Genomic DNA, 72,089 nt, shown 5'->3' with positions numbered 1-72,089 from the left:
GCCCACAGTGCCTTATATTCCAGCTCCAATGGCAAATGACACGCCTTACCAAATACCAACGCATATAGGGACATACCTATTGGTGTTTTAAACGTAGTTCGGTATGCCCACAATGCATCATCAAGCTTTGTTACCCAATCTTTCTCTGAAGACCTTACTACCTTCTCAAGTATCAGCTTAATTTCTCGATTGGACACTTCAGCCTGACCATTTGTTTGTGGATGGTATACGGTGGCCACTTTGTGGAGAGTGTTGTATTTGCGCAGCAGCTCCTTGATATTATGGTTAAAAAAGTGAGACCCCTCATCACTTATGATGGCATGGGGAGTGCCAAAACGAGTGAAAATATGTTTCTTCAGGAACTGGGAGACTACCACCGCATCACTTGCGACACATGCTATTGCCTCTACCCACTTGGAGACATAATCGACGACCAATAAAATATAATATTTACCATTCGAAGGAGGGAATGGTCCCATGAAATAAATCCCTCATATGTCAAACAATTCAAGCTCCAAGATGGTGTTCTTTGGCATTGCATATTTCCATGAAATGTTACCCGTGCGTTGGCATCGATCACACTTCATTGCGTAGTCAGCTGCATCCTTGAACAATGTGGGCCAAAAGAATCCACTGTGTAAAACTTTGGTTGCGGTGCGCTGCCCTCTAAAGTGCCCACCATATGGTGAGTCTTGACATTGCGATAATATGCGTTGTTGAGCAGCATTTGGTATGCATAATCGAAAAATCTAGTCTGCCTAACTTTTATACAGATTCAGCTCATCCCAATAATAATGTTGGTGGTAGGTGTAATCTTCAGGAAATTTCTTGCAAACCAAATAATTGACGATATCTGCATACTATGTCTGCATACCAGGGCAATTCTTTAATGTGGAACAGCTGCTCATTTGGGAACACCGCACTCACCTCAGACTCGTTGCGGTCAACCTCAGGATTTTCCAGTCTAGACAAATGATCCGCAACTTGATTCTCTGTCCCCTTCCGATCGATTATTTTTATATCAAATTCTTGAAGGAGAAGAACCCACCTGATCAGCCTCGACTTTGCATCCTTCTTTTTCATTAAGTACTTTATTACCGAATGATAAGTATGGATGAGTACCTTTGTTCCCACCAGATATGCTCGAAATTTCTCCAACGCAAAAACTGCTAGGAGCTCTTTCTCTGTGTTGGTATAATTTGTCTGAGCAGGATTTAATATTTTACTCGCGTATGCGATGGGATGCAAAATTGTTTTTCTCTTTTGTGCCAGTGCTGCTCCCATCGCATACCAGCTTACGTCGCACATGATTTCAAAAGAAAGTGTCCAATCTGGAGCAATCAATACGGGTGCGGTAATCAGCGCATCTTTCAAAACTCTGAATGCGTTGAGGCAGTTGTTGTCAAACTCAAATTTTCTATCAGCCTCTAATAACGCACTCAGTGGTCATGCTATTTTAGAAAAGTTTTTTACAAATCGTCTATAGAATTGCTTGTTGGAGGTGGAAGTTTTTCAATTGCTTCGATTTTTGCTTTATCCACTTCCAACCCATCCCAGGAAACCTTGTGTCCCAACACTATGCCCTCCTTCACCATGAATTGACATTTTTCCAAGTTAAGCACCAGATTCGTCTCTTCGCATCTCTTCAGTATCTTCTCCTAGTTGGCTAAACAGACTTCATAAGTGTTCCCATAAACAGAGAAGTCGTCCATAAAGATTTCAGCAGAGTCCTCAAGATAATCTGAAAAAATGGCCATCATGCATTTTTGGAACGTGCTTGGCAAATTGCAGAGGCCAAATTGCATACGGCGAAAAGCGAAGGTCCCATATGGGCAGGTGAATGTTGTATTGTCTTGATCTTCTAGAGCTATCGTAATCTAGTTGTACCCGGCATAACCATCCAAGAAGTAGTAAAAATCATTTCCATCTAGATGGTCTAGTATTTGGTCGATGAATGGCAGAGGGAAATGATCTTTCTTTTTGGCCACATTCAGCTTGCAATAATCCATTCAAATGCGCCATTCAGTAATGGTTCTTTGCGGTATTAATTCTTTGTTTTCATTCGGGACTACCGTCATGCCGCCCTTCTTCAGTACACACTACACAGGGCTGACCCACGTGTTATCTGCTATAGGATAGATGATGCCCGCATCTAGCCATTTAATGATCTCATTCTTGACGACTTCTTTTATTGCAGGGTTGAGTCTACGTTGACGTTCAATCGTTGCTTTGTGGTCCTCTTTAAGACGAATGCGGTGCATACAATACGTAGGGCTAATTCCTTTAATGTCAGCGAGCATCCAGCCAATTGCTCGCACATGTTTCCTGAGAATGCTCATCAACGCATTCTCTTGGTCTTCGTTGAGCGTAAAGGAAATAATCACAGGCAGCTTCTTATTCTGCCCCAAAAATGCGTACTTTAAATGGGTTGGTAGGGTCTTTAATTCAAGTGTTGGTGGTTCTACTAGGGAAGGTTGCGTTGTTTTTCTTTTTTCTTTTTCTATTGGCTCTTCTTCTTGTTTTGCGATCATTTCTTCTTCCTTGCTTGTTTTTGTTGTGATCGCATTATAGGCAGCAGCGGATGTGCTGGCATCCTCTTCTTTATTTTCTTCATCAAACTTTTCTTCTTTAATCACATTCTGGTCATCATCTGAGTCATGCAGGTCTTCTTCATCCAGAAACTTCATGGCACGAATTATGTTAAACTTGAGCTTCTGTCCGTTGATGCTTAAAGTATTTCCCCTTTATGCACATCAATTTGAGCACGACTCGTTCATAGAAAAGGTCGCCCCAGAATGATGGGCACATCTTTGTCGGCCTCATAGTCCAATATGATGAAGTCAACTAGTAGGATAAACTTATCAATCGTTATCAGCACATCCTTCACCTTTCCCTCTGGATGCACCAGAGATCTATCGGCCAGTTGGAGAGTCACTGTTGTGGGCACAAGTTGCCCCGCGTTCAGCTATCTAAAGATTGACAGAGGCATCAAATTTATCCTGGCTTCCAGGTCACACAGGGCTTGCCCGATGTACAATCCTCCTATGGAGCAAAGAATAGTAAAGCTCCCAAGATCGCTCATCTTCGGTGGAATGATTGATTTTGAACTTTGAGTTAACGCCACCGTGGCAAACTTACCAGCTGCCCTCTTCTTAGTTAATATATCCTTCAGAAACTTTGCATAGGCAGGCATTTCCTCAATTGCTTCACTGAAAGGAATATTAACATGTAATTGCTTTAACATAGATAAGAAGCATTGGTACTGTACCTCTTCGTTCTTTTTCTTCCTTAGTCTCTGCGGGAAAGGGGGTAACTGCACTTTCATGGTTCTCGTCTCAGTTGGCTTTGAGGTCGACGCAACCTCTAGTTCTACTGCTTCTTTTTCTCTTTCTTCTTCTTGCGTCACTGCAACTTCAGATTCTGCCGCAATGGGAGCTATCGGACTAAGCTCTTTCTTTCCTCCATCCACAGTCTTCCCACTTCGCAATGTCACAACCTGACATTGCTCTTTACTTAATCCCCTCGGGTTGCGTGGAAGTTTAGTTGAACTTGGTAGAGCCCCTTGCAGTCTACTCTTTAGCTCACTCGCAATCTGGCCCATCTGTAATTCTAAATTCTGGATGAACGTAGACTGACTTTGAAGCACCGTTTCGTTTTTCTCTATGTATTGCTTCAATAGGCTTTCCAAGGAAAAGGATTGCGGTGGTTGGGAGCTACTTGCTTGATTGCTCGTCTGACCGTTGGTGCATGGGAAGAATCCTGGTGGTCCTTCATTCTGCACCACAGGTTGGAAATTTTGTTGTTGATTCTTCCAAGTAAAATTGGGGTGGTTTCTCCACCCAAGGTTGTAGGTATTCAAAAAGGGATTATTCTTTACAAAGTAGACAGATTGTGGATTTTACGAGCAATCTTCCATTGCATGCCCATCACCGCAAGTCACACACCTTGCAGTGTTTTGACTGATTGCGTTGATTTGCCCGTTTTGTGATGTTGGGCTGCTGATCGCAATTCCTTGTATTAGGTTCATTATTGCGGTCATCTAATTTTGTAGTGAAGCAATAGCACAATTATTTGCGTCATTGTCTTTGAGTCTCAATCTCTAGTCACTCTCTCCAATCTTTATGGTTCTTAGAGATGCGATCCAAGATATTTTTTTGCTTGTCATACATTTTATCAAGCAGGCCACCACCAGCTGCCGCATTGGCAGCGGTCTGCGAAGCGGGATTCAAACCATGATAAAAAATTTCCATCTGGAAGCAATCTGGCAACCCATTGTGTGGACAATCCCTGACCAACCTTTAAACCTCGCCCAGATATCGTTGAGCTGTTCTTCCATGTCTTGTTCAAAATTTGTAATCAGTTTCCGTCGTCTATCATTCTCAGTAGGTGGAAAGTATTTCTTCATAAACTTCTCCACGACCTATTCCCAAGAAGTGATCTATCCCGATTCGAGAGAATACGCCCATTTCCTAGCCTGATCACAGAGAGAAAATAGGAACAACGTTAGTCAAACTTCTTCCTCAGAGATGTTCGTGAATACAAAAGTATTGCAGATTTCAATAAAGCTTCGGAGAAGGACGTGCAGGTCCTCGCCACGCCTTCCTCTGAATTGTCCTACAGTTTGGATCATCTGCAGCATCACCGGCTTCATTTTGAATCGACTTTCGTCGAGGGCAGGCCTCATGATTCTGGGAGAGAAATCGTAGAGGTTTGGCGATGCATAGTCCCTAATGGGTCTATTGCGATTGTTTGCCAACAAGATTGGATTCGCCATGACATTGTTATCATTTGGTGCTCCGTTTCCAGGCTCCTCTGCCATCTCTTCTTTATTTGATTGTGGTTGCTGTTGGTGGTCTCTCAATCTCCTTCTAAACATTTGATGCGTTATTTTATGAAGTGGAAATATGGATGATATGCATTAATGGAATTGCGTTGTGCACTCAAGTTTTCCAGTGGAATTCAAGTGTAAATTCCTCTGAGTTTCCTGGTAAGTCCAGGGTCGAACACAGAGACTTGTGAAAATAGATTGCGTTGGTAATTTTTGTTGAAAGCTTTGCGGTAACAGGAAAATAAATAAAGTGTTTGGTTTGTCGATTGCGTTGATTAATAATAAATAACATATGCTGTAGAGTTTGAAAAGAGTTGGCAAACGGGAAATGTGATGAATATGTGGTGAATGGGTTGAGAAAGATTTAGGCTAACACTCCCTAGAATGCATTCATGCTTGCGATCATGCAACATGCATACAATAGTAAACCACCTCTCGGTGCGAATACCGCGGCTTTTAAGGCTAGAACGCATGCGATAATTATGCGATAAGTCTACAGGGCTTACAAATAAACCTCTATCTCTATTTATGCGATGACAACGTGACATTCACACAAATATGCGACCACATAATATCATTCCCATTCCTAGGATGCATGCGATACAAGTTGACAAACAGAGCTTATCTCTAAGTCCCTATCTCTTGTTTATGCAAGCCTAATCTTACTCTTTCGAGTCCAGATTCTAACCTAGCTCTCTCGAGACATTAGGTTCTTTCTTTAGACTCTCTCTCGAGTAACTCTAAAGGGTATTTTGCACAGCAAAAAACAAGACAATCGCAGGCAATGAACTTCCTAGGTCATGTTAGCTTAGTTCTTCTCAACCCATTCAACTAGTTTAGCCACTCATGCGTATTAAGAGAGTGAGCAGATGTAGAAATAGAACTTCCATTGAATAGATATGAAGATGAAGTACAAAATAACAATGCAAGTATAGTAAAGAGTCTGGTAGCAATTTCTTGCTGCCAGGCATTTACACTATTTCTACTCGTGCTCTAAAGATATTCTCGCTCTCGCGAGAGTTGATAACTTGTAGAAATAAAATTTATTTATAATGCTTTATTTCGATATTGAGGCCAAAAGAGAGGAAAGTTGCGTCAATTGTATGGAAATTAGCTAAAAAATATAATAATTATAAATTGTCGACAATACACCCACTAACACCATTGCGATGGTAGAAAAGAATACTTCAAGTCTGTTTTGCAGGAAATTAAGTCACCATATGTGCTCATGGCTTAAGAGAAAAAGATTAATGCATCTACGTCACATTACGCCCATCATTCAGGAATGAATAGGCGATCAACGCAATGACGGCGCATGTGACAATCGATCAAGAGCTTTGCGATCAACGTAACTTCAACCGCATGCGGTAATAAAAAACAACACCTCGTGTGGACACACGATCGAAAGATGCAAATCAGCAATGCAATCGTGGAGGATTTTGACACGTGTACAACTAACCGTTGTGCATTTTCGACGGATTGATTGCATAACAGAAGGAATATTTATTCCACCATTCTCGGAATTTCCATAACAATAAAGTGGGGACCACACGGCAGAGAGTCAGAGCATTCATCTATAAATACCTTCAGAGAATTCACTAAAAAATATACTTGATACGGGATAATTTATACGAGGCTATTGAGAGAGATGCTGATCTAAATGCTGATTGAAAAAGATCTGGGGAGAAAAGAGATAAGGCCGAAAGGTGAGTCTCAGGGCGAATCATTCCAAATCCCCACCGTGAAGCTCTGTACCTAGATCAACTCTACCGGTTGAGCAAGTCTGAGAGGCAAGCTCATCCTTCCATTCACTCCATCTATGCCAGCTAGCAATCTTTCCATCCAGATTGGTGTCAAGACATTGACACTCTTCTGTATCTGTTTCTAACTCTTATTCATCAATTGTACTTCATCTTCTTAGTCTAAATCATTCATAACCATGTATCAGACGCTTGATTTTATAATTAATTGTCATGATCATTCTCATTTCCACATTTCTGTCTATTTCCGTTCCTCCATTAATCGCTTTCTCCACGATGTTTTCTTAATCTCTTGGTAATTAATATAAATTAAACAAGTAATTTAATATGCACTAAAGAAATAAGGATGTTTAGCTAAAGCATGCTAGATGGCATCTTCACCTATGAGAGCAGAAGTGAAGATGCCATTCTGATCTGTCAAGAGAAGGTTAGAAGAATGCGTTAACTAAAGCAAGAAGTAATTTCAGAGATGGAAACAACCTTGCGTTCACTACGTTTGTCCTGATTTCACCACAGGATGTGGGAAACGCGACCAATCATCGAGAGGTGTACACCAAGGGAAAGCAGAACCGCTCTTATATCTTTAATGCAATTAAGAAACTTGTGATATTTGTATTAATTACCATTTCTCTTTCTGTTTCGCACATAAGCCTTGCCACTACATAACACGACTTGTGTATAATCTTCACAATCAGTCTCAACCTCGGTATCTTGTATCATGTAACCTGTATCTTGTATCATCATAGCTTAGGTTTATTTTATCGCACTTTACTTTTATCGCAATTTACTTTATTATCGCATTTTTATTGCTTATCTTTATTTTACTGCACAATTTACTTTATAGCATGTACAAACCACACTTTTATTAAATTGAAAAACCCCCGGTTGCATATATTACAAACATAACACAATCAACCTAAAACAATCGCTAGTTAGACCTCGGATCACACTGAGAAACTTACGGTGGAATTATACTTGGTTCAAATGCAAGTACAAAATAACAATGCAAGTATAGTAAAGAGCCTGGTAGAAATTTCTTGCTGCCAGGTGTTTACACTGTTTCTACTCGTGCTTTAAAGATATTCTCGCTCTCGTGAGAGTCGGCTTGCTCTCTTCTCTTACGCCTCAAGGTTCTCTCTCGAGTTGCCCTGGGTGATCTTCGGCGCCATCACTCTTCTGTTGCTCCGCCTTAAAAATGGAAGAAAACTATGAACAGAACATGCAGTGAACCGGTTATATATATCGTGTACCCCTTTTTTGAAGAATGCACTTGGTATTTATAGGGCATCCATGATGAAAGGTGGCTTCTCTCTTCCGGTTGTACAGATGGAACAGCTTTAATTCCTGATTGACGTACCGAATATCTATCACCGATAAAGCTGAATATACTTCGTGATCGTTATTGGTTTTCATCTTAGTTTGGATTTGACTATCATAATCTTTCTGTCCCATCACTCTTAATTGGCCTTTCTCCCAAGTGCGCCCATCATGTTGTGCTGACCAAGTTGCGGTGATCCTTCTCAGGTGAATGTTTGCAAGCACGATCAATGCAAAGCTTTGCAGTGAAGTTGCGCTCGACCAATGAATTCCTATGATCGCAATCTTTGCATTGCGTTAACGGATATTCTGCACAAAAATACAAAATTCAATAGTTCTAATGCGCTGACCGCATGCGACAGCAATATTATAGAATTTATGCTTAATGGACGCAATTTAACATATTTCATCAACGCAATCCAACATTGTTTAAGAACTTAGCACTATGATAACGTGCATTTCTGCCCGTTATCGATGTTCTCTCAATCTCGTGGTCGTAATTCGTCAGAGATTGAGAGTCTGCAAAGAAATTAAAATTTTTTTTCTAAAATCTAGGGACCACAAGTTTAACCTTCAAAAAGACTTTACTATATTCCAGGACATCGAATGATTTGTTTCAAAAAAAACTTTTTCACTGGGGTGTTCAATGATTTTTTTTATCCTTGCGTGTTTTAGACATTATTTTTTTTCTCTGACCTTGCACTGATCCAAGTGCCTCACCTTCATTTTGGCTTTCCCCCACGTGTGTCATGCAGACATCTAACTACGAGCAAGATGCTTTTTCTCAGACTAAACTCATGTTCATATGGCAGCGAAGTTGCGGTCATTTATTTATGCGTTGATCACGATTCTTACCTTCGTTTTGGCTTGCTCCCACGTGTGTCATGCAGACATTCAACTATGAGTAGGATCCGATCGCAAAATTTTTTTTTTCGACAAGCAAGGCTAAAAATAGCAAGGTCGAAAATGAATACCACACCCGAAAATTTAAAATACGACAATGTTCTCATTGCCAAAAGATTGAAAGAAATCATGCGATGTTTTTAGGAAGTTTCGTAAAGAGTCAATTTGAAAAAAAGCTAGCAGACCACTAAATTCTAGAAATATTTCATGGGGTGACTGTCCTAAAATTAAGTTGACTCTAGTGTGTACGAAAAGATAAAGGCATGCGTTTCATCGTTGAAATCATAATTGGCAAAGGGAAAGCATGCGGTGACTTACTAAATTGATCAATGTTAAATGATTGCGGTAACCAAAGAGGATGCGGTGATAAAATTTCAAAATTAAAATTGATGCGATGAAATTTGGAATAAAGTCAAGGAAAGATACAACCCCCAAATTTGCGCTGTCACCCGTATTATTTGTTGACGCATCGTGCTTTATGGCGATCTACTTTCTTTGGATTGCGGTGATGAAATAAAGTAGTTGTGTCTTCGTGTAGTGCCTCCGTAATCGTTTACCTTGACCCTTTGCAAAGAAAAACATTGAGAGGGTCAAATGATAGCAAAAAAACAAAGTTAACAAAAATTTTCTCTCTCTCTTTTTTTTAATAAATTAGATAGCAAAATGATAATACTAAATGGGAATAGAGTTAAGTTTATGAATTCAGTATTTCAACGGATACTTCACAAAACTTGCGCCCTGTGTCCCTGGTGAATTTAAATCGTCTGATAGCGCAGGGACTGCCCACTTCTTTCTCATTCAGAGTTTCTCAGGTACACGGAGGCGACTTTGTGATGCCAGTCTTCTCTGCGATATACTTTCAATCGTTGCCCATTAACCTTGAATATGTTGGTTCCGTCTTCATTGAATAACTCGACTGCGCCATTCAGGAATACCTCTCTGACTATGAAGGGTCCGAACCAACGTGATTTTAATTACCCAAGGAAGAGTCGTAGCCGTGATCTAAATAGTAAGACCTTTTGCCGGACTGGGAGATTCTTTCCGCATAATTGTTTGTTGTGCCAGCGCTTTGCACGCTCCTTGTAGATCTTTGCATTCTCATATGCGTTAATTCTCCATTCTTCTAGCTCGACCAATTGAAATTTTCTCGTTTCTCCTGCGGTCTTTAAGTCAAAGTTTAGCTTTTTCACCACCCACAGGGTTTTGTGCTCTAGCTCCAGTGGTAAATGACACACTTTATCAAATACCAATGCATATGGAGACATGCCTATCGGTGTCTTATAGGCGGTCCTGTATGCCCACAGTGCATCGTCCAGCTTTGTTGCCCAATACTTTCGCGAAGGCCTTATCACCTTCTCTAGTATTAGCTTGATCTCCCGGTTGGACACTTCAGCCTGACCATTCATCTGTGGATGGTATTGGGTAGCCACTTTATGGAGGATATTATATTTGTGCAACAATTCTTTGATAGTGTGATTGACAAAATGGTTGCCTTCATCACTTATTATGGCACGTGGGGTGCCAAAACGAGTGAAAATATTCTTCTTTAGGAATTTGGAGACTACCGCCGCATCATTTGCGGCGCATGCTACTGCTTCTACCCACTTGGACACGTAGTCGACGGTTAACAGAATATACTTGTGACCATTCGAAGGTGTGAATGGTCCCATGAAATCAATGCCCCAGACGTCGAACAACTCCAGTTCTAAAATGATATTCATGGGCATCGCATGTTTCCATGAAATGTTACCTGTATGTTGGCACCGGTCACATTTCATCACGTAATCTCTTGCATCCTTAAATAGTGTTGGCCAATAGTACCAACTTTGTAATACTTTTGCTGCGGTGCGCTGGCCTCCAAAGTGTCCGCCATATGGTGAATCATGACATTGCGATATTATGCGTTGATGAGCATCGTCCGGTACACATAGTCGTAGAATCTAGTCTGACCCCCTCTTATACAGATTTGGCTCATCCCAATAATAATATTTGCATTCATGCCTGAACCGCCTCTTTCGGGAAATTGGTCGCAAACCAGATAATTTACGACGTCTCTGTACCATGGAAATTCTTCAATATGAAATAACTACTCGTCTGGGAACACTACATTCACCTCTGACTAATTGCGGTCAACCTCTGAATTTTTCAATCTGGATAAATGATCCGCAACTTGGTTCTCCGTCCCCTTGCGATTAATTATTTCTATATCAAATTCCTGGAGGAGGAGAACCCATCTAATCAACCTCGGCTTCATGTCCTTCTTTGTCATCAAATATTTTATCGTCGAGTGGTCAGTGTGGATGAGTACTTTTGTTCCCAGCAAATATGATCTGAATTTTTCCAACGCAAATATTACCGTAAGCAGCTCTTTTTCTGTGGTGGTGTAGTTAGTTTGAGCAGGATTCAAAGTCTTACTCACATACATGATGGGATGTAATATTGTTTTTATCTTTTGTGCCAACACTGCTCTCATCACATACCCGCTTGCATCACACATTAATTCAAAGGGAAGTGTCCAATCTGGTGCGATCAACATGAGCGTGGTCGTTAATGCGTTATTCAAAATCATGAATGTGTTGCAGAAATTGTCATCAAAGTCAAATTTTCTATCGGCCTCCATCAACGAACTCAGCGGTCGTGCTATCTTTGAAAAGTCTTTGACAAAACGTCTGTAAAATCCGGCATGTCCCAAGAAACTCTTGACAGCCTTTACACTTGTTGGAGGTGGGAGCTTTTCAATTGCTTCAACTTTTGCCTTGTCCACCTCCAACCCGTCCCTAGATACCTTATGCCCCAGCACAATGCACTCTTTTACCATAAAGTGGAATTTCTCCCAATTAAGTATGAGGTTCGTCTCCTTACATCTTTTTAATATCTTCTCCAAGTTGGCAAGATAGACTTCGTATGTGTGCCCATATATAGAGAAGTCGTCCATGAATATTTCTATATAGTCTTCGAGATATTCTGAAAAGATAGCCATCATGCACCTTTGGAAGGTGCTTGGCGCATTGCAGAGGCCGAATGGCATGCGGCAAAAAGCGAAAGTTCCATACGGGCAGGTGAATGTAGTCTTTTCTTGATCTTCAGGAGCAATCATAATTTGATTATAATCGGCATACCCATCCAAGAAGTAGTAGAAGTCATTTCCAACTAGACGATCCAACATTTGGTCAATGAAAGATAAAGGGAAATGATCTTTCTTCGTTGCCGCATTTAACTTGCGGTAGTCCATGCAAATCCACCATCCGGTGACGGTTCTTTTCAGTATCAGCTCGTTATTTGCGTTAGAGAATACCGTCATCCCATCTTTCTTCGACACGCACTACACGAGACTGACTCACGTGCTGTCTGCTATCAGATAGATGATGCCCACATCTAACCACTTGATTATCTCCTTCTTTATGACCTCTTTCATCGTAGGGTTGAGTCTGTACTGATGTTTGATCGATCCTTTGTAGTTCTCTTCGAGACGAATTCTATGCATATAGTATGCGGGGCTAATTCCTCGAATGTCTGCGAGCGTCCAGCCAATAGCTCTCACATATTTTCAATGCTCAGTAGCGCATTCTCTTGGTCTTCATTAAGTGTAGAGGAAATGATTACCGATAGCTTTTCATTCTGCCCCAGAAACAAATACTTTAGGTGGTTAGGTAGGATCATCAGCTCTATTATTGATGGTTGTTTTAAGGACAGTTTTGTTGTTTTTCTTTCTTCATTCATCGTCGGCTCATCTTCTTGGGTTGCGATCATCTCATCTTCCTTATTTGTTCTTTTTATGATCGGCTTGCATGCAACAATGGATGCGATCGCATCCTCATGTTCATTTTCATCTTCAGGCTTCTCTTCTTCATTCAAATTATGCTCATCATCAGATTCATTAAGGTCTTCTTCATCAGGATATTTCACGACACGGATAATGTCAAACTTGATCTTCTGTCCAATCACGCTCAAGGTGATCTCCCCTTTGTGCACATAAATCTGGGCACGACCGGTTGATAAAAATGGCTGTAACAGAATAATGGGCACATCTTTGTCTGCCTCGTAGTCAAAGATGATAAAGTCTGGTGGCAATATAAATTTGTCGATTGTAACCAGCATGTCCTTCACATTCCCCTCCGGATGCACCAGAGATTTATGCACTAATTGCAGAGTCACGGTCGTGGGCACAAGTTGCCCCACATAAAGCTGTTTGAAAATTGACAGAGGCATCAAGTTGATGCTGGCTCCAAGATCGTATAACGCTTGCCCGATGTACAATCCTCCAATGGAGTAAGGTATAGTAAAACTCCCAGGATTGCGCATCTTCGATGGGATTATAGATTTTGAGCTCTGCGTCAAAGCCACCATGGCAAACTTACCAATGCCTCTCTTCTTTGTCACCATATCCTTTAGAAACTTTGCATATGCGGGCATCTTCTTAATTGCTTCAGGGAACAAAATATTAATATGCAATTGTTTTAACATAGTTATGAAGCGTTGGTACTATACCTCATCATTCTTCTTCTTTCTGAGTCTCTATGGGAAAGATGGAAACTGTACTCTTACGGTCCCCTATTCTTTTGGCTCTGAGGTGGACGCAATCTCTGGCTCTATCGCTTCTTTTTCTTCTTCTTCTCCTCGAGTCACCATAATTTCTGGTTTCAGCGCAACTGAAGCAGTCCTGCTCGGCTCCTTCTTCTCCCCTACCACAGTCTTGCCACTCTGTAATGTCACGACTTGACGTTGCTCTTTACCCGTACCCCCTGGGTTGTGTGGGAGTTTTGTTGAACTCGGCACGGCCCCTTGCGGTATTTTCTTAAGTTCGCATGCAATCTGGCTCATCTGTAGTTCCAGGTTGCGGATAGACGTCGCCTGGTTTTGAAATACAGTTTCGTTCTTCTCAATATATTGCTTCAACAAACTTTCCAAAGAGGAAGATTGTGGTGCCTACGAACTGCTAGCTTGATTACTCGTCTGACCATTATTTTGCGGGAAAAATCTGCGTGGCCCTTCTTTTTGCGCCACTGATTGGAAATTTTGCTACTAATTTTTCCACGCAAAGTTGGGGTGGTTTCTCCACCCAGGGTTGTATGTGTTAGAAAACGGGTTATTCTTCACAAAATAAATTGACTGTGGGTTTTGTGGGCATTCCTCCATTTCGTGTCCTTCACTATAAGTAGCACACCTTGCGGTAGTCTGGATGGTTGCATTCACTTGCCCACTATGAGTTATTAGGCTGTTGATTGCGATTCCCCGTATCAAGTTCATCATCGCAGTCATCTGACTCTGAAGTGAAGCGATAACACCATTGTTTGCATCACTATCCTTTATTCTCAATCTTTGATCGCTCTCTCTCCAATCCTCGTGATTTTTAGAGATACTATCAAGGATGTTCTTGGCCTCATCATACGTTTTATCTAGCGGACCTCCAGCGGCAACCGCATTGGCAGCGGTCTGCAAAGCAGGGATTAATCCATGATAAAAAATCTCTATTTGCAAGTATTCTAGTAATCCGTTATGTGAGCAGTCTCTTACCAGCGTCTTAAACCTTGCCCAAGCATCGGTGAGCGATTCATCCATGTCCTGTTCAAAATTGGTTATTAATTTCCTTCTCTTGGAATTCTCAGTTGGTGGGAAATATTTCTTCATAAACTTCTCTACCACTTGTTCCTAAGAATTAATCTCCCCTGGTTCGAGAGAGTACGCCCACTTTCGTGCCTGATCACACAAAGAAAATGGAAACAAAGTTATTCGAACTTCTTCGGTGGAGATATTCGAGAACACAAAAGTATTGCAGATTTCTATGAAGCTCCGGAGGTGGGCGTGCGGGTCCTCACCACGCCTTCCTTCAAACATCCAGTAGTCTGGATCATCTGCAGCATCACCGGTATCATTTCGAATCAAGATCCATCAAGAGCAGGCCTTATGATTCCTGGGGAGAAATCGTAGAGGTTGGGCGACGCGAAGTCCTGAATGGGCCTATTGCGATCGTTTGCCAGTAGGATTGGATTCGCCATAACATTGTTTTCATTTGGTGCTCTGTTTCCAGGTTGTTTCGCCATATTATCTTTCTCTTGTGGTTGTTATTGGCGGCTATCTCTCAGTCTTCGTTAGAACGTCCTTTCAATTTCTGGGTCGTTATTCGCCAGAGATTGAAAGCTGCAAAGAAATCATAAAAATTATCGTTAGCACACTGAATTACCGAAGTACTCGGCAACGGAGCCAAAAACTTAATGCGTTGTTTTATGCGGTGAATTTATGAAAGGAATTGTGGTTATGGGAAATGCGTTGTGCAACAAGTTTTCTCAACAGAATCCAAATATAAATCCTATTGAATTTCCTGGTAAGTCTAGGGTCGAACTCAGGGACTAAGGAAAACGATATGCAGTGGTAATTCTTAAGATAACTTTGCGGTAACAAATAAATTAATGATTGGTTGGTTTGTTGTTTGCGGTATAAAATGTATGCGCCGGAGTTAAGAAAAGAGTCAATAACACGGAAGATGCGATGAATATGCGGAAAATAGGTTGAGAAGGGGTTCAGCTAACACATCCTAGGATTGCGTTCATGTTATGTGATCATGCAACAAACATACAATAGCAAATCATCTCTCAATGCAATTGCTACGGCTTCTCGTTCTAGAACGCATGCGATATATGCGATAAAGTCTATAGAACCTACACATAAGCCTCTATTCTTGTTTATAAGATGATGAATGACATCAACACATACAAGACGACCACATAATACCATAACCTATCTCTAGGATGCATGTGATTCACGTTGGCAAACAGAACTTATCTTTAAATCCCTATCTCTTGCTTATGCAGATCTAATCTTACTTTCTCGAGTCTAGATTCTAACCTAGCTCTCTTTAGTCTTAGGTTCTTTCTTTAGACTCTCTCTTGAGTAGCTCTAAAGTGGTGTTGGGCGCAACATATGACAAGATAATTGCATGCAATGAAGATCCTAGGTCATGTTAACTTAGTTCTTCTCAACCCATTCGATAGATTTAGCTACTCATGTGTGCTTTTAAGAGAGTGAACAGATGTAGATAAGTAAGTTCCATTTTATAGATATAGAATTGAAATACAAAATAATAATGTGAAATGATAATAAAGAGCCTGGTAGCAATCTCTTGCTTCGCAAGGTTTTTACACTGTTCTTCTCTACTCTGCACAAAAGATAATCTCGCTCTCGCGAGAGTCGACCCTCTCTCTGCTTTTCCACGCCTCTGGGTACTCTCTTGAGCTGACCAGAGCAATCTTCCGGGGCCTCTTCCCTTCTCTCGCTCTACCTTCTAAGTAAAAGAAAAACTATGAATAAGGCTACTTCTATCTAATGGAAAATAATCTAACTGTCGAACTTCTTCACTGAAGGTGGCCTCTGGTATTTATAGAGCTTCGGGGTGAAAGGCTTCTTCTCTCTTATGATTGCACTGATGGGATGACATTAATTCTCTGTCTGATGCACTGAATATTTGTCACTGAAAAGTTGAGTGTACTTCCTACAGTAGTTTGTTAACGGCTTATCAACTTAATTTGGAATCGACCGTAATCATCTTTCTGTCCCATCGTGATTTATTGTGATTTTCACCCAGATGCGCCCACCAAGTTGTGCTGGCTCTATGCGACAACCTACTTGAGCAGATATTTGTGAGTACAAATGATTGCATAGCCTTGTGGTGCAAATGACTGCATAGCATTGCGGTGCAAATGACCGCTAGCGTTGCGGTAATACAATCTTGTTGCGCTCGGCCGTTAATTTCTTTGGATCACATTTTTCACCTTACGTCAACGCATATTCTGCACAAAAATACATAAGTTAACTGTATTTTAATGCGATGGATGCATGTGACTGCAATATTGTGAACTTAATGCTTTTGAATGCAATCTGGTATATTTTTATCAACGCAAACCTACATTGTTTAATAACTTAGCACTGTAATAACATGCATTTCTGCCCGTTATCAGTCTGTCCGTAAAGTCAATCAGCATCTATCAATGATAGAAATGGATACAAGTCTATTACCGATAGATGTTGATAGCTGTCTATCACTGTCTATCAGTTATAGAAACTGATAAAAGTTTATCACTGATAAAGAGTAATAGAAACCTATCACTGTCTATTAGTAATAGAAACTAATAGAAGTATTTATACTGATAGAAACTGATATATGTCTATCGTTGATAGAGATTAATAGAAATCTATCAGTATCTATTAGTGTTTTTCTTTTTTGTTATTTGTGTAAATAGTTTACATTTTTCCTATCTATGAAAACTTCTCAATTATTAATCCATGTTTAGCAATTTGGTTATTGGAATTCAAATTAAGGACCTATTTGGATTGGCTTGAGAAAAAGTGTTCTAAAAAAACTCATTATTTAAACATTTTTTTTTTTTTTTTATAAAAACTGATTAAAATACACTTAGTAAGCTACTTTGACATGTTGTCAAACACTCTAATTTCTTCTAAATTGACTTATTTTTTAAATTAAGCACTTTAAAATATATTCCAAACATACCATAAGTCAATAATAATGTCACGCTTGAACTTTACTAGTTTATGTTCTTTTTCTTGGGGAGGAAACAATATTACAAGGACTTGAATATAGAACTTCCCTAGACAAACTACTCAAATTCTATCTTAAACCATCAATTGATCCAAAAACTTAAGCTATCGATGAAATTAAATTTAATTATATCATCTAAAATAGGGTATTGGCAGCTATTATATAAAGACACATCCCTTTTTCTTACTGAAAAAAACTTTTGAAAGATTCAATGAGTGGAGAAGGGCGATATGAAAAGTTCAATAAATAATGTTCCAAATGAACAACAAGAACCAACCATTCCTAAAACTCAAGGACCTCCTCTTAGGCATGAAATCTCATTTGCATCGGTTGACAATAATGGCATGGCCCAGTTGCCTTTCTCACCTGTACAAAGCTAATAAATTCTACTACTTCATAATGTAGGCTGTGAATGTTGTGTTACTGTCGGTCAGAGTGTTTCTCTATATCTTATTGTATCGTTCTACTACATCTAGAGAAGGAAACTTTATTTTTCTATGTTTTATTCATACTTTATTTTGTGTTTATCTCTGATGTTCTTTCATTTGCTATAACATCGTGGATAGCAAGTTTCCATACACGGTTATTTTGTGTTTATCTTTGATGTTTTAGGTTGTTACTACATGTATGCATACATTTTAAATCGACACTTTTACAGGATTTGGTAAAAACCAAGTAAATGCTATGAAATAAATAACTTTATTAAAAGTAAACAACGAATAATAGCCATTCGGGGCTTGCACTCTAAACAATGAATAATAGAGAAAAATTTTAGAGTTAGTTCGATTTTGGGAGCCCTTGTAGTCGAATTGTTGTGCAAAGTTCGCCATAGTCAACATCGTTTCTCAACCAATCATTGTAATTCCGATATGTCTTTTAGATGCTAGGTAAATTCTCTTGGAATTGTTTGTATGTCTTAATTTTTGAAGGATTTCTAGTTAAATTTACTTCATTGTTGTGAACCCTTTGGATGGATTTGTGTTAATTTTAATAGAGTTTCAATGAATTGATCTAACAAATTAATTTATTGAAGTTCTTGTTTATAATATCTTCATAGCCTATGCGATATTGATTGATTTAGTTGCACGTATTAGGATCACATGTTTAGGGTCTAGATTTTTTCTGGTCAAACTCATGTATGCCCTAGTTTAATCTTTCCCAATTAATCATGCTACAAGATACGACTTTTCCGGCTTGTAGCATGTCTCAACAATTAAACCCTGTTGTATTACAATCAGTTTCAACTTGTATGTCACTAAGAAGGAAGAGTTAATAATTGAATTTGTGCTAGTTTGAGTCTTATCAAAATTGGCTAATTGGGTTATTAGATTTTCTAATAGGTTGAGGGGTTCACAAAATTAGTAAAATTAGCTAGTGCCTAAGGATAGAGAATAAAAAGTATACAAACAAGTCCTAAGATTTTTCCTTTAGTTTGATCCAATCCCTTTTCTGCTAATTTTTGTTCTCTATTCGATTGTCAATTTATTTTACATAAAACCAATAAAACCCCCATTCTCATGTGGAATCTTTATATAATCCTAGTTGATGATTAGTCTCTCTGTGGATTCGACCCCGATCTTATAACTCTACTGCATTTGTGGTACAACCTTGGATTGGTGAATATAATCTTTCTTTGCTCGGGTTGAAGGCATGTACGACGATGCCTTCCAAATGCTCAAACACTCGGCGTCATTGCTAAGGAGACTTGGCAATTAGCCCAGGAGATTTTTTGGATTCCATTTATATATATAGTCTTTTTTTTTTTAAAAAGAGTGTGGGTATTTCTTGCCTTTGCTTTATGACTTGCTCCTCTAGGAGTACAGACTTCGTTTTATTACAGATATTAACGGAAAGGAGAGGAGAATCCGAAAGAGGCGTAGGGGAGAATTACCAGAAGAAGGAAATCAACAAGTTGCTGACGATACAACAAGAGTAATGAGAGAAGAAGTTCGTGAGAAAAATCTGAAGAAGCTGGCACAGCCTGACATGGATAGCAGCCCAGTGCATCGTATTTCCACCTACCACCGTGCCGTTCAAACTTAAGTCGGGGTTGATTAATCTATTTCCTATCTTCAGAGAGAATGCAGGAGATAACCCCCTCACAAACACATCAAGGACTTCTATTAGCTCTAAAAAACAACTATTATTCCTAGCTTAATTCTGGCTCGTTATCAGATTTTACATGTTTATTTCCCTATTTTGTAGGTACTAAGCAATTATGAGGTAGAATTGGCGATTTGGGGCCGAACGAGGTTAATTTAAAGCAATTAGAAGTTGATTTAAGCATCCGAGCTTCAAAGGAGTTGAGATTGCCAAATTCCCATCGAGTATAGTCAGCTATCGAGTACCATCGAGTCAAATTGTACCAAGTAAACAAATATTAACCACCAAGAAAACAAGCAGTGAGTATCGAGTAAGCAAGCTTCGAGTAATGATTTTTTGGCAGAACACTCAGTGTCGTAACGCTTTTCACAACCCTTAGTCCAACGCTCATTCGACGTTGGACGGCAGTAGCATTAAGTGTAGGGCAGCATTGCAATGCTACCCCAAGCGTCGTGAAGCTCCAAAATTGAATCATCGCCAGTGTTGCAACGCATCTCAACGCTGTAAGGCAGAACACTCAGCGTTGTAACGCCCATTCCAAGCGTTGCAATACTGCGATGATTGACGAAAAATTGTTGAACGCGTGGTGCAAGCAAGTGTTGGACGCATCATTGCAACGCTTGCCCAACGCTCTCCAATTCGTATCGCAGTGTTGCAATGCTATTTCCCAGTGTTGTGACGCTGCATGCAACTTATAAATATTGTGTTGGTGTTCAACATTTAACATGAAGAAGAGTTCAAGCAGCCTTCTAACGCATTCCTGTTGCTAAATACTTCCGAATATAGTTAATTTTGAGAGTTTACTTCAGTTTATGGAGCCATTGAAGCCAAGTTGCCGACCGATCATCGTCATAGTCAGCCTCGACTCTTTCTTTTGATCATTGTAATTCCAATATGCCTTTTAGAGGCTAGGTAATTTTCTTGGGATAGTTTATATGTCTTAATTTTTTAAGTTTACTATTTAATTTATTCGATTGTTGTGAACCCTTTGTGGATTTGATTTATTAATAATAGAATTTCGATGAACTTTTCTGACAAACTAATTTATTGAAATTCTTGTATTCAAAATCATTCTAGCCCGTGCATAATTGATTGATTAAGTTGCATATATTAGGATCGCATGTTTAGGGTCTAGACTTTTTCTGGCCAAATTCATGTATGCCCTAGTATAATCTTTCCCAAATAAATCATGCTATAAGATGTGCCTGTGCGGCGTGTATTGTGTCTCGACAATTGAACACTTAATTAATACTTTTCAGTTTTAACTTATATGTAGTTGAGAAGGAAAAGTTTTAAACTAAATTAGAGTTGATTTAGATTTTTATTAAAATTGGCTAAGTGGGCTATAAAAATTTCTAATAGGTTGAGGGGTTCGCATAATTGAAGAAATTAACTAGTATCTAATGATGGAAGATAAACAGCATACAAATTAATCACCAGATTTTCCATCAATCTGATTCAATCCCCTTTTCTGTGCTAGCTCTTATTTATTTTTCCTTGTTTGTTTTTTAAATTATTTTCATAAACAGAATCAAGAATCATCAAAACCCCTTTTATTTGGAATTCATAAATTTGTCTAAGTTAATTCAACAATCTCCCTGTGGATTCGACCCCAATCTTACCACTTTGCTACGTTTGTAGTATAAGTCTTGGATCGGTGAAAATAAATTATTTTTCATCGAGTCGAGAGTGATTATGACACACTAGTAGTGGAGCCCAAACAACTTCCATATGGTTTGTGTAAGTATGCGACCTCATGGAGTCATAGAAGAACAACTGAACCTTAGGGAATTTCCTTTTTCGTTACAAGACGAAGCTAAGAATTCGTTGTACTACTTAGTTCCAGGGTCGATAACTACTTGGAATGAGCTTAAAAAGAAATTTCTTGAAAAAATATTTATGGCTTCTAGAGCCCACTCGATAAGAAAAGACATTTGTGGAATAAAACAATTTGTCGGTTAGACTTTGTCTGAATATTAGGATGATACAAACGCTTATGTGCTAGCTTTCTCCATCACTAGATTTCTGACCAATTATTGATTCATTATTTCTATAGTGGTTTGCTTGCTAGTGACAGGAGCTCCATTGACTCAATAATTGGAGGCACTCTTGCTGACAAGACACCCACGGAAGTCCTGGAATTAATTTCATGCATGGCTGAAAACAACCAAAATTTTGAAACCAGGGCTACTGAGTCTGATTTAATTGTTAATCTAGAGGCCAAGGGATTAAAAACTTAAATTTCTAACTGTTGAAATGCGTTGAATTAGCCCTAAGGGCATTTTTGTAATTTATACTATATTTGCTAATTTCGAGTTTCATCTCATTATATTTATATCTGAGGTTGGGTTCTATTGTAAGTATGACATTAAAATAATAAGACATTTTCTATCGTAGTTTTTCTTCCCTGAATTAGGGTTTTCCACGTAAACTCCTTGTGTCATTTTCTTTCTCTTCTATTTCAATATGGTATCAGAGCCAAGTGATGAAACCCTAGCCCCGATAGAAGAAACTCAGTCATCAAACTTGATAGGTAAAGGTACACTGACCAATGAGGCTATGATTCAAGCAGTAGTCGACCGCTATCTCTGAACCATCATCCTAGGTGGTGCAGCCGAACAGATCTAGCCGACGAGCCGAATAGCTGGTGGTGGGCTTGCTCCAGCCAATGTGCCGATTAGCTTTCAGACTCAGCCATTCCAACCGATCGATGAAGGCCCCTCGGCTTCGCACGCAAGCGTTTCTTTTCTGGCACATGCAGTTTGTCCTTCGCAGCCGATCGGTCCCTCGACTTCGCACAAGACCGGATTTGCTCCAGGCAGTCGTGGGTTTGTCAGTTCGAGTCAGATCGATGCGATTTCTTCAACCTCGAAGCCGATCGTCGAGCCTTCTGTCCGTTACCCTCCGTCGCAGCCGTCTGAGAGCAACACCGGTCATGGGTTACCACATTCTGCCGTTGGTGGACTTTCGGCAGTAGCTCCTTCACAGTACCATGGTGGACAACTTCTTCATCATATGTATCTGGTTCAACCTCAGTTTCGAATGGGTGATTTCGTTGAAGAAAATCCCATGACTTTTGGATAGGAAAATTCCATATCTGAATCTCATGGGCAACTCCAACAACAATTGGTTAGTCTCTAGCAATAGATGGTCGCCCTTGGAGCCAGATTGTATGGCCATGATTCTTCCCCAATGTATTCAGAAAATCCGGTATCAATGTTTCCTACTCTCCCTACTACTAATTTTTTATCTGGAACTATAGGAAATTCTGCAGGAATGGTCACGGAAGAGAAGCTAAATGGGCAAAATTACTTCTCTTGGTCCCAAACAATTAAAATGGTTCTTGATGGATGCCATAAGTTTAGATATTTGATTGAAGAGATACCATGACCGAATCCTGGAGATCCTCAAGAGCGTGTCTGGAAGGCAGAGGATTCCTTACTTCGCTCAATGTTAATCAGTAGCATGGAACCACAAATTGGGAAACCTTTACTCTATTCACCCACTGCCCGAGATATTTGGGATGCAGTCCGAAGGTTATATTCGAGGCGTCAGAACGCATCCCGCCTGTATACTCTATGTAAACAAGTTCACGAATGCAAACAAGGGAGCATGGATGTAACGTCATACTTCAAGAAGATGTCATTGTTATGGCAAGAAATGGATCTATGTCGGGAGATCATCTAGAACTGCCCGCAAGATGGATTCAATACTCCAAGATAGAAGAGGATGAGCGTGTGTATGACCAAATTTGATACAGTTCGGAGTCGAATACTAGGGCATAAACCAATACCATCTCTTATGGAGATCTGTTCAGAGGTTAGATTGGAAGAAGACAAATCGAGTGCAATGAATGGCCGGGTGTTACCACTATAGAGTCAGCTGCCTTCGGGGTGAAGTTTGCTGGAGCTGATGGTGACAAGCAGAATAGTAAAACACCCTCAGTATGTGAGCATTGTAAAAAACAGTGACACACAAAAGATCAATGCTAGAAATTGCATGGTCGCCCTCCGAATGGTAAACGTCGCCCTTCGAATGACAAGTCAAAATCTGGGCGTGCTCTAATGGGTGAATCAGTTGAGGGGGCCGCACAACCTCAGACACAGCCTCCAGTGACCAACCCTGGTGATTCAGGTACCATAGGGATCAAAACAGTAGCTTAATTAGGTAACCCTTAATCTTTTAATTTCCTTGTTGAAGGGAATGAGTTATTGATTCTAGATTCAGGAGCGACCGATCACTTGATGGGCTCGTCCGACCGATTTCTCTCATACTATCCAAGCGGTAGAAATGAGAGGATTCGAATTGCGGATGGGTCCTTTGCTCCTGTTGCTGGAAAAGGCAGACTATCACAATTTAAGGGATTAACTCTGCAAAATATCTTACATGTGCCCAAAATTTCTTACAACTTATTATCAATAAGCAGAATAAAAAAATATTTGAACTGTAGAGTTGTCTTCTCAACAAATACTGCTTTGTTTCAGGACTTGAGCTTGGGGAAGACGATTGGCACTGCTCGATATGATAGAGGCCTATATTTCCTTTCTGAAGATGCTTCCTCCAGAAGCTTGTTTAGGACTAGTCTTTTATCTTCGTTTACTATGTCTAAAATAAATTATCTATTGTGGTATTTTCGTCTAGGACTTCCTAGTTTTCAATATATACGATATTTATTTCTTCATTTTATTCCATAATGTGAATGTTCCTTCATTATCTTGTGATGTTTGTATACGTGCTAAACAACCTCGCGTGTCGTTTGTTTCTCAGCCCTATAAACCTAGCCAGCCTTTTCACCTGGTCCACAGTGATGTTTGGGGTCCCTCAAGCATCTCTACCCTATCTAGTAAATGGTGGTTTGTATTTTTCATCGATGACCATACCCGACTTACATGGGTATATCTCCTTACTGATAAGTCTAAAGTCCTATCTACCATCAAACAGTTCTATACCACTATATTAACATAGTTCAACACAAAGATTGCCATTCTTTGGAGTGACAATGGCCGTGAGTTTGTCAAACACACCTTCCAGGAATTCCTAGCGTCAAAGGGGATCATCCATCAAAACTCGTGTGCATATACTCCACAACAAAATGGGGTGGTTGAACGGAAAAATTGCCATCTCATTGAAGTTGCTCGTTCCTTGATAATTCCAGCGTCTCTCCCTTCGTACCTGTGGAGAGATGTAGTTCTTACCGTAACTCATCTCATTAATATAATGCCTTCACGAGTTCTAAAGTTTCAAACTCCTCTTGAGTGCTTGAAAGAGTCCTATCAGTCTACCCGTCTTATTCCTGAGGTTCCTCTTCGTGTGTTTGGGTGTACAGCCTTTATTCATACTCATGGTCCACACCGAACTAAGTTTGCTCCACGAGCTCAAAAATATGTGTTTTTCGGGTATCCTCTTCACCAGCGAGGCTATAAATGCTTTCACCCATCTTCCAGAAAATATTTTGTCACTATGGATGTTACGTTCCTTGAAGATAAACCGTTCTTTCCCGTTAGTCATCTTCATGGGGAGACCACGAATGAAGAGACTAACAGTTCCACGTACTCTGTACCTATTAGCTTCAATCTTGAGCCTAGTCCTAATATTTCTGGACCCAGTCTACCTAGTCTTGAACCTAGTCTACCTAGTCTTGAGCCTAACTCTGCTCCTGCTGTTCCCATGTCGGTCCTTTCTACCAGACAAGTGCCATGGATAACATACTATAGGAAGAATCTCAGAAAGAAAATTCAGAAAACCCCTGGTGTTCCATTGGAAAGTGTCCAAGCGTCGGAACCAGCTCAGGTTCAAGATCTCGTTGTTTCAGAGGAGATTCTTGAAAAGAAGTCTGGGAACATAGAAAATGATTAGACAAGCTCAGAGAAGGTTGAAACTTCAGGAGATAATGAGGTGCTAAAAGTTCCTCAAGAAGATGCAGAATTGTCTCAGAAGTCTGATACTGAAGAGGGACAGGCGAAACTGACAACTATGATACCATTCTGGATATACCAATTGCTCTGAGAAAGGGAACCAGGTCATGTACAAAGTACCCTTTGCATATTTTTTTTACCTATAGTAACTTATCTCCTTATTTTAAGGCTTTCACTACTCAGCTGGATGCTCTAGCAATACCTACCAATATACATTCGACCATGGAAGTTCCTGAGTGGAAAGTAGCAGTAATGGAGGAAATGAGAGTTCTCGAGGCAAATAAGACTTAGGAGTTAGTAGCTCTCCCTAGAGGTCACAAAACAGTTGGTTGCAAATGGATGTTCACTGAAGTATAATTCTGAAGGAACACTTAAGAGATATAAGGCCCAATTAGTTGCGAAAGGGTTCACTCAGACGTATGGGATTGATTATTCAGAAACTTTTTCCCCAGTGGCTAAGTTAAACACGATTCGTGTTCTTCTATCTGTCGCCATAAATAAAGATTTGCCCCTACATCAACTAGATGTAAAAAATGCTTTCCTAAATGGTGAGTTAGAAGAACAAGTTTACATGAGTCCACCTCCAGGTTTCGAAGCTAAGTTTGGGAATCATGTTTGCAAACTCAGGAAGTCTTTATATGGGTTAAAGCAATCCCCTAGGGTTGGTTTGACAGGTTCACCATGTTTGTTAAGTCCCAAGGGTTTGTTCAGGGGCATTCTGATCATACCTTGTTTACCAAAAAATCATCCTTAGGAAAGATTGCTGTATTGGTAGTGTATGTTGATGACATCATCCTATCAGGAGATGACACGGCAGAAATTGCTAAGCTAAAATGAAGGATGGCAGGTGAATTTGAAATAAAGGATCTTGGTAGTTTGAGGTATTTTCTCGGGATGGAAGTGGCAAGATCAAAAGCAGGAATATCTGTATCTCAGCGGAAGTATACTCTGGACTTGTTGAAGAAAACAGGAATGACTTGATGCAAACCCATTGACACTCTTATTGAGGTCAATAGCAAACTGAAAAGCATTTTGGAAGGAGTTCCTGTGAATAAGGAGCAGTATCAACGCTTGGTAGGAAAACTGATTACTTATCTCATACTAGGCCCGACATCTTCTATGCTATGAGTGTTGTAAGTCAGTTCATGCAGAGTCCATATGAGGAGCACATGGAAGCTATAACTCGAATTTTGAGATACCTGAATTCCACCCCTGGGAAGGGCTTGGTGTTCAGAAAACATGACACACAGAGCATCAAGACATATACTAACTCAGATTAGGCCGAATCTGTGACTGATAGAAAGTCAACCTCAGGGTACTGTACCTTTGTGTGTGGAAATTTGGTAACATGGCAGAGTAAAAAACAGGGTGTAGTGGCCAGAAGTAGTGCTGAGGCAGAGTATAGAGCTGAGTCTAGGAATGTGTGAAGAAATCTGGTTGCAGAAAGTTTTATCTGATCTTCACGAGAGTAGTCCGGGGCCCATGAAGTTGTATTGTGATAATAAGGCTGCCATCAATATTGTGAATAATACCGTGCAACATGATAGAACCAAACATGTGGAAATTGACAGGCACTTTATTAAAGAAAAGTTAGACAATGGAGCTATCTGTATTCCCTATGTACCTTAAATTCAACAGGCTGCAGATGTTCTTACGAAAGGGTTATCGAGACATACGTTTGAAGCTTGTATTAGCAAGTTGGGTCTTGCCGATATCTACGACCCAACTTGAAGGGGAGTGTTGAAATACGTTGAATTAGCCCTAAGGACATTTTTGTAATTTATACTATATTTGCTTAGGGTTTCATCTCATTCTATTTATAACTGAGATTGGGATCTATTGTAAGTATGACATTAAAATAATAAGTCCTTTTCTATCGTGGTTTTTCTTCCCTGAATTAGGGTTTTCCACGTAAACTCCTTGTGTCGTTTTCTTTCTCTTCTATTTCAATACTAACTTAACTACTCTTGTAACACATATGGCCCAAGGAGGAGTTGCCAAGTAAAAGCTTGTGGGGCTTGTGGAGTAGTAGGACACACCTCTGAAGCATGTCCTCAAGCCAAAGTCAATGCAGTTGGGGTTACCAGAGGATGCCCTAGTATACAATCCAGGCTACCATGATCACCCTACCTTCAAATGAGGAGGTCAAGGACAAGGACAAAGGCATGTCAGTTCCAATCATTCCAATCAACCATCGTCATCTTCCTCAGGTAGGTCTTTAGAAGACATCATCAAATCTTTGGCTAACAACTCCTTAAAATTTCAACAGGAAATCCAGAAGCTGCAAAACAACTCTCTATAATTATCACAGAAGACCAAGGCATATCAGCAAGAACCCAGAGCAAGTATGAAAAATCTTGCTACTCAGGTCACACAATTAGCTGCTGTAATGAGTTGAATAGAGAACAAGGGTTTAGAAAAGTTACCTACCCAGACAGACCATGCTAATGTGAGTGCCATCACACTCAGAAGTTATCACACCTTCTTCAGAGCCTTGTCTCCTAGAACCAAAAGGTGACGAGAAGATAGTTGATACCACCCTTGTGATACCAACTGCCCAATTTCATACCATTCTACAAATAGTTAATAAATAAGAACTTAATTAATTTTTATGAATAGTTACAAGATTTATACTATTATAAAATATTAGCTTTAACATATCCTAATGACTTTCAAGATAACCCAATCTGAGTCCTGCATTATGAGAGAGTAGCAGTTCCAAACCTTTGGTGGCTTTTCCCATAACGTTCCACTTTACGCTACCTAGAGGAAAAAAGTAAAACATTGGAAAAAAGTAAAACACTTTCTCTGCTCTCTTCTCTACAAGGTACTAAGGGCAGTTTCTCTTCCAGTGCCCTTCTTCGTTGTAGTGGAAACATTTTCCTTTATCTGCAACATTAGCCTTGCCTTTTCTACCAGCGGATTTTTTCTTCCCATTCCTTTTGTTCTTCTTAACTGGAATATTCTTAGTCTGTGAAGAAGAAAAAATATCAGGCTTTTTGGAGGACGTTCCTCTCTTCTCAAATGTAGTAACATTTACTTCTGGTTCCATACATTTTGCTCTCATCATAATCTAGTAAGCCTGTAGCTCATTTATAAGAGTAGTCAAGTTATATTCTATTTTATTCATGAGTGCGTTCATACAGAACTACAGAAAACTCTTCGGAAGAGATTCTAGAATAAAATCAACTTGAATCTTCTCACCAATGACAACCCCATTTACTTCTGTCACAATGAAATGGACTATCATGTCTAGGACATGTCCTTTAACATAGGCCTCTTCTTTCGTATGATAGTTGTAAACATATTTGATAGCATCATGCCTCAGGGAGAAGGACGATTGTCCAAACATCCCAGAAGACATTCTGTAGTCTCTTTGGCAGTACCCATATGTTGGATTTTATGTCCCAAAACTCGTAGTTTGTAATATCATATTCTTGTTCAATGAAGCTGTTATTGAAAATCTTTAGTAAATTTAAATTCTATATTCATGAATCCAATAAACTAAGGTTCCGAGGATATTAAGTTTAAGTTTGAACTTTATGTAGTGACATAAATGTGGATCAAGTTCAAATATATAGCCAAAATGGTCTATAGTATATGAATAAGGTTGGGCACCTTATTCTGGGCACACTATGGATACGGCCCATTTTTGTAGTTAGTACAAACGATGTGATCCTAAATCGTTCATGTGGAGACATGAAAATGGGGGCATCCTATGTAAAGAGTTTACATAAGACTGAACCATGAAATAGTCACTTTTTACATTCTAAATGTCGTTTAATGTATAAAACTGATTATTTCGTTAATTGATGACCTAGGTAACTTAATCTTAATCTTGAGCTAACTATGAACTCTTGTTCACTCGGAATTATCCTTAGATCTACATAGTTGAGGGCAACTCATTATCACTGGCCCAATAAGCCTCCCATTTCAGGGGTAAGATCAGGTGGATAGCTGGGAACATAGGGTGCAAGACGGAATTCACTCCTACCCGTTATAGGGATAGTAGATAGGTTGTTCACTTTAGTACTGAATCCAAGTCTTGAACAAGGGGCCCCACCCTCTTAATTTCCCGAGAGGGGTTCGGTTTATAGGTTGGACCTTAAACCAATTGTTCATTAGAGGATCAATGGAACTTAAGGAATAAGATGTAGTCTCGGGGGTAAAACGGTTTTTATGACCCAGCCGAGATTACGAACAACCTATGAAGGATTAGCTTACTAATCATGGTTATATCATATGGACACAAATATATCTATAGTGAGGGGAGTGTAACTACGAAACTATAGTGGAATGACTCGTGAGTTAATGAATGTTGATTAGCTTCATCTAAAGAGTTTAGCCAGCTAATATCGGATCGTTGGAGCCCATGATCTATAGGTCCATTAGGTTCCCCTAGTAGCTCATATGGAATAAACTTAGAATGGTATAATAGAATAATTCGAATTGTTCGAATTAGGTGAAGAGAGAGAAATCGACAAGTATATGTGATATAGTGGTCAATTTTTTTTTTTTTTAAGATTAGAGATACAGCTTTGAAGAAAGAAGAAAAGAACAGATATTTCTCGTTCAACGAGTTTCAAAGCGAGAAATTCGAAAGAACTCATCTACTCCACGAGGGCTTGCTTCAGAATGATCAGTCTACCCCTTATTTTGACTCTTTATCTGAACGTCGACCGTGTCTGCTTCAACTTCACCCGTCACTCGTGTCGTGTAGTGTAGCAAGACTAACAAGTGGAGACTTTAAGGAGATTTTGTCGAGTAGTCGCAGAAGTAAGGTCTCACGCAGAATATTTAAATGTGATTTAAATATCAAGAATATGAATACGTTCATATTCGGAAGCTCGAAAATAATGGAAATGGTCAAAGATGTAAAAAGTGAAAGAGTTGACTTTTGACTTTGAAAAGTCAAACTTTGACCAACCTTATATTCAAAGTGATTTGAATTTCGAGAAAATGAATGTGGATTCAAGCTCGGGAGGTCAAAATTAGTCAACACGGAAAAAATCATAAAAAGTCAAAATGTTGACTTTGACCAAATGACTATTTTGCCCTTTGACTAAAGTTAGTGGGAAGATCCAAACTTTTGTTGAATAATTCCGCTAACAAAATAGTGGGCTAGGTGTTGGCTTATAGTGGAGACATTAAGCCCACTTAAATAGTGGATTCTAGGTGTTGGATTTTTATGAAGTTATTTCATGCAATTTTGCATGGTCTTTTTCTATAAATATGGGCTTGTCATTTTGGATTAAAAACTTTTGGACATTTTGCAAAATTAGGTTTTAAAAATTGGGCTGAAAAAAATCCAAACCCAACCCAAATTTCACTCTACTATTTCCATCTCTTTCTCTCTCTCGGGTTCTTCATGCATCGAGTCCCACTACCTGGTTTTGAGTCTAGAGAATAGTAGGTTAGCTCTAGTGGTTATCCGGTTCGTATTCGAGCAAAGATAGATGAATTTCGGGAGTTTCAAAGGTAATGTTTCTAAAAAACCCCAATTAACTAATTTAGGGTTGTATGTTTAATTTATGCAATTAGAGTAAAAATTGATCCTCAATTCCACTGTGCATGCTTACTTTTCCATCATGTGGTACCAGAGCATGTCTTAATTTTACTCAATTGCATGTGGTGGGTATCAATTTATTAGATAAAAGTGAGATTGGAAACTAAAATGGTTTTTAGGTTTTGGCAATTAAATTAAGTTTTTTTTTGTAGTATTAATTTGTAATTGCTCACATGTTTATGAGCATTAATGTGTGAAAAAGGGTTTGTAAATTTTCTAGAGTTATTAGAGTTGAAATTAGGATGTAATTGCTCGGTTTCGGGAAAGAGGACACCTTCAAAATGAAGGAAAAAAGCTCACAGACCCGAGAAGGTTGTCCCCAGACCCGAGAGAAGGGTCTAGACCCGCCGACCCGGTTCGCACCCGCCCGCTCCACTTCACGCGACCCACGCCTCTACGCGCCTGCCCACTCTACTCGTGAAACGGGATCCGTTTTTCGCGACCCGCACCTCTGCGTGCCCGCACGCTTCCGTTGACCACCCCTACATTAGTTGATCAGTCGGACTAGACGGTCTGGACCGGTCGAGTTGAGCTGGTTTGATCGATTCAACCTGTTTTTTTTTTGGAGTTTTTGGGCCGGTTCAAAAGTTTTTTGGCCGGTTTAAGTTGATTCAAAGGTGTTTGAAGCTGGTTCAGAGTGGTTTTTTGTATTACACCAAATTCTTATTGTAATAATTTAGTTGTTAACTTAATTTAAGAGCTAAAACCAATCCATTTTAGGGTGTTTAATTAATTATGCATGTTGATGTATGTTTTAATTAAATTTTGAATCTTGTTGTGCATATGCCATATAGATTTAAAATCCCACCATAGGTTAACATGTACATACATTTGATATATGTTATAATTGTTATAATGTATATAGTATGCATGTTAAGTTTCTTTAATATAAAGTGTTATATTAAAGCATGATCATCAAGTATGAATGTATGTATAGATGTATGATTATAGGGTTATAATGGTTATAATTTTATTTTTGTTATAAAATTACCTAGACTTTAAAATCTATAACAAAGGTAAAAGTTGCATGCTCACCTAAGATTAAATTGGTGCAATTGCAATTGGCTTTTCTAAAGAGTTAGAATAGGTCAATTACTTGTTAAATAAAGAGTTATTTACTTACCCGGGAAGATCTTGTCTAAGGTTGGGGGTTCTTAAGATGACAGTTTACGGAACACCTCCTACCTGGAGATCAAACTGGCGTCTAAGTCAAATAATCCTAGTTTTAATGAGCATGCGTGAGAGATGTGAGGTAATAAAATTTGTTTATCACCTAAACATCATAGGTTAAAATCTAGTATAAGAGTTATACATGGATCTATCACCTAGACTTAGGATATGTTTAATTTAGCTGAAATATATCTCTAAGTATTTTTTATACCCTAAATCGTTATAGAACACTTCAGCTAGAGAGAAGTAGCGTACTTGTAGCTCTAGCGTTCATAAGAGTTCACACCGTGAGGTCCATACTGGGCTTTGGGTCGTGCTTAAGAGTGGACTCCCTTCGGAGAGTGTTTGCATGGATCAATATTAAGGTGAATAGGGGAAGTAGTTCATAGTAAGTGGGTGAGGGGTATGTAACAACATATCCCACGGTCTCTTCCATTAGGTCGCACCGTGAGATTCCTATAATGCGCCTGCATGTTTGCCCTGGAGCGACCTTTCCCTTCAGAGGGTTGTATAATAGGATTCGAAACATCACAAACTCCAAATCTAGATAGGCTCTCTTAGATCAGTTTTCATATTGACTTTCAACTTTCGGGAGCATGTTGATTCTGGTTTCTAAAATCCAAAAATGGAAGGTTACACTTACAAGAATTACTAAGATGTTAGTACATTCTCAACCAAAGTAGCGATAACTAAAGTGCTATAGGAATAAAGAGTTATTTTGAGGTTAGCATCTAGTCAAGATTGTCTTGGTTCAAAAGAGGAATAATCGACTGCCCTTCGGTGGAGGTTACTCTAAACTTTTGAAATATCGTTGCAAAATATAATGATAAAGGGTACATTATTATTATTATTATTATTTTTGCTAAACTTGATTGGATTTAAAAGATTAATGTTTTTTTACTGAAAAGGATATGTTCATCTTTTCAACATGAATAGCTTGATAATAGCTTCTGAGAAACCAAACGGCGATAATTATTCGGCATGGAAATCAAATCTAAACACAATACTAGTAGTTGACGATTTAAGATTTGTCTTAACTGAGCAATGCCTTCAAACCCCAGCCTCAAATGCTAACCAAACTGTTCGGAAAGCATACGATCGATGTGTCAAAGCCAATGAAAAAGCATGTGTTTACATTCTTGTCAGTATGTTTGATGTTTTGGCAAAGAAACATGAATCTTTAGCTACGACTAAAGAGATAATAGATTCATTAAGAGAAATGTTTGGGCAACCATCATGGTCCTTTAGAAACGAGGCAATTAAGCACATTTACATGAAACAGATGAAGGAGGGGACCTCTGTTAGAGAACATGTCCTGGATATGATGATGTACTTCAATATCGCTGAAGTAAATGGCGGACCCATTGATGAGGCTAACCAGTTTATTTTTATCTTACAATCTCTTCCGAAGAGTTTTATAGCTTTTGAGACAAATGCATCTTACTTTAGGTAAGGGGAAGGAATTGTATGAATCCAGGTCTTGAACAAGGGGCCCCACCCTCTCATTGGCTCGAGAGGGGGTTTGGTTTTTAGGTTGGACCTTAAACCAATTGCTCATTAGAGGATCAGTGGAACTTAAGAAATAAGATGTAGTCTCGGGGGGTAAAACAGTTTTTATGACCTAGCCGAGATTACGAACAACCTGTGAAGGATTAGCTTACTAATCATGGTTATATCATATGGACACAAATATATCTTTAGTGAGGGGAGTGCAACTACGGGACTATAGTAGAATGACCCGTGAGTTAACGAATGTTGATTAACTCCATCTAAAGAGTTTAGCCAGATAATCTCGGATCATTGGAGCCCATGATCTATAGGTCCATTAGGTTCCCTTACTGGCTCATATGGAATAAACTTATAATAGTATGATAGAATAATTCGAATTATTCGAATTAGGTGAAGAGAGAGAAATCGACAAATATATGTGATATAGTGGTAGATTTTTTTTTTTTTAGATTAGAGATACAGCTTTAATATTTAAATGTGATTTAAATATCAAGAATATGAATACGTTCATATTCGGAAGCTCAGAAATAATGGAAATGGTCAAAGATGTAAAAAGTGAAAGAGTTGACTTATAGTGAAATGGTCAAAGATGTAAAAAGTGAAATGGTCAAAGATGTAAAAAGTGAAAGATGGAAATGGTCAAACTTTATTGGATAATTCCACTAACAAAATAGTGGGCTTGATTTTGGCTTATAATGGAGATATTAAGCCCACTTAGATAGTGGATTCTAGGTTTTGGGATTTTATGAAGTTATTTCATGCAATTTTGCATGATCCTTTTCTATAAATATGGGCTTGTCATTTTGGATTAAAAACTTTTGGACATTTTTCAAAATTAGTTTTCAAAAATTGGGCTGAAAAAATCCAAACCCAACCCAAATTTCACTCTACTATTTCCATCTCTTTCTCTCTCTCGGGTTCTTCATCCATCGGGTCCCACTACCCGGTTCTGAGTCCAGAGGATAGTAGTTCAGCTTTAGTGGTTGTTCGATTCGTATTTGAGCGGAGATAGGTGAGTTTCGGGAGCTTCAAAGGTAAAGTTTCTAAAAAATCATAATTAACTAATTTAGGGTTGTATGTTTAATTTATGCAATTAGAGTAAAAATTGATCCTCAATTCAGCTGCACATGCCTACTTTTCCATCACTATACTCTCATGCTTCTTCGCCAAGACATCAGATATGCTGGCAAGAATATAGGCACAAACTTTCTCATTAGCCCTGATCCATTTGTCATATGCATCCCGGACATTTCGGTTTGCATTGGCGCCAGGAATGGGAGTGTAGCACCCCACACATTTGTTTTTAGTAATAAGGTAATTTCAGTAACTTTATTATTTGAAATTTCAGTAATTGTTATTAGTTGGAGGACATTTTTGGAATTTTGGACTTCAAGTATAAGTGCGAGAGTTTAACTATTGGCATGAAAATTATTCAATTTTGAAATTCAATTTGAAAATTAATGGCAGAAATTAATTTTCTTTTGAAAAGGAAAGAAATTAAATAGTATAAAGTGAAATAAGGAAATGAATTAAATATAATTATACTATTTCCTTTTTAGTTATTATAATAATAATAATAATTATTATTATTATTATTATTCTTTTTTAAAAACCAAACAGTTCTCTTTCTTCCTCTCGCAAAAAGAAGGCCCCCACCCTCGTCTTTAACCAGTTTCCGCCGCCTCCCTCACTGTCCAAACTCCCATCGTGCATCGCGCTGCCGATTCTCCCTTCGGCCACCACAAACTGCGACTTGCGACTCCCCCATACCCTCTTCACCGATCTCGCCCTGCTAGAGAGCCGTCCGTCGGAGTCGCACCGATCTTGCCCAGCAGGAGGAGCCGTCCGTCTGAGTCGCCACCGCCTACTTCAAGCCCGAATCGGAGGAGCCATCATTCGTAGTCGCCCGCCACTCCTCCGTCCAGCCCTACAAACCCCCGCGCCGTTGGTCCGCTACCATAAATCTGTCCAACGGGCTGTTCGAGTTCCTGTCACGGGGCCACCATTCAACTCCAGTTTCTGCAGTCGACTCTTGGTTTTGAACAGATCTGGGATTTAGGTAAGGTCAATATTATGAGAAGGATTTCTTGAAGAATTTTGACACCCATTGATTATTGGATTAAATAATCATTTAATTCATGTTTTGAAGGTTCTAAGTCGTCGTTTGTTGGAATTAGAATCTGGTAGGAGGAGATTTTGGAGTCGAGATTTTTGGGAGTGGTTGTTGATCAAGTTCTTGGAGTAAGCTTTTGGGTATTTTGAATTTGAATCTGAGGTTTCACAATTATTGTTGGACTGAAATTTAATGGTTGTATGTGTATGTTAGGGTCGTTACTTCAAACCACTGTCATCGTTTGGTTGTTTGATTTTATCTGTGGGGCCAGGCTTTAGATGTATGCTTTAGATGTATGCTAGCATGATGAAGGTATGTTATGGCAGAATGTTAGCATGATAAATTGATAGTATGATCTGAATCAAAGTATATTCTGGTACAAGATCTGAATTATTTAAATATGCACATAGACATTTGAATGCTAGTATGAGATGGTATGTGCTTCCATATGATTGTATTTGATCTGATGATATTGAGGTATACATGTATATGTGGTAGAGCCATGATGTTGAGGTTTATATGTATGTTATCGATTCGTACGGTGATGATTTTGATGTTGAGACTGTGCGAATGTCCTTACTGATTAGTTAGATGCCCATTAGATTTTGTGTTTCCTTCGAGATTCACTAGTTTGTGTTTCCTTCGGGATTCACCAGTTTGTGTCTCCTTCGGGATTCATCAGAGGTAGTGGGCATACTTAACTACAGTAGGATAGAACTCAGTCTCCTCATTTCATGTGTATATGTGCCAGAGGTGGGTATCTAGAGGACATAGATGCCCAGCCTGACCCAATAGTGGGGTTACTTACTGAGTATTTTATATTCATTCTTTCTCATGTTGTTGTTTCAGGTAAGGGTAGAGATGCACCAGTGATGGACAAGCGGAATTCGTGATTGAGCCACTGGGACTAGTTTTTATGCTTCCGCATCATGAGATTTAGAGTTCTTTTCAATTTTTCTCTTAATGTTTAGTTTGACGTTCGAAACTTATTATTAAGAATTGTTTTTCATATCGATTTATTAACCTTTATGATTTATGGGTACCCTATTATTGTTTTTAATATTTGCATTTAATAAAGGACTTTTGAACTTCCCTTATCTATGTAGTATTTATTTCATCATAAAGGAGTGTCGTTTTAAGTTCCATGCATGCATGTATTTTAGTAACGGCCTAACTTAAGTCCTAGGGGGTCGGGTCATTACAGGGAGAACACTCCTCTGTTAAAACGAACCGTAGATCATCTATTACCAATATAGTATTAAGGTTTGATTTCCACATTGCATAATTATCTCCAATAAGTTTATCAGATGCCAATAATTGTACTAATGAACTCGTCATTCTGAAAAATATAAATAAATTTTATCAGTGAATTGCGTTTTAAACCAAATTAAGTTTTAGCAAAATAATTTAACAAAGATTATTTTTGCAATGATACTACAACGAGATATTCTTGACTAAATACTATTCCCAGAATAACCCATATTCTGATAGTCATTTAGCTATCATTTTTGGTTAGGAATTACTAACATTTTAGTAATTTTGTAAGTGTAACCCTTTATTTTCAGACCTTAAAAGTCGGCCCCAACGATGCTCCCAAATTGGAAAGTCAAAGTTGAAAACGACATTAGAAATCCTATCTATTTTTTGAGTTTGAGTTGTTCTAAATCCTATGTTCAAACCTTCCGAGGGGATAGCCGTCGTTAAACGACTAGCGGGATTGATTTAAAGATGACAAGCAGGCACAACATAGGAATCTCACGGTCCAAACCAACTAAAGAGACTGTAGGATACGTTGACACATATCCTTCACCCACTTACTATGAACTACACTTCCTCCATTCATTTTGATCTTGACATCATGAAAAACACTTTCCGAATGGAGGTCACTCACATGGTGACACGAAGTGTTGCACGGATCTCACGGTGGGACTTTTCTGGTGATGTGAGAATTGAAATCAATATATCGTATATTTGATTTTCCATTAAACAACTTCCCCACATTCACCTTAATCTTGATTCACGCAAACACTTTCCGAATGGAGGTCACTCCTAGGGTGACACGACATGCCACATGAACCTCACGGTGTGAACATCTTACGACGTGAAAATTAAAATCAAAACATCACATTTGATTTTATGGTGAACAACTTCCCCTATTCACCATAATCTCGATTCATGTAAACACTTTCTGAATGGAGGTCACTCCCAAGGTGACGCGAAGTGAAACATGAATTTCGATCGTGAACTCTTAAGGACGTGAGAGCTAAAAATAATCATATCATATATGTTTATTAATCTCTATTTGAAGCATTCTAACATAAGAAAAGAGGAGATCCAATCCATTGTTTACAACCCAAAAGGAAAAAAAAAATAATGAAGAAATAACCTAATGATGCTACAAAGATAAAGAAATAAGAAAAAATTGAGGTCTCTCCTCGGCCTCCATCAATTTATGTATGAACAAGCTGTAAAAATTTGAAGAACTTATTTATAGAATATTAGGGAGCGTAGCCACACTAACTTTTTCTTATCGTAGCATAAGGCTATAGCATAGCAACCCTTTCTGCTACGCTCTTTCAATTCGTTAGGCGCACGCATCTTCCGTCAAAGTCCATAGCATTGCAACGCTACAGGACAACGTTGCAACGCTCCACGATATGCACACTATTGCCTTTTAGTGTAATGCTAGCATTGCGATGCTCTGGCTCATGGATGCTTTTGCCCTTCAGTGTAAACACTCGGTAGAGGGTTGCAATGCTCTTGCCACGGGCATTTTAGTCCTTTCATATCCATCAAGCTCCAAAGGCCCAATTTCACTTCCATTAACTCCAAAACAACCCCAAATGGCCTACAAACCACCAAAATATATGAAATGCTCGAATTCCTACCAGAATGGATATTTAATCATTTAAACATAACAAGCAATGAAAATTAAGGGCATAAATTAGCTTTGTTTTAGAGGTATCATAAAGCCAACAAATCATTCCACTAAAAGTGAAAACATCAGGACATAAATTGTCTACCATCTCATCCAAAAGTTTGTCAGCATACTCCCTATTATTGTGAGAACAAAATCCTCTGATCGAAATGTCATAAACAAATCAAGCCATATTTGTAACCAAGTTTTTCTGAAGTTTACGAAAAATATCTATGGAGAGATCCATCAATCCGCTCTTACCAATACCATAAATCAGAGACGAATAACTAGACGGGATGGTTTTAGTTGACAAAATTTCATGTCCTCAATTAGATTTAGACCATTATTATTTTCCCCTCTTTTGCAGAACCCATCAACCGAAATACTATAATAATATGCATCTGCTAGAATTCCATAACCTCTTATTTCGAGAAAAACCTTCAAAGCTTCCTCTAGCTTACCCTCTTGACAAAATTCATAAAGAATTATGTAATTTTGTGATAGCTAAATTCCTTTGAGACCCTTTCTAGAAAGATGATGTCAATTGATGTAAAAAGATTTCTAGAAGAGCAATAGGTGGAGAACAAAAGACTACCATTCTCAAGAAATCTTGCTGACTTTCATCCTAGGTCTTTATGATGAGGTTGTTGTGTTTGATCATGTTGAAAATCTTGTTGACTTCCATTCATTTGATGTCTATCCATAAATGTGTCTTATTGATGTGAATGATGTTACTCTACTCTGTTGCTTATTTGAAGTTTTGAAAATTAAAAAATCTATATAATTCTTTGGGTGGAGCTTGATGGATATTTGCCAGTGGAGAATGCTCATGAAGATGGATTAAAAATTTTGGACATTCTAGATTAATTCAAATGTGTTCTTTCTAGCTATTTCCTTTTTCATGTTGTTCATGTTACACATTCTTGTCCAGGCTGGAGGATGCTGCACATTGGTTGGTTCAAGTCCCAAAATTCTTACTCGTGTAAAAAATGTAACAAAACTTTGTTGTTTTCTTTTACCAAGTTGTTAGTATGAAAAATTATACCACTTTCTTTTTCCATTGTTTTGTATACCTATCTACCACCTACTGTGAGTTTCTAATTCCCATTTCAATATTTTTCTAAGGAGACGCTCTATTAGGTAGATTTATCGTTCCAATTCTTTCAGTTCACCATTTAAAGTTCGTTTAACTAATTGGAAATGATGTTAATGGTAGAGATTGAATATCATTAAAGAGATTTTAGGCGGGTCTTGCCGACGCTTGTGTAGTTTGGTGTTGGTAAAGACTCTCCCAACGACCTTATTCCAACTATCCTGATGCTCAATTTGGTGTTGGAAAAGGCTTTTCTAGCTATGGAGCTTATCTTGGATCGAGCTCATTTGTTCCAAGTTGGTCTCTTACATTTCTTTAGTCATGTTTCACCTTTTCTATGTTCTATTCCTTTTCTTGCTTTCTAAGGTACTTAATTTAGTTAGTATGTGATAACATGAAGGCCCCAAGTCACGAAATTTTATAAAAATAGGAAAGAAAATTTTTCCGGGAGTTTCCACTATTCAACAAAAACAATGTGATAGGACTCCAATTACGTTGCAATATCAAAAAAGAAAGAATGAAAGAGGAAAGGGGGAAGTCGGTGGTTGAATCGGTTAAGAATTATTGTCAAGGCTGTTGAGAGAAGTTGAGGCTTAAAAAAAAGGAAGAAACTGGAAGGGAGGGCAGTGAAGTCTGAATGTCAGAAGTGACGAAGGAGAGCTCTTGAGAGTGGGAGTTTGTAAGTCTCTGTCGCAGAGAAGTCATTGCAGTGTGCAGTTCATCGTCTACTTCTACTAGACGATCGTGTAGCAAAGCTCAGCGATCGTGTAGCATTTGGTAGGTGATTGTATAGCAATTGGTAGACGATCGTATAGAAACTAGTAAGTGATCGTGTAATAGTTTGTAAGCAATCGTGTAGGAGTTTGTGTGTGATCGTGGAGTATTTTTTGTAAGCGATCGTTTAGTAATACTGAGTGATCGTGTAGAACTTGTAAACGATCGTTTAGCGTTCGGTAAGCGATCGAGTAACAACTATAAGCGACCGTTTAATCTCGTTTGACTCTTATCGTTTAATAAAGAAGTCGTTCATCGTTTAATTGCTTTTTCGGACGATTGTACCAACTGGTTACGATAATAAAGATTTTCAACAATCCGTTTCCTAACAAAATATCAAGGTAAAAATAGTTGTTCTAATTTTCATTGAAGTTGATGAGGTTGAACTTTTCTTCAAACTAGAAATAATAAATTTTCAAAAAGGCAAGTATAGCCTTCCAAATTGTAGAAACTAAATGACTTTGTATGAGCATGTTTGTACTTTTTAAGCTTGTTAATTGCAGTGGTTTGTTCTGTTGTCAAAATTCTTAAGCTCCGAATGGAACTAATCTATTTGTCTAATAGATTACTATTTAATCTGCTAATATGATGCACGTTTGAAGCAATCTTGTGGATAGAGTGTCGTGTGTGAGATGTAATTTTTGTTGTCACGAATAGTAGATGTTATTTGCCAAATGGTTAACTCTTCACACGTCTTATTTTGATCGACAGCATTTTCTCGATTAGTTGCTTGATGTTCGCTTGTTTTTTAAGAATTAAAAAGTTAGTTAGATGGTTTAGATTTGTTTAATTGTTTTACTAGAAAAGACATGTTATTTTGTTGAATTGTAAGTTTCTATTAAGGTTTTCAAGATTCTAAAGCCTTCATTTATCTTAAATTATTGTAAAATTTAAGATTTGGGAGGAGGGGGGAGGGGAAGTTATAAGAGTGATTTACTTATTCTTTTGTGTTGCTAAATCATTAATCTGTTTACAAGAAAAAATCATGTTATGTAACCTTCCTCGCATTGGTTTAATTTGCAATCTATGTTTTTAGTTGAAGTTGATTTTTACTAGAACAATTTACAATCTATGTTTCTCTTAACTGAAGAAACTGCATGAATTTTGATTGACAGATTAGGAAATTTTTAATTTTGTTGTTGTGCTTTCAATATGGCATTCAATTGACAAATTTGAATGGAAGGTTATGTGAACTCTATTGAAACAAAATGTGATTGATTACTTCTGCTAACTTGTGTTGTAGAGTTTGGATTCTTGGTTTGAACATTCTTTCAGTTTTTCAAGTTTTAGAACATGACATAACAGAAGAAACAGTTACGAGCACGAAAATACACAAGTATTTTACTAAATTAATTAAATTATTTTGGTATAATACATTTAAAATAGCATTTTAAACCACCAATATACTTCTTTTCTTTACACTCTTTGTTAAGTCTACTATGGCTTCTATAGTGCAAGTAGAATGTAACTACTAACTTATGGGTCAAGAACTATGGAGTAAATGTTTTAATATGTAGTATGTAATATTTTTCCTATTGTTAATGAAATTGAATCCTTATGTAACTACTAACTTTGGGTCAAGAACTATGGAGTAATTATTAACTCAGTCGCATATTTCTTTTTGTAAATTGTTCTACGATATTTTGTGAAGGGTTGACCTTGATTTTCTTGTACTTAATAGTTCCTTATCTGACTCTTTGAGAATTGAAGTAGTTGAAAATTTTTTCTACGAACAATAGCTGGGACTATACTTTCATTACTTTAGAGATTATGACTTAATTTGTTTATCCAAGTGCCTCACAACTCTATTGATCTTATTCTTTATATTGCTACTCTAGCTTGATTTAAGTCAAAGTTGAGTGTGCCCATATGTTATTATCTTTACTAAGGTATGTTAGTTTCGAAATTCTAGTTTAGTGGTTTGAGATTATAGCATAATTATGTGTAGCTCTCAAAAAGAACTATTAATCCTAGCTTAATTCTGGCTCGTTATTGGATTTTATGTGTTTATTTTTCTATTTTATAGGTACCGAGCAATCAAGAGGTAGAATTGGTGATTTAATAAGGAACGGGGTTAATTTGAAACAATTTGAAGGTGATTTGAGCATATGGGCTTCAAAGGAGTCAAAAAAACCAAAATGCCCCTACTTTAGTGTCGCAACGCTCATGATTTGGTTTTTCCTTATGCTTGACCAACGTTGTAAGACAGAATGTCACGTTACAACGCTACCGATCAGCGTTGCAATGCTACGAGCTTTGACGGACAGAGAGCCTCGCGCACGCGCAAGTGAGCGTCAAGGGGCAGCGTTGTACTTCTTCGCCTGACGCTCCTGATCAATTGCTTCAGCATTGCAACACTAGTTCTAGCATTGCGACGCTGCCTCGATTTTCTATAAATATCTCCTTCAGTGTTAGGTCAAATTATGCTAACTTTTGGGGGCTGAATTGATGGAGGTCGAGGTTAAGCTTCAATCTTCTTCCTTTCTCTTCAAATTTTAGTATCTTTAGGTTAGTTTTTCTTTTTTCTTTTTGGGTTGTAATCGACGGATTGAATGTGTATCTCAAATTTATCTATGAATTAAGAGGTAACTCCTATCTAATTTTTTTAGCAAGAGCCCTATGTTTAATTTCTTGAAGGATTTCTAATTAATTTAATTGAATTGTTGTGAAGTCTTTGGGATGATTTGATTGAATCTTAATGCAATTTTTATAAATTGATCTATTGAAATTATTGTTTGCAAAATCGTCATAGCCTATGCATATATTGATTGATTTAGTTGTGCATATTAGGATAGCATGTGTAAAGTCTAGAATTTTTCTTACTAAATGCATGTATACCCTAATATAATCTTTTCCAAATAAATCATGCTATAAGATATTGCTTTTCTGGCTTGTAGCATGTCTCAACAATGGAATCATTTGGTAATGCAATTCAATTTTAACTTGTATGCCACTAAGAAGGAAGAGTTATAAATTGAATTAGGGCTAATTTGGTTTAATATCGAATTTGGCTAATTGGGCTATTAGATATTCTAATAGGTTGAGGGGTTGATAGATTTAGTATAATTAGTTGATGCCTAATAAAAGAAATTGGTAGGAAACTCTCTTTTTCTCTAGAAATTAGATAGATTTCTATTATAGATTATATTTACCCCTTTTGTTTTAATTTCACGCATTTATCTCTTCCACATCAAAATCCCCATTTAGTTAGAAAATTAACTTAACGAAACCGATCGCGCTTCTCTGTGGATCGACTCGGACTTACCACTATTACTACGTCTTTGTAGTGATAGGAATAATTCGGTATTTACAAATTTTTCTTTTGATCAAGTTTGTGGCTTATTAACGACGTAAGTTTTGGACCTATCATTATGCTTCACAATATTAATGGTAGTTTGGTTTATTAGTGTCGCTAGCTATAATTTTTGCAGTGACTTTGTTTGTGACTTTAATTTTTTTAAATGATTTTGGGAATAAATATGGTATGTTATAAGCCTAACTATAAAGTTCATTACTTAAATTAAATGGTTTGGATCAAAGCATGTGAATGAATTTGAACCTCATGTTTGTACTATTTGGCATTTCTAATTGTGCTGCTTTCTTCTTCTATATCTTTCCAAAGTCGAGAATATAAAGAATATGTACTATTATTTAGTTGTAGCGGTCAGTTGTCTTTTTGGTCAAGAATAACAATTTTGTATATTAACATCCATCATTCCCACTATGTTTTACATTTGAGTCTAACTATTGATTTTGACTTAGTTTTCATAATTAGAATGCTTAAAAAGTTTATAAATTGATTTGCTCTAACTCATTACAATAAATCATGTGTGAATTGCAGTGAAACAGTGGTAACTTTTATTTGGAGATGGCATTATCACCCTTTTTATTTTCAAGTTACTAAGGTCATGTTTCGTTATTATTACATGAAGCTTATTTCATTTTGTAATTTGTTTTTCCTTTCAGTGGAGTTACCATTTTATGGGATTTTTTTTCTTGAGTTTTTTATTATAAGAAGGTTGTTTGATTTGTGCATTTCATTGGAATAGTTGCACAAAAACTTATGATCATTCTTTGGTTTTCAATTATCTCAAGGATTGAATCCATCCATACTGTTTTTTTATGAACATAAATTACGTTCTATTTGGATAATATATATATATATATATATATATATCTTCTAAAATTTAAATTGGCAAATGGTTCTAATTACAGTATCTCTTTGTATACTCACCATACACGCTCATTGTTACAGTCTGCTTGTTTCTCTCGAGGCATTTCTTCTTATTATAGCTTAATAAACTTTCTCATCCAATTCTATTTCTCTAAAAACGGGCTCTCTAATTATGAAGCTTCTGAGAAATAGACTTATGTATATTATTTAATCATCTATTACTTGGTTTGATCGTATGAATTTTTTGGTAGACTTGTTCATAAAGAAGGTTATTTCAATAGATGATGGTAAGATACTATAATGTCCACTAAAAAATTACATTCCAGTAACTAGTCAATGTGAATGTAAAGTACACATTTGTTATCAATAGGTTGTATAACAAACAATTTTTCTTGCCATTTCAAAGTATCATTTACCCACTTTTTAGAAACTCGTTAAGTGGCTTTGATGGTATGTTCGAAATGTCACCTAGTCACATTTTAAAACCTAGTTAAAATGATACTTCGATACTTTCTAGAAATATTTGAGAGTAAAGATGACAGTTAGACACTTATCTGATTGTTTTGAGAGTCAAAATGCTCTTTAAAGTACATACTCTTTCTTTTCTTTTCTTTATTATGATTTGTGCTGTGTTATTTTCTTCTTAAATTACTTGTACATAGAGCTCGTAAGAAAAATCTTAGTTGCCAGTTAATTTTTTTATGCTATTATTATTTGTATTTAATAACTATTTTGGATGATCAATGCATGAGTAGTTAACTTACAAACTATAGCATATTGGGATGATATAGAAATATTATGTTGAGCTGATTTGTACTTGATTTTGGGTTTATTTTCTTTTCATTATTTTCTTTCAATACTGTAGTGGATCTATCTCTTTGTGAGACTGAGATGTTTATCTTTGTATTTTTTGCTTTTAATGATTTGTACAAGATGATTTTATGGTTATTGTCTTCTTTTTTAATCAAATAGGAGAGCAAGGCTTAATGATTTTCTATTCTTTGTTGTTTACGTTGTTTTTCATAGTCAATGTGTTTGAGCCAAATATCAAGTACTAATAGAAGCATTTGTCTTCACATCCTTGAATAGCAATGGGGCCTTGCACTTACGATTTTGAAGGTTGTGTTTTGACCTATATGTGATTAATGTTTGATTCGAAATGATTATTTGCAAATCTAAGCCAACTTTTTGGAAATATATATGTACTCATTTTGTTTGGAATATGAATGTACAAACTGCTTTGTTTGAAAGTACTATGTGTTAGAACACACTATTGATTATATTAGCTTTTCATGTTAATATGATGTTTTATTTGTATCTGCTAGAAATTTGAAGTTTTTGTTTATTTTTATTCTGTAAATGTAGATAAAATGAGATTACATTTTTTGGAGAGTAAACATAATATGGGCTAAAGACATAACTTTTGGAATTTTATTTTGATGTTAATGTTTTAAATACAATATAAATTAATTGAAGTTTATTTAGAATGTTATTTAAAACAATTTGCTAACAATATAAAATGCTATAAAAGTCGTTACATATTATTCTAAAGTGATAAAAATGTGTCAAATATCATTAAAATATTAGACTAACAATATCTACTACGACAGCGTGTTTAAAAATACTATGAAATGTCTTTTATAGCATGTTTATTTTGCAATAAAAAACGTTATGAAAGAAAAATTATAGCATTTTTTTTATCAACGCTATAAACATTTCCATAGCATTAAAAATTATGCAATTGAAAACAGATATTTTATAGCACTTTTATAGCGTCAAAAAATGATATGAAAAGTCAGAGACTTTCAGTAATATCGCATATGACAGCGTCCCAAAAAATGCTATCAAAAGACTACGATAACATTTTTCTGATACTATCGTATGTGATATTTTTTGTAGTTCTATCATGTATCACTATAATTGAGAATTTAAGGAATTCACCTTTATTTCTTTCTGCACCCTCGACAGCTTTTGTGGATATTTTCTACTGGTAAAATTTTCTAATATTTGCAATTAGTTTTACGTTTGGTTATATTTGCAATATTTTAGTCTCATTTTGCTGTATATATGCAAGGAACCTGTTATGAAAGTAAAATTCTTTTAATTCTTGGCAAATGAAATGATGTAACTTTTGTACAATTGCAAATTTTGTGCATGTGAAAGATTGGTTATATGATTTAGTTTTAAACAAACGAACATAAACTTGTAATTGATAGCTCCTAAAATAAGCTATTTTTTTTTTGCATCAATCAAGAAAACTCTTAGGATTTCATGGTTAAATATTATTTATTGCAGACAATCGAGCACAAGTCATTGGGACATCTATTAGATAACATGATGGTTTCATCTCAAAACCAATTAACATTGAGAAGAGTAACATATTTATCTTATAAAGAGTGTGAGATCCATTGATTTTTCTAATTTGAGATCCTCAATCTCTCCTATTTGTAAAGTTAGAAAGAAAAAAAAAAAAAAAAGAATTGTAACTCAAAGAAAATATAAGATCCAAACTATACACTTATTCATTAAAATATATTCGCTCATCTATAATTCCACTCACTTTTCTCCTCTCTTAAGTGACATATTTTATATTCTTTGATAGTATCTACCACCCTAGAAATATGATTCTATATAAGTTTGATGTCCAAAATGAATAGTTCAATTGACATGATGTTTGTATTATCAACTTTAAAGTTAGAAGTCCAATTCTCCCTCTCACCATATTGTAAAAAAAATAAAAGTTAATTTTGAATTTTATATTTACTAATGGTGTTTATACATTTAATCCATAGGGATTAAATTGGACAACATGATAATACTAGAAACTAAACCAAAATAATTATACAAAATGCATGAATCATTATATTAATTATGCAAAGTTGTTATTCTAAATATTAATATAATGATAGAGACGTAATATTGTCAACCTTACAATTGCTTCCATAGCATAGTGGTAGTGTGTTCGTTTCGTAAGTGAAAGGTCGCGAGTTCGATTCTCGCTGGGAGCTTGTCTTTTATCTCGAATTGAAAAGTATGACAAAAGTTATTTGATTTTCGGTCATAATTTTAAATTTGTCCAATAAAAACTGAATTATTATTTGAAAGATTTTAGGTACTTATTAAAACTTTTATTTTACCAAAATAACCTTAAATGAAATAAACCACATTTAATATAATATTTGCTTATTTAAAACCATTTTTAATTCACCCACATTCAATATAATATTTGATATCTAATCGGTGCCAAGTTGGATGAGTGATGGGTTCAACGTTGTCAATCTAATAATATTTATATTGACCTAACATATAGTATTAGTAGCAAGAATGAGTCGAATGGAATTTATAGTAAAATCTCCTTAGGTTAAATTTATCTTTGGAAAGTAATAAAAGACGAGGAGTTTTGGTTTTGGTTTTGGTCCGACATGAAAACTAAAATGCATGAATTTAAAATATTGAAAGTAAGATAGACTTAGAAAGAGATAGAACATAGCACAAAATTACCTTTGCTGACTAAAAGACTGTTGGACTATTTATGGATTAATTCATAGATTTGTAATGTTAATTGGTTATTTGATTATCTAATTATCAAGCCTAATCAGCTCATGTCATATAGACTCCATTAATAGAAAATCAATGCATATGTCAATTCTTAAATTAACTAAATAGTTGTCATGCATATCCTTCTATTCATTTAATCACATTATGTTTTTGGATTTGTTAAAGAGACAAGATTAAACTAGTCTTGTATAACCTAACACTTTTTTATTCTTTAGATTTCATTATCTTTCGTTATGTTTAGTTAAGGTAAGTATGGTAGCTTAGGGGTAGGAGATACCCATTTACATTGATTGTGAGAATTTACTCTTAATTCTCTGATTCTTTGTTGAATGTTTGTGTTTCTTGTTTTAATTGAACTTCTATGCTTAGTTATATGTTCGTCTTGACCATCCATTCATATTAATTTTGTTAAGCTAATGATTAAATTGTATTCAGTGATAGTCAACTATAAGTTCAAACAAGAATGGGTCGAATAAGTACGAGAACTTCTATGTGCCTTGATAGGGTATGGGTCACGTCGAGCAATCGACATTAAAATTTTGTCCTTCCTGGAGGGAGGCAGGTGAAAATTTTTATTGCTTTCATTATTGCATTCTAGTTTAGCTTTTTCTTTTTCTTTTATAGGTAACCCTAGTAAAGTAGAGTATCATATGAAGTGGCGAGCCCTCTTACCACACCTCAAAGACCAAAGCACAAAATCGTTACCAGTGGAGCTTTTCTGTTTACTTGAGCACTTGAGTTTGAACTTTATACTTGAGTTGATTATAGGATGATTCTGCTACATGTATTGTGATGATGATGTTCTGTGATTAGCTTTAGATAACATGTATTCACATCTTTTAGGATTCATCAGCATGCATGCATGAATTTTAGGCCAAATTTAAATTTTTTCTTGATTTACTTGCATTTTTTAGCACATAATCGTCTATATATGGTTTTGAAGGCTTAGGATTGAGTTATTTGACCTATACGTTTTTTGTTAATCCTAAAGGCTCCACCAAGAATCATCCTTTTGCTTGATAGTTTGTAATATGAGACTTAGGGAAAAAAAAAAAAAAGAAATATTTACCTGCTAAAAAAAAGAAGAAGAGAAAGAATCAATTAATGAAAACAAAAATGAAAAAAACTATAAACTTGTAATGTGTATGTATGACTAGGTTGAGATATGCATGACTATGGTGGGATTTATGTTCTAAATTTTCTAGTCTATAAATTTGTAAAGAATTTTTTTTGTATAAATAAAAATCTTATTTATTCTTTCATAAATAAGTGTTATTTATTTCTTCATATAACTTAAATCCAATAAACTAAGATCCAGGTTATTTCATGTAACTTGAACAGTATGTAGTTGACATACAAGTGGATCAGGTTCAAGTAATAACCTAAATGGTCTATACTATGTGGATTAGGTTGGGTATCTTATTTTGGTAACACTATGGATACGACCCACTTTTTAAATGACACAAAAGTTATAAGTGTTACAAACGATTTGATTAATATGGAGACATGTGAGTGAGGTATTTGTGCAATGAGATTGTATAAGATCAGACTGTGAAATATATAATCTCTCACTATAACACCGTTAACTGGAGAGATTAATATTTTATATGATAACCATGTAACTTAATTTGAATCCTGAGTGATTTATGAACTCTTGGTCATGAAAGTTGTCCTTTGATTTGTATGAGTGAGAGTGGTCTTAGTTGCCGACTCAATAAGTCTACCATCTTAGGGATGATACCGAGTGGGGAGCTAGGAAAATAACCTCACAAGATGAAATTCAGTCCTACCCACCTTTAGGGTAAGTAGATAGGTTGCTCCATTAAGTGCTAACTCCATGAATTGAACAATGAGGTCTTGCCCTCTCACTAGCCCGAGAGGGACTTTGTTTATGGCAGGACCATAAATAAATTATTCATTATAAGATCAGTGGTACTTAAGGAGTAAGATGTAACTATAGGAGTAAAACGGTAATTTGACTTAGTTGTAGTTATGAACAACTTGTAAAGGATTGACCTACATAAAATGGTTAATTCAATGGATACATAAATGTACTATTGTTTTTAGGAGTGCAACTTGAAGTGATTTGGAATTCCCACACAACGGAAGCAAACGAACGCTCGTGTCTTTGAAATTCATTTTATTGAACTTAAGAAAAAGAACAAACAAAGACTACGGGACAAACATTCACCCTTAACATGCTTCTACAAAAATAGAGTGGAAAAGGGAAGAAATTATATTAACCCTTGAAGATCTAATCTTCTCGCTTCCTTTCTCCAGTGAGATCATGATCAATGAAAACTTCTCTGCTTCTCCCGAACTCAGCAACACAGCAACACAACTTTGCTTCCCGAACACCACCACAAAGAGTCTTCCTTGTTATCCTCAAGGAGAGAATCATAGGAGAGGAATTGGCTTCCTTGTTAATTTTGGTGAGGGAACTTTGTGTTTTTTTGAGAGAATTTTTCAAAAGATTCAATTGAAGAAGATGAGAACAAGAAGATGATCCTCAAGATGCAACCTTTGTGTTTAAAAAAACAAAACGTTCTTTTCAAATAAACAACAATGTTGGTTATTAATATGTGAGAGAGGAGAGTTATTAATTTTGAATTCAAAATTCAAAACTAAATTATGTTAAACCAATTTAATATAATTAAATCCAAACTATATGTTATATTACATATAACGTATAACCTATAGTTTATTATATCGCATGTAATATAACCTATAGTTTATTTCTTCTCATATAACCTATAGTATCAATATGAATCATATCCATTTTAATTTTAACCTATAGTTTCTATATGAATTGTATTCATATAGTTTAATATTTGAATCATATTCAAATGGTCTCTCATCCAACTAGTTTTCATATGAATTGTAATCATATTAATTTTGACCTATAGTTTTTGTATGAACCACATATAATTAATATTACCATTTAATTAATTTGAACAATTCAAATTAAATCAAAATTTGTTTGATTCTCTTTAATTCTTATTGAGCTAACAAGAGGATCTTATGGACGTACAAATTGAAACCAATGATACGAGCATAATTGATTAAACTCTTTAACCAAATTAATCAACATTCATTCACCGTCGGTTGCTCCTCTAAAGACGAATAGTTGCACTCTTCACATTGTATATATATTTATGTGTCCATTAGATATAACCAATCAACAGCGCATTGAACCTTCACAAATTGTTTGTAAGTACAGTCGGGTCAAAATTATCATTTTACCTATGTAGTTACATCTAACTCCTTAAGTACCACTGATCCCGCTAATAAACAATTAGTCATAGTCTCACTATAACTAGACCCCCCTTTGGCAAGTGAAAGGGTGAGGGCCCTCATTGTTCAAGACCCAAAATCAGCCCTTAAGGAAATAATTCATCTACATACCTTAACAAAGGGAAGGAGTGAATTCCATCTTGTGCAGTTGAGTTTCCAGCTCCCTACTCAGACGAATCCCCAAAATGGCAGGCATATTGAGTTAGAAATCTGGCCACTCTCACCCATGCAAATTAAAAGGACTCACTTTCATAAGTAGGAGTTCATAACTCACTCAAGATTAAGGTCAAGTCACCTATGGTAATCCTAGTGAAATGTAAGTCTCTTCTAGTAATGGTGTTAAAAAGAGAGACTAATCATTTCATGGTACGGTCTTATAGAAACTGTTTGTATAGGATACCTTTGCTCACATGTCTCCACATGAATGATCAAGATCATATCATTATAATACTTTACAACAATTGTAACAATTACAAAATGGGTCATTTTCGTAGTGTCACCATGATAAAGTGCCTAGTCTTATCCATCTACTATAGGCCATTGAAGTTATTACTTAAAGATAATCCACCCGTATATCTCCATATACATGTTTAAGTTACATAAAATAACCTAGAATCTTAGTTTATTGGATTGTGTTAATGTATATAAAATAACAATTATTATCTTAATAATAATTTGTCTACACAAGTTTACAAACTAAGAGAATATAAGAGATTTAGGACATCAATCTCAACACAGCTTTGGGTCTTTAGTGGAGTGTCTCATAGTTAATAAATATTGATTTATTTAATTAAAGAGTTTAATTAATTAATCTTGTATCATTAGAGCTGATAACTATAGGTCCATTAGGTCTCTCTACTAACTTATAACGAGATTAAACAAGGATTTAAATGTTGAAAAAATATTCAAATTGTAGTTTAAGGGAATTTATTGTATATGATGCAATTAATATAATGTATATAGATACATTATTATATAAAATTTTAATTGGAATGAGATTCATATTTAAACATTATAATTTGAAGGTATTAATATTTGAATAAGATTCAAACATTAATTAATATGAATTGGATTCATATTCAAACTATAAGTGATGAGAGTATATGTATATTGGAATATGATATACATTTATATATTGGATTAATAAAATTTTAATATATGGCTTAATTAAATTTGATTGGACTCAATATATATTATCTTTGTTAATTTAATAATTCCCCTACAATTGTAGTGGAATGGGCAGTTAAGATGAGAAGAGTTACAACTCCCCCCTCGTTTTTTCTTTAAATAAAAGGAAATGAAATATGTAGTTTCACTGGGAGAGTTGTCCACGCTTTTTTGTGAAAAACACAGAAAGAAAAATCAATCTCTCTCTCAATTACTCTCATAAAAATTCAATAAAGAAATGTCTGTTCTCCATGCGTCATTGGTCATGTGTTGATCTAAGGGATATGCAAAATGCGTTTAACAACCTATGCGATGACCATGCGTTCCGTTCCTGCCACAAGTTTTCTTGCTCTCTCGCCAAGTATAACGAGATCCTAAGTTTCTCGGTGATCTGAGGTCGAACTCAGGGACTTGTAGCTAAATTTTATGAAGTAAAGTGTTTACGGCGAAGAATAAAAGAATATTGAAGGTTATGGGATATGCGCCACTCCTACTCCTAACTAACAGATTAAGCAGTCGAAGTATGACTATGAGAGATAGAGACACAGAAACTATTAACGCGTAATAAAATGCATGGGAAAATAGATAAAATGGCGAGGATGACTTCACCGCAACTCTTAGCTTGATCGCAAGGGTAACCCCAGCCAGCGCAAGCTATGCAATTATGCTACACACACTTGACAAAGACGCATGCGATGTATATGTGATAGTGTCGAGAGGACTTATGTCTAAGTCTCTATTCTTGCTCACATGCTCCCACACATAAACAAGATGACCGCAGACCACCATATCCTACCTATAGGGTGCATACACTGTGAGATAGCAAACAGAGCTTATCTCTAAGCCTCTATTTTCGCCTATGCGATCCAATCTGACTCTCTCAAGTCTAGATTTGGTCTTTAGACTGCTCTCTCAAGTATGCCTAAATGATGAATGATGCGCTCATAAGAAAAGGTAATCACATAAACAAGGTTGACGTAAGATTATTCCTATCTCTAGGAACATTGCTTATTTTGCTTAACGCATTCCACCACTTACCCTCCCGGGCAGTTAGATACCGCTGATCAGCTCACTGACAAGCATTGCTACAGCATCACACTAAGCAAATAGGATTTTCTCACAACATTCGCGCAATGCACACCTCTCGGTAGTTTGCTACTTGCTTCATATGTCTACACTGCAAGATTGAGTATGCAATACTCTTAGCAATCTTACTTAGTCTTTGCAGTGAAAGTAAAGGATGAGGAGAAAAAGAAGATGGAATCGAAGGAAATAGGGAAATGCATTGATCACAAAATGTATTAACCTCTTAAGCCACAATGTAATACAATACAGAGATAGAAGAGATATGGAGAGCCAGATGGGCAATGTCTTGCATCTATCAGATGTGTGTCAAGGCTGTCGGTGGTGCCATGGATAGGCGATGGAGCAGTCTCTCTCAAGATTTATCTCCGATGGTGCTCCAGTCGTCACTCGGAAGGGTAGGAGGAATGAAGAACTCTCAAGAATATCCTCTCACACTTTTGTAGGAAGAAGCTTAGATATCGTGCTCCAAGGCTTCTATTTATAGAGTTTTATTACCGATAGCATTAATGGTCCTTCTCTGAAATTCTGCAGCTAACTGGGTGATGGACCTACTATGAATCTCTGCTGCTAACGGCGTGGTAGGTGAAATTTCGACATCACCTTTTGATACTCCCAAGGTATGCGTTCATGTTTGGTTTCTGAAATATAATCGCATTCCACCACCCTTGCAGTCATCCCTCTATTATGGTTATACTCTGTAGCCGCAACCTCTATGCAATGGAGGCATGCGGTTAATGGCTGCAACATCCATGCGTCGAGCGTATGCGATCGTATATGCAACACCTCTACGATGGCGAGATTCACCGCATACGGTCGATTCCTGCGTTAGCTACAAAAATAGACAATTGGACGCAAAGTAACGCATAATAGTGGGCAGTTAGCTACCGCTGATCAGCTCACAGACAAGCATTGCTACAGCATCATACTAAGCAAATAGGATTTTCTCACAACACTTGTGCAACGCACACCTCTCGGTGGTTTGCTACTTGCTTCATATGTCTACGCCGCAAGATTGAGTATGCGATCCTCTTAGCAACCTTACTTAGTCTTTGCAGTGAAAGTAAATGATGAGGAGAAAAATAACATGGAATCGAAGGAAATAGGGAAATGCATTGATCACAAAATGTATTAACCTCTTAAGCCACAATGTAATACAATACAGAGATAGAAGTGATATGGAGGGCCAGATGGGCAATGTCTTACGTCCATCAGATGTGTGTCAAGGCTGCCGGTGGTGCCATGGATGGGCGGTGGAGTAGTCTCTCCCAAGATCTATCTCCGGCGGAGCTCCGGTCGTCACTCGGAAGGGTAGGAGGAATGAAGAACTCTCAAGAATATCCTCTCATGCTTTTGTCTGAATCACAAGGATCTGCCCGAAGGCAGAAGCTCAGATATCTGAAGTTGTGCTCCAAGGCTTCTATTTATAGAGTTCGATTACCGATAGCATTAATGGTCCTTCTCTGAAATTCTGCAGCTAACTACATGATGAACCTGCTCTGAATCTCTGCTACTAGCGACGTGGTAGGTGAAATGTCAACATCACCTTTTGATACTCCCAAGGTATGCGTTCATGCTTGGTTTCCAAAGTATCATCACATTCCACCACCCTTGCGGTCATCCCTCTATTATGGTTATACTCTGTAGCTGCAACCTCTATGTGATGGACGCATGCGGTTAATGGCCACAACATCCATGAGTCGAGCATATGCGATCACGTATGTGACGCCTCTGTGATGGCGAGATTCACCGCATGCAATCGATTCCTATGTTAGCTACAAAAATAGACAATTGGATGCAAAGTAACGATAATAGTGGGTTAGCCAAGATTCTTTATGCTGATCGATGTAAGCTCATTTTCTCATAAATTCTTAGTACAATCATCGCAAATTCTACTTAACAGCTTTCATAATTATGAATAAAAGGCCTACAATAACTTGCATTTTTGCCCATCATCACACCCCCAAACTTAGAATCATGCTTGTCTTCAAGCATGCCTTATACTCAAGAAATTCATAATTCACCCTCTGGCTTTCCTTTGCGATGACCAGGCTCTCAGAATATAATTTACTCATATCTCTAACCATGGCAACAATGCTTTCCTCAACTCGGCTACTTCTTGAAAGAGAAATTTTCTAAGCTTAAATTTGGCAAGCCTCTGCTAAAAAACTTTTTACTCATGCTCTGCAACTTTGCTTTTAGCTTTCAACAATGTGTTCATTCAAAACAATTTAAGTTCTGCGATTTATTATTAGCATGTGGCGTTGAACCTGGTTACGCTTTTCATTTTAGCTTGCCCCCACGAGTGTCATGCAGACAGCCAACCTCGGTTGTGTGCCATATGCAACTCAACACTTGCCTTGACTTAATTTGGGCTTGCGCCAGACAGAGGAGTTGCTCTTATGGGTCGATCATGACCACTTACTTTCATTTTGGCTTACCTGCATGGGTGTCATGTGAAGTATCTAACTATGAGTAAGTGTCTTTCACAACTTAACTCTTATCAGCTTGAGTTTCCTCTTTGCGCTGACAGTGAAGTTTTTATTCCCAAACATTTTTTTTATTATTATATTTTTTTTATAGCATCGCAATGTGATAAATGCATTTTTTTGGGACCACTGCTAGAGATCAACAGCATTCTCGCCGAAAAGCTAAAGTTAAACTTATCAGGAAGGCGACAACAAATGTTTGAGTAGAGGTTTATACATAACAAAACTTAGACTGTCATTCTTTGAGGAGGTTATTAAAAGTGATGTGAACCTTGCGATGTTTAGTTAGCAGATGTAGTGAATTATAAATACCATCATGGATGCCAATATATCAATGCAAAGGTAGGTAAGGGGGTAAAAGAGAATTTCAAAAAGATAATGCATGCAAGATAACAAGTAAAAAACCTTTGAGTAGAATAACACTTGCGACCATGCTTTAGAATTCATGCGGTCAAAGCCATGCATTGAATGATGGGGAGGATTCTTCCATTGTAACTGTGCATCGAGGAGCATTATTGTTGCACCTATAAGGAGCGAATGCACCACATCCAAGAAAGCAGCTGCATATCCAAAACAACAATAATTAAAATACACTAAGCTAAGAAAGAAAGGTAAAGATAGAGTAGAAGACGTCTCTGGAAAAATGGGAGTGAGGTCATCGCAAGGAGTCTTCCATGCAGGAGATTGATCTCAACTGCTTGGGTTAAGAAGCTTATCCTGACCATTGGAACTTCCGGCAATTGTTGGACGCATGTTGGTCATCACACACTTATAACTACCTTCAGCTCATGCAATTGATGGCCTTTTTATCTCGGGTAAATACTGGCTTTCGGCGCATCGCCTACACTTCAAATATTGTTTGCAACTTGGTCGCACAAGTTACAATACTCCCAAGGTAAAAAGGGTGCCTACAAAACACAAAACTCAACAAACTAGTAGCTGCCAAGTCCCCGGCAACGATGCCAAAAACTTGATGGTATGGGAAAATGGAGGTAAATAAATATGCATTCATTGTTGGTTCTCCATGCGTTGCTGGTCATGCGTTCATCTAGGATATATGCAAAATGCGTTTAATAACCTATGTGATGACCATGCGTTTCGTTCCTGCCACAAGTTTTCTTGCTCTCTCGCCAAGTATAACGAGATCGTAAGTTTTTCGGGTGATATGAGGTCGAACTCAGGGACTTGTAGCTAAATGTTATGAAGTAAAGTGTTTACGATGAAGAATAAAAGAATATTGAAGGTTATGGGCTATGCGCCACTCCTACTCTTAACTAACAGATTAAGCAGTGGAAATATGACTATAAGAGATAGAGACACGAAAACTATCAACGCATAATAAAATGCATGGAAAAATAGATAAAATGGCGAGGATGACTTCACCGCAACACTTAGCTTAATCACAAATGTAACGCCAGCCAATGCAAGCTATATGATTATGCTACACACACTTGACAAAAATGCATGCGATGTATATGTGATAGTGTCGAGAGGCCTGCCCTCTTCCTGCTGCGAGGGCGTTGCACGAAATCAAACCGCTCCCCTGTCTAAGTTTCTATTGTTGCTCACATGCTCCCACACATAAACAAGATGACCGCATACCACCATATCGTACCTATAGGGTGCATACGCTGTGAGATAGCAAACAGAGTTTATATCTCTAAGCCTCTATTCTTGCCTATGCGATCCAATCTGACTCTCTCAAGCCTAGATTTAGTCTTTAGACTACTCTCTCAAGTATGTCTAAATGATGAATGATGCACTCATAAGACAAGGTAATCACATAAACATGGTTGACGTAAGATTATTCCTATCTCTAGGAACATTGCTTATTTTCCTTAATGCGTTCCACCATTTACCCTCCCGGGCAGTTAGCTACCGCTGACCAGCTCACAGACAAGCATTGCTACAATATCACACTAAGCAAATAGGATTTTTTCACAACACTCGGGCAATGCACACCTCTCGGTGGTTTGTTACTTGCTTCACATGTCTACGCCGCAAGATTGAGTATGCGATTCTCTTAGCAATCTTACTTAGTCTTTGTAGTAAAAGTAAAGGATGAGGAGAAAAAGAAGATGGAATCGAAGGAAATAGGGAAATGCATTGATCACAAAATGTATTAATCTCTTAAGCCACAATGTAATACAATACAGAGATATAAGAGATATGGTGGGCCAGATGGGCAATATCTTGCGTCAATCAGATGTATGTCAAGGCTGCCAGTGGTGCCATGGATGGCCAGTGGAGTAGTCTCTCTCAAGATCTATCTCTGGCAGAGCTTCGATCGTCACTCGAAAGGGTAGGAGGAATGAAGAACTCTCAAGAATATCCTCTTGTGCTTTTGTCTGGATCACAAGGATCTGCCCGACGGTAGAAGCTCAGATATCTAAAGTTGTGCTCCAAGGCTTCTATTTATAGAGTTTGATCGCCAACAGCAGTAATGGTCCTTCTCTGAAATTCTGCAACTAACGGCGTGATGAACCTTCTCTGAATCTCTACTACTAACGGCGTGGTAGGTGAAATGTCAACATTAGCTTTTGATACTCCCAAGGTATGTGTTCATGCTTGTTTTCTGAAGTATCATCGCATTCCACCACCCTTGTGGTCATCCCTCTATTATGGTTATACTCTGTAGCTGCAACCTCTATGTGATGGACGCATGCGATTAATGGCCGTAACATCCATGTGTCGAGCGTATGAGACGCCTCTGCGATGGTGAGATTCACCACATGTGATCGATTCCTGCATTAGCTACAAAAATAGACAATTGGACACAAAGTAATGCATAATAGTGGGTTAGCCGAGATTCTTAATGCTGATTGATGTAAACTCATTTTCTCTTAAATTCTTTGTATAATCATCGCAAATTCTACTTAACAGTCCTCATAATTCTAAATAAAAGGCCTACAATAACTTGGATTTCTGCCCATCATCATTCACCTTGAAGATTTTTGTATTTTTCAGGGAACATGAAAGATTTTCGATCTTCTTAAGTTTATGCTTCTTTGGGTTTTTGAAAGAACTTCCCAAGCTCTTGCTCTTCTTTGGAGATGTTAGAGCTTTGGGCTCAATCCCTTTTACTTGCACATTGAAAATGAAGCAAAGATTAGAAGCTTTGTTTTTGTATTTGATATTACAGTTGAATTTTGAATTTGAATTATCAGTTAAAGGTTTTTCATTTATACAAATTTTGTTTTGCAAATTTGAATCTACTTTTAATATATTTACATTTTGGCAAAATTTGTTGTTGAAAGAATTATCATTATCATCTTTTGAAGAAGATTCATTCTTTTCAAAAAATTGAAGTGAAGAATTAGAAACATATTTTTTATTTGAATTATCATGGTCATAAAAGTGAAGAGATGCATGAGAAGAATTATGAGTAGTCAAATCAAAACCATAGTGTCAATAGAAGGGGCTGCCAAACAATTAGAACTTTTATATAACATGGAATCAACAATGTGATCAATTTCATCATATGTGTCTATGGAGCAAAGATAATAATACTCCTCTGGAAATTTCATGGGTATATATTGAAAGATTTCACCTCTCCATCAAATTCTACCGATAAAGACCCCTTATCTACATCAATTCTAGTGCTTCCAATTTTTATGAAGGGTCTACCAAGTAAAATATTAGAAGAAGAAGTAGAGTATGGTTCATCCATTGTCAAAATGTAAAAATCAACTGTAAAAATTAATTCTCCAACTCTCAACAAAACATCCTCTACTATGTGATAGGTCTTGTAAAAGACTATCGTTTCTATATTAAAACCCTAAATTTTATCATATTTGTTTGCTTAAAATGTCTATTTGTAGGTAAATTCCAATCCTGACTCAAACGAAGTTATTTCGAAAGAATTGAAGCTAATTCAAGCCACATGACACCAAAAAACCACTTGACAAGAAGATCAAGGACAAATTACCACTTTGCTCCTCAAGGGGAACAATTCAAAATACTTCAGCAATGCTTGTAGCGTCACTGTGCTCCTTACAACACTGAGCCTAACGCTAGCTCGACGCTAGAAGATAGACTGCACCTATTTTCTGCAAATACAGACAGCGTCGCAATGCTTCACCCAGGATCACAATGCTATGGAGATTGACGGAATCGTCTACATGCACACGGGCGCCTTGTTCAATCGAGTGTCAGCGCAACATTGCAATGTTAGCCCAACGCTTCTTGGTTTTTTTTTTTTTTTATGATTTAGCATTGCAACACTAGCCTTGGCGTCGTAACGCTACATCTGTAGATATAAGTACAATTGTTTCATTTTCAGAAAAAAAATAGGAGGGGAACTTCAATTTTTAGAGAGAGAATTTGAAATTACAGAGCTATTCTTGTAAATTTCGGAGAGATTCTGTCAAGTTGTATTCAATTATTGTACCAATTATGCAACTATCAATTGATTTCTTGAAGAATTTCACTATCTATGAGTAGGTAATTCTTTTTCTTGGGGAATTATGCAGATTGACACTTTCTTGAGACTTTTCTTTGAATTTCTTTCATGTAGTTACTTTCTTTTGAATGTTCTTGTTAAGATTTCAAATAAAATTGATTAAGAATGAATTGACAACTCAAGATTAATCAATTTTTGTATGTGTTAGGTTTTTAAAGGATGTATATTTTTCATGTTAATTCCCCCAGAATTGTGTTGATTATTTGCTTTAATTGTTAATTTTGTAGGATTAAACGATCCCTGAAGTATTTTGGAGTCATTACAAGAAAATTGTGCTAAAAAGAAAAAAACTTACAAGAAAAATTAACAAATTGAAGAGAATCGAGTAACATCCAGGAGAGCATCGAGTAAAGCTGTTGGATCATCGACTGATAGCTTGTAGAAATACTAGTTATTATGCTTTTTTATTTAGATTATGGGGCAAAAAGAAGGAAAAATTGCGTCAATAGTATAGAAATTGGCTTAGAAATACGAAAATTGTTAACTGTCATGAACACACCCACTAACCCCATTGCGATGGCGAAATGGAATGTCAAAGTCTTTGCTTTGCAGGAAATAGGTCACTGCATGCTTTAATTGCTTGAGGACAAAAATGATCAACAGCAATTGATCAAGAACAGAAAAAGATCAATGCAATTGCAGCACATGTGACGATCGATCATGGATTCAAGCATTTACACCACATGTGGTAATCAAAACAACTACACTATATGCGGCAATCGATCGAAGATGTGAAGAGCAACGCATTCGCGGGCCTCTGACAATTGTATAGCTTTTCTGTTGTACGATTTTGACAAATTGATCGTGGAGCAGAGCGAACATTTCCATTATGCCATGGCAGGAATTATCAGAATTACAAAGTTGGACCACCAATACAAGAGCCGACGTCTATAAATAGCTTCCTTGAATTCAATGTAAAGGAGGCTGGTCTGAAGAGACATTACAGAGAAAATCTGGGAGAACGACGAGACAAGGCTGAAAGGTGAGTCTCTGAGCAAGAAATTCTTTCCATTACAGAAGAAGAAGCTCTGTGTGAGAGGTCACTTCTACTTGGAAAGCAAACCTGAGAGGGAAGCTTTCCACTCCATTTCATCCACACGACGGCAAGCACAATGTCTCCAATCGGGATCTGTGTCAAGACATAGACATTCTTTCCGTATTTGTTTCTATCTTTCATTCATCTACTGTGTTCATCTTTCTTTAATCTTTCATTCATAATAATGTATCAAACGCTGATCTTTAGAATTAAATATCATTATCGTAATCATTATCATCTCTCTGTTCTTTTCCACACTTTTCTCATCCATTTTCTCCATCATGTGTCACTAATTCCTTGGGTAAAGGGGAAGGATTAAGCGAGTGAGTTAATCCTTGTTAAGGAAATCGGCTGAGTTTAGCTAAAGCATGCTCGACAACATCTTCACCTGTGAGAGCAGAAGTGAAGATGTCATTTCGCCTATCGAGAAAAGGTTGGAAGAATGCGTTAACTAAAGCGAGAAGTATTTCTAGAGATAGAAACAACATTGCGTTCATTACGTTCATCCCTGTTTCACCATAGACATATGGGAATGCGGCCGATCACTGAAAGGTGTAAACCAAGGAAAAACAAAATCTCAATTGCGTCCATAACGAGATTGATGAACTTGCAATGTCCTTTCCCTCAACTCATTCTTTTTCTGACTCATTCACAAGACTTGCCATAGCATTCATTAGATTCTTTTGTACAACTTCATAGCCAGTCCTCATCCTGTATCATATGTAGTCTAGTCATTTATGTTATCATCGCAATTTACTTTTCTGCACAAACCAATTCTTTATTCTTTATGTTAAACCGGTCACTTATACCACATTAGTATCACAATAACAACAATAATTCTCATGTTCAACCTCAGGTCAATCTGAGAAACTTGTGTTGGAATTATACTTGGTTCTAGTGCAAGAAAACTTGTGACACGCACTACATCATCGCATACTACGAAGCATATTATCATCATCGCATACACCTAGAACGTAGTATCGCAACAATATCTTTATCGCAAAGCACTTGAGCGCATAGAGCATCATCATTTTCATTCATTAGTGCATAATAATACACATAGATAAAGAAATACAAATTTTATGATTACAAGTTTTTGGCACCGTTGCCGGGAACAAGAACTTGAATTATTCATCCATTCATCAGTAGTGCATAAGCGATATAGAAAAAGATATATTTTTACGTTATCAAGTTTTTGGCATAGTTGCCAGGAATTGGTAACAGTTAGTATTGAATATTTTTGTGGTATTTTGCAGGACAGGTCTCTGCTATACTGTTTGTTTATCGCGAAGAGCAGGCTGATGGTTTATGAGTACTGGGACTGATCCAGAATTTTAAGTTGACCCAGAGATCGAGTGTACTATTTGGGCAAGAGCACACCAGAACCGAATTAGGTGAAGAAGAGAAAACATGGCTAATAACAGAGGCCCGATGGGAATCAAGGGGTACATCGGCCAGCGCAAGACCCTGTTTTTCTTGCTGCAGACCGCAATATCCCAATGAGGAACTATGCGGCGCCCAACATATATGACTTCTTGTTCGGAATTTCAAGACCCGCAGTTGAGGAGAATGCAAGGTTTGAGATAAAGCCGGTCATGCTACAAATGATCCAAAATGCGGGACAATTCAGAGGTCTACAAGGAGAAGATCCGCATGCTCACTTGACCAGATTCGTAGAAATGTTCAACACATTCTCCATACCTGGTGTGACTCCTGAAGGAATTAGGTTGTATCTCTTCTCATATACACTGCGGGATGAGGCTAAGAGGTGGGCTCATTCACTAGAGCCAAATGAAATCAACTCATGGGACCAGTTGGTTGAGAGGTTTATGAAGAAAATTTTCCTGCCCGCCGTCAACGCAAGAAGACGGAGGGACGTGTTAAATTTTGAACAAATGGAATATGAAACTCTTAGCACCGCCTGGGTGCGATTCAGACTACTAGTGAAGAATTGTCCGCACATCGGGATTCCCGATTGCATTATGAAGGAGACTTTTATAATGGCTTGGATCGATCAACGCAAGCAGTTGCTGAGCCTCTGCAGCAGGAGGGTTCAAGGACAAGACGTATACGGAAGCAAAGATCATCTTAGATCGCATTTTGCGAAATACAGATGATTGGATGGATAATGAGTATGGGGGAAGAGGCTCGAAACGAAGAAGAGCAGAAAGTGCCATTGTACTAGCTGATACAATGACCATCCTAGCCGCCTAGATGGCCACAGTAACCTCACTCCTCTAGACGATGGCGATAAATCAAGGAACCCTCTCTCAGGGTGCAGCGCAAGCCAATGTGCTAGCACAAGTGGCAGCAATTAGCTGTGCACAATGCGGAGGGGGGTCATTCTACAGAAATGTGCCCATTGAACCCGTAATCAATGTACGCCATTCAGAATAACCCGTATAGAAACTCACATATAATTCGGGTTGGCGGAATCACCCCAACTTCAGTTGAGGAGGTAAAAACGATCAGGGAGGCCAGAGGAATTCACAGAACAATTACAGGAATCAAGGAAATCCTCCAGCTTTTCACCAGGGTCTGAATTAGAGTCACAAACGGAAATTGCACAACCGACCTTCACATCAAACACCTCTACAAATTCATCATCCTTGGAAGCCCTGCTAAAGCAGTACATTGAGAAAAATGATGCGGTTATGTAATCACAAACGTCTTCTATAAGGAATTTGGAGGTCCAAGTAGGGCAACTGGCAGTCGAGCTTCGAAAGAGAACACCGGGAATGCTGCCAAGTAATTCAGAAGCCCCAAGATCTCATGGGAAGGAACAATGTCAGTAGTGACATTGTGCAGGCAAGTCTGACTGCCTACGAGGATGCGGATTGCGGTATCCTTGAACAACTTTTTTTCAATCAGCATCCCTAACATCTATCTTTATCGCTTTCTTTTATCGCTTTTCTCTACTGCTTTCTTTATTGCATTATTACTGCTTCTTACATTAGTCTTTACTACTTTCTGAATTTACTTCTACTTCAATTCAAGTTTCGTTAATTTCATGCTTTGTTGAATTTATTTACTTTCCAGCCTTAGTTTTCATTGAATCTAATTTTAGTGAATGAATACTAAAAAGAAAATCAGCACCGCAAAGGCTTATCAACTTGGTTTTGGGGTAAGCGTTGTATTGTTGATGAAATAAAAAAAATAAAAAAATAAAAAAATAAATTTAAACTTTAATAACATCTAGTATGCATTGCGATGATGGGTGTATCTTGTGTGAATAGATACACTTTGCGTCCATCTTCCTCAAATGCATTGCATTGACGAATGAGTTGCGCGCATATGTACCCTGTGCCCGTCCTCAGCAAAAATGCACTATGTCGAGGTAGTGTTGCACTGGTAAAAATACTGTACGCTCGTCCTCCAAAAATGCGCTGCGATGATGGGTGTGTTGCGCTAATGCATACTTGTGCCCAACCTCTGCAAATATGCATTTGCGGTAACGGATGCATTGCGTTAATCCTTAAAATTGCGCCCGTCCGAATAAAATAAAATGATAAATTTTTGCGAGAGAGTAGTCGAATCGTTTAAGCTTCCAAGGGAATTATGACTTAGCAGACGAAAGGACTTCCTTTTTGCTAAATCATAATGGGAGGAGCGCGGTGGCAGGCTTTTTGAGAATCTCGAGGCCTACCATGCAAAGATTGCGTTAAGCCCATCAAGGCCTAACCTATAAATCTCACTCTCCTTCAACCGAGGAGCTTATTTGAATCCCTCGCGAAAGAAACCCTAAGCAATTCTCTACATACCTATTACCCTTTCGATTTCCTTCCTAAGTCTTAAGAAATTTCCAACTCTTTCACTCAACTAAAACCATGGCCGGACAATCTTCACACTCATCTTCCCTACCATCATCGCCTTCCTAAGCCCCCGTCACCACACGGGAGGCGGCATTCCTCGCTGCTAGCCGCCACCTCGCCGCCTAGCCCAAGCCTGCCCAAAGAATGGCCTGAAAACCCCGACGAAAGACCTCTATAGCCAAACCACTCACCATCCAAGAGGGGCCGAGAACAGAGAGTGCCCCTTCCACCAGACCTGAGGTGGCACTCCCAGTACCTTCGTCAGAAAGCAAACTGAAGAGAAGAGACGATAAAGAGGTATTTGGGAGCATTTTGAGTAATATGGAAAGAGAGGGGGGGCTACCGAAAGCTGGAGTTGTAAACCAGCCTCTACCTTCGGAGGAGGAAATGGTTGAGGCTTTGTGGAGAAGGGCCCTGTCTATTGCAGATCCTAAGGAGACTATTCCAACAGACTCTAATGAGGGACCCATCAAGGCCGTTTTGGAAAATGGTAGGAGCGAAGAAGCAGCCGGAGACGGCTGAAGGGAAGAAGAAGAGAAAAAGCAATGAAAAACGGGTGGAAGGAGATGAAGCTGCCCGGTTGAAGAAAGAGCAGAAAGAAAAGAAGAAGAGTGAAAAGAAACAATGCAGGCAAAAAGAGAAGCGCCTGAAGAAGAAGGAGAAAAGGAAGAGGGCGGAAAGCCCAGATTTTGACGGAGAATCAACCACCGCAAGGGTGGAAGCAGGGGTGTCAACGCAAGTCAAAGCATCAGCACAACCTCAAGTTTCATCATCGTATATCAGAATGATTGCGACTGAAGATAGAGAAGATCCAGACATTACCCCTCTGATGCGGCGTCGCAAGTAGAATGCGCCACAAGGGTCTACAAGCGATATATTATTTTTTCAATGCATAGCAGAAGAAGATGTGAGAAGAAAAAACGAAGAAGAGGAGAAGCAAGAAAAGATGTCACGTGCATGCCAAATCATCGCATCAGCCGATTTGGCCAGAAAACTGCACGATGAAGACGTGCACCGTGACAACGCAAAGGCAGAAGAAGAAGAAATAAGAAGGCTCGAAGATGAGCAACGCATTTTGCTTGCCTCGAAGCAGTTTGAGAAAGAAATGAGAGGAGAAGAAAAAAAAAGAAAAGAAAGAGAAAGAGGAGAAGGAAAGACAACGAAAAGCAAATGTGCAGCGCGTCAGAGAAAACAAGAGAAAAGAAGTGGCGGAATGGAAAAGGGAACAAGAAGAGCAACGCAAGGAAAGGGAACGCAAACAAAGACAAAAATCCCGCCTTGCGTCTGCTAAAGGTAAGGGAAAAGCTAAAGTTGAGAGCAGCGAGCTTGCGTCGACCAGGAGGCGCCATCAATAAAGAAAGAAAATGATGATATGATGATGGAGATGGGTTTCTTCCCTGTATCAACGCCACTACCAGATCTGATCACGAGTGTTGTGTTGGAGCATGGGTGGGAAACCTTCTACCAATGCCCATCCATCATTATTGTGTAGCTGTTCAAATTTAAGCACAGGATAAGTTGGTTATTAAGATGCTAAATGTCATCGGGGGAGGTGATGTTTAGCATCTTCACGCCTCTTTCTAGATTAGGTGGGTAATCTGGGAGGGGGTGTGATAAGGTTAATGTGAGGATTAATGTTTAATTGTAGGAAAAAGAGTAAAGAGTTAGAAAAATGTTTAAGTTTAAAAGCTTGACTCTTGGGTGAAGCTAAAAAATTGGCTAAGTGTAGCCCATACGTTGGAAGCCAGAAAATTGGCTAAGTGTTTGCCCATGCATTGGCCTTGTGCTAGGTGTTGGAGTTGAGCCAAGAACGTTGGCATTACCCATTTGAGAGGTTAGTTGAGCATTTAAGGAAGCCAAGTGTGGCTGAGTGAAGAAAAGCCATGCGTTGGAAAAGGCTTGCGGCAACACAGTTTTGGAGGTTTCCATGCATGCGCTAGAATCAGGTGTGCGCGAGCGTGGGCACTGGGCGATGGCACTACACGATAGGTGTAACGTGTTTGGATGGATGATATAAATTGCTCATAATGATGTGATACTACGTCTAATTATGCATTAATTATGGATGTTCATGTAGTATGCCATGCGTTGTCACAAGTTTCCTTACAATGGAACCAAGTGTAATTCCATCGCAAGTTTCTCGGTGTGATCCGAGGTCGAACACGGGGACTGGTTTAGGTTATTGCGGTATATTCATGATACATGCGACCAGGTTTTCAATCTTTAAAAGTGTGTTTGTACAAGTATATAAATTGCAATAAAATAAAGGAAAGTAGTAAAGATGCGATAAAAACATAAAAAGACAGTAAACCTAAACTAGATGATACAAGATACAGACTACATGTACAAGATGCTGGGATTAAGGCTGGTTGCGAAAGTTATGCAAAGACATGGGATGCGGCGACAAGTCTTATGAATAGAATAGAAAGAGAAAAACAAATAATATAAACAACGCAAGTTCTTAATTGGATTGAAGGTACATCCGCTCTTCTCTTGGTGTACACCTCTCAGTGATCGACCGTGCTCCCACATGTCTGTAGTGAAACAGAGACTAACGTAATGAACGCAAGGTTGCTTCCATGTGTGAATGTACTACTCGCTTTAGTTAACGCATTCTTCTGACCTTCTCTCGATAAATCAGAATGACACCTTCACTTTTGCTCTCACAGGTGAAGATGCCGTCTAGCATGCTTTAGCTAAACGTATTTTATATCTTTAATATAGATCAAGTTCTTAGTGATTCATATTGCTCATCAGAGGATTAAGAAGATATCATGAAGAAAGTGATTCGTGGGTGAACGAAAATAGACAGAAAATGGTAAATGGAATTTATCGAAACATTTAATATTTGTACTAAGCATTTGATACATGGTGTGTGATTGAAGAGATAAAGAAAATATGAATTACACAATGAAAGAGAGATAGAACAAATACAAATAGTGCCAATGTCTTGACACAGATTCGATGGAGATCTGCTTGCTAGATAGGATGAATTTGATGGTAGGAAGAGCTTCCCTCTCAGGCTTGCTCTACCGGTAGCAGGGATCTTTTCACAGAGCTTTCGATCGGGTGTTTGGCAAGCTGGATCTGAGATTCACCTCTCGACCTTATCTCATCTTCTTCCCGGATTTCTTCTCTTAAGCGCTCAGCTCAGCCTTCTCTCTACAATCTAGCAGCACTTAGCCCCGTATCAAGTAGCATATTTTTCTCTGAAATCAATGGGGTACTTATAGGTGCAGATATTTGACTCCAGCCTTGTGGTCCCCACTCATGGTTATGGTAATTCCGAAGATGGAGGGATATTATTCCTTCTGTTATAAAATCAGACTATTAATTCTGCACAACCGTTAGTTGTACACATGTCTCAATCCTCCGCTCTTGTGTTGCTCAGCTGCATCTTTCGATCATAGTTTCACATGCGGTGTTTGTTTTCATTACCGCATGCGATTGAAATATAGCTCTTGGATCGATTGTCGCATTGCGCCGCCATTTCGGTATTCAACTCTTCATTGTTGATTGACGGGCGCAATGTGACAGATATGCGTTGATTAGTCTCTCATGAGCCTTGAGCACAAGCAGTGACTTGGTCTCTTGCAAAACAGAGTAAAGTTTGGCTTGTCATCCATCTTTTTGGTGTTAGTGGGTGTAATCTCAAAAATTTATAATTATTGCAATACTAGGCTAATTTTCATACAATTGACGCATAATTACTAACTTTTAGCCACAATATCTAGGTAAGGTGGCATAAATAGATTGTATTTTTACAAGTTATCACACTCCCAAATTTAGATAATTGTATTTTTACAAGTTATCACACTCCCAAATTTAGATATATGCTTGTCCTCAAGCATATCTTCTACTAAGGCAATCATGCTCCATTCCTATCCTATATTTCTGCGATGATTGGTTGCTCCGAATGTTACACTTAGGCACATTACTTGACATCGCACTTTCCTTCTATCCTTGCTAATTCTTAGCAAGCCCTACTTTATTCTTCTATGTAACAAAATTCTGCTCAAAGACACTTTTCTAGTTTTCAAAATAGAATGTTTATCTCTTCTTTATCAAAACAACTTGATGTATCTATATGCGGTGAGCAAAACTTTGCGTCATTTATTCACTTAGAGACAATTGATCATGGTTACACTCTTCGTTTTGGCTTGTCCCCACGAGTATCATGCAAACATCCAACTATGGTTGTGTGCCAGTTTCAACTTTAACTCATGATAATCAGAGGAGTTGTCCCTTGCACTCTTTTTATTTTTCTCTTTTTTGTTTATACTACGTTGTTCTTGGAAACCCACCTTCATATTGGCTTGCTCCTACGGGTGTCATACGAACATCCAACTACGAGTAGGCTCCTTTCACAACTAAACTCTTATCAGGTTGGGAACAGTTTTGAAATTTTCCTTTGTGCTGACATTGGAGTTTTGCATAACATATTATATATATATATATATATATATATATATATATATATATATATATATTAAATGGACGCATTTTCTTAAATACTGCATATTTTTTATATTATCTGCTCAGACCTTCCTCACCCCCAAATTTAAAGATGAACAAGGTCCTCATTGTGTTGTTTGGATAGACTAGACAAACACTTAAAATAAAATTTCAAAAAGAAGGTTTGAGCAGAACTTTGAAAGATAAAAGGTAAAGTACTGCTAAACTAAGAGTTAACTACGTGTTAGTTAGAATTTACTAAGTATGGGAAATGTTTCTAAGTGTAAACATATAATACATCATAGCAACGCAATGAAGATCGTAAAAATAAAAGACTAAGTATGTCACGAAAATTAACAAAGGAAGATAAAGAATGAGGCACAGGAAAAAAGTAGAGTGAATATATACTCTGATTGTATTGACTATTAACAAAGTATACAAATATATTACAAATGAACGCATTACAAAAAATTTTCCATTGCCTGTACAAGAGTCAAAGAATTTTATTATCTTACAAATAATAAAAGAATTGAATACAAATAATGAATGGCCACATAAAAAAAAAAAAAAAAAAAAAAAATTCAAATTGGAAGAAAGAGTAAACATTAAGGCTGAGGAGCAGGGGGATCCAGTGGGGGATGTTGAGGTGGTGCAGGAAAAAAAAGCTTGGAAGGGTCTGAGGAGAGTTAGAGTTTCTGTGGAGAAAGAACGATTCAAAATTCAAAACGCTAGGGTTTTTGAGTTTGCCAATGTAGGGTAAAAGATTTCTAACGAAGGGGGAGGCTATATTTATAGGTTGGGTCGTGGTGGGGCCCACGCGATTTTCATGGCGACTGCCTCGAGCATCTCAACAGGCGCGTCGTTCCACCTCCCTCATTTATGGATTTTTAGATAAAGCGTCCTTTCATCTGCAAAGTCATATTTGCTTGGGGATACAAATCGATTGGACTTCTTCCCACATTGCCAAACGACTTTTTCTTTAATATTTTATTTGGATGGACAATTGATAAAGCATAACGCATTGTGTTCACGAATGCAACTATATCTTTGCAGAGGACGGGCAACAACGCATATATCTTCACAACACACCCCTTAACCAATGCATTTCTGGAGGATACCTCAACATAGTGCATTTGGCTAAGGATAGGCAAAGGACACATGCGAGCGCAACACACCCCTTAACTCAACATAGTTGAGTTTGGTGAACGCAAGGCATTCCTAGTTGGTTTGAGATGCATCCATTATCGTCTTGCTTTCTTGTTATTAATTGTTTTATTCCTTTTTTTTTCATCAGCGCAAGTGTTGAGACTTGTGGCAATACATTTTCCTTTACTACTCAATCATTCACAATTTAAAGCACATGCAATGAGTACAAAAAGTCAAGCAATTAAAGAAGGACCAAATTAAATGCACAGAAGTAAATGGAGAAATAAATTCATAAAGTCAAAATTTGAATTAAATGAAGCATTTAAGACAGAATTTAGAATTTAAAGAGACAGGAATTCAATAAAGAAATTTTAAACATAGTATCGAGATATGGACCGAAAATTACGTTATCTTTGGTGATCGGAATCCAGATCTTCGTAGGCAGTCAGGCTTGCCTACTCAATGCCTTTAAGGACATTGCTTCTTCCCTGTAGATCCCGGGGCTTCTGAATTGCTGGGCAGTGTTCCAGGTGTTCGACTTCTTAGCTTAGAGGCCAACTGGTCCACTTGGATCTTCAGATTCCTTATAGAGGACACTTATGCTTGCATTACTGCATCATTCTTATCCATATATTGCTTCAGCAGCATTTCTAGCAAGCCTCCCGAGGTGTTAGATGATGACGATGGTTGTTGGTTATGCGGTCTTGATTGCCCCTGATTGTGGTGAAATAGAGGATTTTCTCTACTGCCCCCTTGATGGTTCGTTAGCCCCCCTAGGTTAGGATTGCCACCTCAACCGAAGTTAGGATGGTTCCTCCAGCCCGGATTGTAGGTGTTACTAAAGGGGTTGCTCTGGATAACACATAATTGCTGAAGATTCAATGGGCATCCATC

The 72,089-nt window shown here is 37.6% G+C and overlaps 1 long non-coding RNA gene, 1 other non-coding gene and 1 pseudogene across 2 annotated transcripts; all 3 read left to right on the top strand.

The window, feature by feature from the left end:
* Window positions 1-22,609: 22,609 nt before the first annotated feature.
* On the top strand, window positions 22,610-26,657 carry LOC150034276 (uncharacterized; annotated as a pseudogene).
* An 8,476-nt stretch (window positions 26,658-35,133) lies between these two features.
* Window positions 35,134-36,832, top strand: LOC150034275 (uncharacterized). The gene is made up of 2 exons (XR_016531089.1): window positions 35,134-35,686; window positions 36,590-36,832. It is a non-coding gene; the product is annotated as an uncharacterized LOC150034275 (long non-coding RNA).
* A 10,797-nt stretch (window positions 36,833-47,629) lies between these two features.
* Window positions 47,630-47,701, top strand: TRNAT-CGU (transfer RNA threonine (anticodon CGU)). The gene has a single exon. It is a non-coding gene; the product is annotated as a tRNA-Thr (tRNA).
* The last annotated feature ends 24,388 nt before the right edge of the window (window positions 47,702-72,089 follow it).

Source organism: Benincasa hispida, chromosome 8, assembly GCF_027475165.1.
Source record: "Benincasa hispida cultivar pf3 chromosome 8, pf3_genome.v1.1, whole genome shotgun sequence".
NCBI lineage: Eukaryota > Viridiplantae > Streptophyta > Magnoliopsida > Cucurbitales > Cucurbitaceae > Benincasa > Benincasa hispida.
Note: the sequence above shows the minus strand (reverse complement) of the source record. Positions and strands in the feature narration are given on the sequence as shown.